We start from the raw sequence: 72089 nt of genomic DNA, 5'->3' as shown, positions 1-72089 counted from the left end.
TGCAGATATCTGCTGTTTCCAGCAGCCCATAAGTGTCTTCTGCACCTGTCCACACTGAAATAAGGAAAGTAAATCTCTCTATTCCACAATCCTATCCAGTTCTCTGACAAAAAATCTGATTCCTACCACCACAACATACAGATGTACCACAGAGTCAGCCCTGCCAAGGTTATGCAGATGATTTTACAGAAACAGGTATCTTGCAGGAGGTAAAGAAGAGTACATGAAAGCAGTATTGTAGACAAGATAGCTTACAGCTGAACTCCTGTTGCAAGTATGCTTGAATATAAGTAATACATACCATAGTATACTAAAATTATCTTTTGAGTTATTGGAATATTACCTGTGTAATGAGCAGCTATGCTATTTGCAGAGGCAATTCAATATTGTATGGTCATTCCTTGCCTCCTATCACTGCAATTTTTTTTAAATGAAATAGATTTTGCAACTTTAATTTAGTTTGCTCTAATTGTTAAACAATTTGACACATTTTGAACAAAACCCTCAAGGCAAATAAAAATTGACTCGCTGTGGTCAGCTTCAATCTGAAGAAACTGAATCTAAACCTTTAATGTAGAGAAGGTGGTGGGTAAAAGGTGGAGGGAGAATCCCAGGGCCTTCTAGGGGTCTCATTCAAGGAGCTCCCTAAGTCTGGACTTTAAAGTCAACTCCTGACAGCAATGTGCACCTCAGTGCAACAACTTGTACAGAACCACAGCAATAAGGTAATAAAGAGAAATTAGTGGAAATAATAAAACTGTAAGAAACCAAAATATAAACAAATACCAATTTAAAAAAATGGGGGACAGATTCTTACATTTAACTTTAAGACAATTATGGCAGGTAGCTAAAGAGGAACAGCCAAGCAAAGCCAGATACATAAAAACCTTCCTAAAACATTCTGTGCCAGATTTATTCTATGACAAGGGGTGATGTCCCATTAAGAGTTTTACAGTGAGAAATGCTATTAGTATAGGCTAATGATAATTAAATTATTTCACTACACAGCATGTTAAATAACAATCAGTTCTTGGCTAATATAGAATCTTAGAAAAATGTTTACACAGCAATTCTTATAGAACACTAAATGCCTCATATGGTTGATTCTCCTTTGTTTTTTAGGGCCTACAAAGGCTCTAGTATACTGTGGGAACCATTCCTTGCCTCTTATTCTTCAGATTTTATTATAGAAGCTCACCTTGAATTACAGGGGAGGGGGAAAAAAAAGTGTCAAATTTAACAAGGTATTGTAAGGGATTCCAAATGACTTATCATTGTCTTTTACTGCAACAGTAAAGGAGGAAAGTAGAACAATAAGGTTTTATTTTGAAATATTTTTTCTCTTAACACTTCTTAATGCATCTGGTTGCACTTTCACTTTGCTCAGCTTCAGCAACAAAAATAACTTTGCCAGTAGCAAAGAAAAGGTCTTATTTTGAGATAAGGTTGAAAGTTAATTTCAAAGTTTCATGAGCAACTGGAGTCTCAAAAAAACACCCTCTGTTTCAAATACAGTGTCCCTATTCAATATAAACTTTTAGATTTTATAAGTTTACCTTTCTCACTAAACTGATTTTGAAACACTAAAAGTACGTATCATATAGAAAGGTATATAATAAAAAGTTTAGTAAAAGGCAGTTTCAGTCAAGGACAATGAAAAAAAAGATATCTTCCTCAAAAATTCCCAATACTGCCAATCTATTGTTTCACATGGATCTGGTGAACTGAGTATAACAACACTGCAACACTGACATTTGGAAAACTTCTTCCATCATTTTCTTATATTCCACGCTGCTCTTTTTTTGGAGTATTGTTTCTCACTTATACTTTTTTTTGTTTGTTTGTTTGGGTTTTTTTAATGATGGTTTAAATAAGTGAGAGGATAAAAAGGGGAAATAAATCTACTCTATGCTTCAAATCAGTGATGTCACTGGATTTTGACCCAGTTTTCCATCTAGAAGGAAAAACAGATGGAATCTACTACAACTCACATATATTTAAGCAGAAGGATCCTTTCATTACAGAACCTTTTGGATGAGCAGAACCTTCCTCTCAGCAAGAAAATAGCCAGTTGGTTTTAGTTCAGCTGAGTTCTTTACTCTGTTCACAAAAATGGAAAGAACTGAGAAGACAAAACAGAGAAATAATTCCTGGACCTGTATCTTTAGTATAAGTGCCCCAAGAAAGACTGAGTTAGTAAATAAATTCTAGATTTGGTCTCTAAGTACAAGGTAAAAATACTTTAGAGAAGACATTAGCAGATTCGCAGTGTCTGGTAATAAGTGAAAAACCAGCAGTGACCTTTGAAGGTAAAGGAGCTGTGCTATTTTATTTACTCTCCAGCTGTAATCGGGTAATTGTTTCCTTCCTTAAACCCAAAGCACTTTTTTTTTTTTTTTTGTGGCATGGGGTGAGTTAAAAATCAAGCAGAAGAACAGCCTCACTGTGTTTAACTGTCATGACTGCTTCTGTCAGTAAGGTCATTCATTAACTGCAGCACCACAATAATTGCCTCTATTGTTTATCACATGGATTGCCCAAGACTTCATATTCTATTACAGCATTGATGAATAGTGGGAATTGGATAAAGGTTCAGGGAAACAATGTCGTCATTTAACCACAACAAATATGAATTCCTATTTCTTATCTGCTTGCAATCATAGACTTATCACAGTATGCATTTTCTAGATTGAGACCAGTGGCTTTAATCTTACATTTAGTCATTAAAATATAATTGGTGTGAACTTTCCTTGGAGCAAACAAGATGTCTAATAGACTGGTAATCACTGGTTAAAGCATACACTATTGCAGGCTATTGTAAATGTAGAAGTAGTATTATGACAGTCACAATCTTAAAATATACAGAAAGTTATAAGGAACGGTCATTGTAGAAAAGCAAAATCAAAGAAACATCATTGGAGAGGAATAAAATCTCTTACAGATCATTCTAAGTAGTGCTGAGGAATTGGGGATGGGTTCTTCCTGTGTCACAGTGGTCTGCAAAGCTTGGTAACATTAGCCACAATATTTGCAGAAGTACTTTCACATTGATACGGTGTCACCTCCGAGCAAATAACCCTCACAGACCCCATCCAGCATAGTCCATGACACAGTCCATCTGTAAATAAATGCAAGCTGACTGCTTTCTATCCTCAAAAAAAGCCTGCTCAGAATACTGCATGTTAAAGTATTCAAGATGCTATGTTGAAGAACTATAGCAGAGATGTTTCACACTTATGAACTTATTGGACTGCTTAGCAAAACTGATTACCATACAATTTTTATTTAATTTATCATACAAAAGCCCAGTTTCTACTTGATCTAGAAGCACGAAGACCTAGGTATTAACAGTATCATCTAGTCTAAATGGCAATGATCGTACATGCATTCTTTCCATAAATATGTTACAAAAAGATAAAAGCCAAAAGATAACCACTCATATCAGAGTACCAAATAGTCTTAGGGTATATGCACAGATTCCAGAAGGAGGCACCTTTACTAAAACACACAGCTCTCAGGCAGACATTTTGGCTGGGAATAAGTTAAACAAGGGTTTGTTTAACCAAGCATTTAGGAATACAGTAAGAATTTAAAGGTTTTTTTAAGGGAAAGAATAGTAGTAATAAAGAGGTTGTGAATAGCTTTTCTCAAGATTTCATCTCCATTGCTGCTGCAGCCTTGGGTTAGTAGAGGCAACAAAAACAAAATGTATGCAAAAAATAAAAAAATATCACTTTTTGCAAATTACTTTGGCTACCCTATTGACTGAACACTGTCATTTTAACAGTCTTCGAACACATAGTTGTCATCTAAAAGCTGTTAAAAGGCCTCTGCTCCACTAATGTAGCCATCCCTTTATCTGGCATCAATGATTTTTGCCAGGTCACTGGCTTAATGCCTTTAAGCCCTTGATAAATTAATTATCAGTATGGTCAAATGATTTTGTCAACTTTAAAATGGCATCTACAGTTTTGAATAATTGGCTCCAAATGGAAGGTCTTAGCAATTTTTAACAATCTCCTCCCATCCAAAAGAGGTGATGAATTGCAGGAAGAATGCTACTGTCATTACAATGCCATATCCCACACTTAGAAACAAGGTTTGACAAAGCAGGGGAAAGGGGTATAATTACATTAGGGCAACTGAGGCATTTTTACCTCAAGAATATACCAGGAATTAAACACCTCCCACAGTCTGCCCATCAGGACCAAATCCAGAAAAGTACTTCAAACTGAGGTAGTCTTTGCTGACCTTAACTACCTATATGTACTTTTAACATTAGTCAGTGGGTGTTGTTTAATGTTTGCTGGATCAAGCTACAGCACTAGTTTCTGGGTGGCAAGGCAAAAGCATCCATTATAAAGACACACAAGTATTAATTTTAAATTATACATCTTTCTCCATTTAACTGTCATTAAAAAAAAAAAGATGCAGCATTATGTAACAGAATTTCAGTCTCTCTTCTAGAAACCAAATTCCTTCCTGAAAGAATTAAAACTTTTAATCTTGTTACAAAAGCAGTCTGTGCTGGTCCAGAATAACTGATAAAACAGTGCTTAATTGAAGCAAATGTGTACTATTGACGGTTCTCATGACCTGTGAAGAACTTGGGGAGTGAAGGACGATTTCCATTATTAAACCATTCAGCAGTCCAATAGGGTCTGCCTTCCTCTAAAGAGTACTATAGGATTTTGTTAGCCAGTCCTAAATGATACCTGCCAAATGTATCAGTGTAGGCAGCTTATAGAACGCAATGATCTGAAAGCACTGCTGTTTGGGTCAGAACACACAGCTGAAGCGAGCAGCAGATTTCCAGTCCTTGACATCTCCCCGAGGAGGCGATGCAAGGAGGCAGCGCGGCTGAGTGACCTTGATACACTGAGCTAATCACAAGGCAGCACTGCAAGACTGCTCCAGGGAAGTTGTGATGTTATTAAAGCAAGACAACAGCAGAAATATTGCCAGAGGCACTGCTACTACAATAAGGATTTGTGAGAGGGGAAAATTGAAAGAAACAGGAGATGCAATTGGGAAAGATGGTCATGACAGGGGATGGGTAACCAGCAGGGCAAAGGGGAAAAACAATGTGGATACAACACTGATTTATAAAGTATTTTCACAAAATTCTTTAAAGTTCAGGCACAAAGAATTTAAAGTATCAAGAAACTGTGCACAGGCAAAAATGTATCCTATGACTTACAGTTGTGCTGAACAAAGGATGAAGTATTTTTTCTTAAGAGCAGTTACAAATCACTGAAGTTCAAATTATCACTAAACTACAGAATTGAAAAATAATACCGAGTGAAAAAGGAACACAGGAAAGACAAGGACCACTTTGAAAGCTGTGTTAACTGCAGTATCTAGAGAGGCATATAAAAGAAAAATTCATCATCACATGTGAATAAGATTCATGCAAAAATACTGCAGTCTGCAACAACCTCTTTATCAGATTCTAACCAGAATGAGACTATTTATTTCCTGAGATAGATGTCTAAGCAACACAAACACCTAAAGCAGTTCATCTGATACCTTTCTTGGTTTCACCCTTGCTCATTGATAGTTTGAAAAGGTGGTAGTTACAGCATGATCACTCTTCCGATTAAAACATTTGTGCATACCTAAAATTGTCAGCACCCGTTCCTGTACCAAAGATTAATGGGAAACTAAAGGCATTCTCAAACAAAAGAAAAGTAATGAGTTTTCAATTCAGGGCCCTCACAATGAAACCTCAGAATTAAAGAAGGGAAAGGGACAGGAGGGCAGAGATAGACAAGTCTACTTGAATTACGTGCCTTAGAAGACTTGTAGTTTCCATTCTTTGTTGGAAAGATGAAGAGTACAGTACTTATCCCCACGTTAAGTTTGCTTCACAGAATTTTAATTTTCACATTAAAATTGCTTGCTGGCAGTTTCTAGCAATCTGTAATTGTTGTTGCCAGCAAGTGCTAACAATCACCAGGAGCCAGACTCCAGCTAAGCCTGTCAGCACTTCAGCTTCTGGCAAACATTTCACAGATAATATTTTGATGGCTCTGTGATCACTTTCAGTTGAGTCAGATTAGAGCTCATGGGCTGAAGTACATTGCACTATAGTACTCTTTAAAATTATCCTCTTCTAGTCTTTGAAACTAAGGAGACCAACATTCCTCCTGTATCTTAGCCACAGATGTTTCTGTAGTAGTATACATTCTGTATGTAACTTGAGATGGATCAATGGATCACTTCCACCTCAGTACTAGTTTCCACAAACCACAGACACTTGAATAATGCCTAGTTTCACCTAGTACAGTTGATAAGCAATGACTTCAAGGACATTCAAAATTAGGCACACACTTTTCTTTAGTACTTGGAAAAACTTCTGTCATTTCACTTGTACTCTAAAAAGATGGAGGAATTTCTAGACATCTGGGTTATGTTTTTGTAGTCTTTGCCCAGACATTTGAAAATCAAATGATGGAAGACCCCCCAAGGAAAAAGGTCACTTTCTTTCTGGGTTAAAATCAAAATACCTCTACAAACTTTAGATTGCAACATTGCGTGCACCAATAATTGCTTGGCCCATAATTTCTGTAAAAGACAATGTGTGGAAGAAAAAGGTTTTCATTGGAACATGGGAAAATCTTAGTATATGACCTTAAGATACAGAAATCTTTCATATAAAAAAACACGAGGGCACCAGTGTCTCTACCTTGTAGCTATATCCTTGGTACTTGTTCAGACTTCGGTTTCAAAATGGTATCACCCTCTGTATCTATCTAGTGAGGCTAGATATTTTTCTTTTCTAGAAACCCAAAACAAATATTACTACTCCTTGTGAATATATATTTAGACAGGAGGAAAACAGAAGCTTATCTCAAGAGTGCAAATTTCATTTTTTCAAAGTTTCAATCTCCTAGATGCAAATGCAGCACTAAGAAAATAATTTTTCAATCTTCATATAAGTTCTAAGCACATACAGTTTTTTCATATGCTTTGATATCTTAAAGCTATTGAACTATATAAGCCCTAACATACAGATAAATCCAGCTCCTGTTAGAGTTCCAACTGCATATAAACTGAATAGGAGCCCTCACATAATAAAACTCCAGAAGGTATTGTGATACCTATTTTAAAGTTTGCCTCAAATTTTCCATGTCATGGTAGTTTGTTGCTTTTTTGTTTTCTCCTCCTTCCCCCCAGGAATTTAGTGATTTCTTGTTAAAGCAAAAGATAGTTGTGGACTTTGAAACCCATTTTTATAAAGGGCTTCTACAACCATCAAAGTGGCTCTCACAGAGTCTTCTAAATCACTACAACGTAACTACCACTTTAGAGGGAGAACTGTCTTACCTTAACACAAGAGCAGATTATAACAAGTGGAAGGGTGCGGAACAAAAATGAGATGGCACATGCTCCAAGCACTAGCAATGTTTGCTGAAATCCAAATACATTACAGAAGAATGACTTTTTCTAGCTATTGAGTAAATAACTTGTGGTACCTAGCAAAAATGGAGTACACTTCAGTGGGTTTGTAGTCTTCATGGAAAAGCTTCATACCCTTGATCACATTCTTAGTTAAGTTTCAAGCCAAACACAACAAACAAACATAACAGCAAATTGCTTTTTCCAAAACCCATGCTTTCTTTTGAACAGTATCCATATCTCGGTGTTATAAACAATGAAGCCATCTTTGTACTTAGAAGGGAGAGGAGATTTAAAGGGTCAACTCAGATTGATTCTAAATAGCTTTAAACTACCTTTGGGGTTTTGTGAAATGTTATTTTCTGTTCAACTTTTGAAAGTCTGCAACTCAGCAATTATTGCAGTTTAGAATGTTCTAACCATCAAGAGAGTCATGACTGACAGAACCAGTCAGACTTAAGCTGATATACCCCTATCCTCACTGTCTCACATATGTCAGTACTTCTATATACTGCAGCTTCATTCATACAGGATGGGAACTGCAAGAGAGGGGACCTCTAACACCAGCCACGTACATAAAAGCAACATTTATTGGGACAACTCCACAAGCAGCTGCTACTGCAGGCACCCGTTCAGCACAAGACAGGATCTGGCTATTAAGAAGAAGAGCTGCTCCTGGGAAATCTGTTAATTGCCCTGCACAATAAGCAGCAAAGGCTCTGGGCACACCAAACATGGCAGGAAACAGGATCCCACACGCTAACCTGTTGAAGTTGATGCCTGTGCTCCGTTGTCCCTAAGGCATTCAGCCTATGTCTGGCCTGCACAGGCAAAGCACTTGGGCAGCATTATTCAGCTCCTCTAACTGTTACTCTCCTAAGAGAGGGTTGCAGTTTTGGAGATATTTCCAAGTTACCAGAATGAATACAAAAGTTTTGCTTTTTTGTTGTAGATTCATATTTCTTTTCTAGGAACTCCTTTTCCAGTCTACTTGTGAACAGGATAAAGTATCATTTGTCAGAGGAGTTTATGTCCAACCACCCTGCAGAAAGTTGCTAAGAGATTATCATCACAGATGTCAATTCAAACCACATTCTAGCTCATGTAGTGTTCAAGCTACTCAGATCTTCACTGCTAGTCTGAACAGCAGAATTCAGAGAGCTTGGCCTCAGACTGCGTTAGAATGCTTCATCAAATGGGTTCCTCCTGAAGTGCAAAGTACAAATTCAAATCAAATTAAAAAGGAGCAATAGCCTAAAAAGGGCTCATCCTTAATCTAGTACTCCATGCCCATTAGTCTCTCCTCTTATCTCCAGCCTTTATATCACAGCTTCTTTTAGACTTTCTCATTAGATTCACATTATCTACAGCAAGCCTCTCACAGGTCTCCTGCCTGACTTCACCCAAAAGGAAATACATTAATATAATGAACTCTGGCCCCATCAATGTTCTCACTGGACAATGTTTCGTACAGGAATCTGCCTCCTTGCCACAGCAGCTGGAAATTTCATACCAGAAAATGAAACATATTTTCAAGACAGTAAAATAATGCATAATTAACCTTCTTAACAGCTTATCAAGATAATATGTGGCAGGTTTCACACACTCACCATGTCTTCAAATCAGGAACTGAAGATGAGGTATCAGTGGTCATTTTAGCTGCTGGGCATGATGCTGGAGTTGTGAAATCTTCCCACATGATGTATGAGGCCAGACAGTAATATTCCTCCTGAAATGTATATGCAAAATCAGCAGCTTGTATTAACACAGTTTCAGTTATACCAGCACTGTTTTACAGATTCCCAAGGGAGAAGACTGCTATTTGTGTTTAGGCTGCTCAAAATCCTTATAAAACTTTTCAACAAGAGAGAGAGATTTAGTGCTACTGTCAATATTATTAGGATGAGTTTTGTCCAAGATGGCCTTGAGAAAAAAACAACTAGAGTCTGGAGAGATCTCTATCAAGATGCACCTAGAATATGAAGTTCAAAAGGAGTCTTTTTTGGAAACCAGCATCCACAATCAAAATTCTCTTCTACTTCACGTCATGGGCTGGTACATTTTTACTCAACAGTAATCCTAAATTTTTAGTTCAAACAGCTACATCCAATGATTCATACAGCTTTACCTGGTACAAACAGAAGTTTTATGTAACCTTATTCAAGATACTCTATGTTTTCATATTTTAAAAAAGAAATACAAGTTTGCAAAACAAATCTAAACTAGTATCAACATCTGGATAATTGACCAGGAAACAAAAGTTAGATACACTAACATTTTGACACTGTATGAAAACAAAGGAAACTGCTGCTCTCACTTCAAACTGACTATGAAGGGCACCTTATTTTTACTCAGAAACGTACACAGTAGCAACAATAAGTTAAAAATATTTTTAAAGATTGAGGGGTCAAATTTAAATTATCTATATAACCTGCAATTATGTATGAAGAATATATTGCTCTCTGGAGTATTTTTGTTTTCTGACAGCTGCTTAGGTGACCCAGCTCTACAGTGAATATGTGCATCCACGAGCATTAACTGAAGTACAACTTTGCCATACACTTTTGTGTGGCTTTCAGTATATTGCCTTAGGATTACTTTTTTATTTTTATTTTTTTTAAGACGGTAGGCAAAAATGCACAAAAAAACCCCTTATAATTGTTAAGGTAAGGACAGCCACGCTGTGAGGTAGTCGAGTGGTTTGTCCCTGGCCCCCAGCACCCCTGCAGCCATGCTCAGGCAGCAGGCCCCAGGCACGTCTGCAGGCACCTGGGCAGTGAGGTTTGGATGCTGCTTTCACTTCTCAATCTCTGTATTCTGCACACTCAAAAAACCCCTCAAACGAGCCCAAAATAAAGCTATTTAAGGATGTCTCCAAAAGCAGAGCCGAGATCAACCTATGCTGCCAGCTTCCTCCATCAGTGCTCTCAGAGGGGTTTAGCCCATTGCCCTCCCCGGGGCCCCCTCAGCCGCAAGGCGCTGTTGAGGCTGTCATGGTGGTGACAAGGAGGACCCTACTCAGGAGATGAGCCCTCCTTCCCAGGCCTCACACCTCCTCACAGCACATGTCCCTCGGGGTGGCATGCTGCCAGATCACGCTCTGGTGGCTGCCAGACATGTCACAGACAGCCGGTTCAGGCAGCCACACAACCCGCCGGCTGGCAGCCAGTTTCCACAGCAACAGCCATTTTGAACAACAGCACAGGGAAGGGAGCACATGGCCCCCATCCCTGGGGCACACAGCTCTCTGACCAGCCGAGACAAACAAGTGTGAAAGGGCTGCCAAACACCAGCAGGGAAATGTCCTCTGGCTCTCCCCACCTTCTCTAGGCCATCCCACTCCCTGATCTTTACCTCAACATCTCCCCAGAGCCTGGCCACAGGGACCCCCCACAACACTCCTCTCAACTTTGTCAGCAATCGCCTCAGACCACAGCGTTCCAGCAGTGTTCTACGTTTCCTTGCAATGCTCTTCACCACAGCATCTGTTTGTATCGCTGCCTGGGAGGCTTTTCTAGGGAAAAAGCAACACGGTCCCACCACAGCTGCAGGGGCTCCACCAGGAGGGCAAGGGGAGAGGGGGCATGGCAGGAGCCACAGGGAGAACACACAGTAACAACAAAAACAGAAAGAAAGACATATGAAGCAGGAGGGTGTGAAAAATGAGCTTTTTAACAAACAAATGGTGAGAAAGTGTGCCTATGCTGTGTAACTTAGAGGTATTTTTAATTAAATGTTGGCCACAGGGTAGTGCAAGTAGTGGTGTAAAAAAAAAAAAGTGATACTCTTGAGGGATAGGCCAAGAAGCTGCAGATAGACAAAGCTGTATAAATCGTTAGGAAGAATCAGTTTTAAAAGCTGACTAGAGTTGATTGACAACTAAATGGATTTATGAACAACACAGTTTTACACACATATGGATAACCAGGGATCTATTTCAATCTTATTCACTTTTTTTTCTCTGACAGTTATCAAGTTCTGCAAAGTCAAAATTAGAACTGGAAAACTCACCAGCAATCTTCAGAATCTGACTGTTTATATAACTAACAGCATTTTTTTTTCTATTGGAATGATGTCAAGGAGCATCCCTTGCTGGTATTGAGCCATTCCAGCACAGCATAAACAGAGCTGGCATGCAGTGCCTGTCTCAACAACTGCTCATCTATACTAAAAGGTATGATAGAGGAAGGAGCAAGGCAAAAATGGCTAATTTATTTCTACAAATAATTTGGGGAAGATCATAATGTTGCTTCAATCAGTTTGTGCTCCTAAAAATATGCTGAACTGTTCACTCTGCCTTTCAAGCTGGGGAACTGCTGACTCAGTCTTAACTCAAACTGTAGAAGTGCCAATCTAGAAATATGTGAAGTCATTGCACAATTACCTTGTAAGATTAAGCTGTCACAGATTATAATGAGGGTTATTTAAATATATATTTACTCTGCTGTAGTTTTTCAGTCGGTTTGGTATGTAGGAGGGCCATCCTCTCACTTCCTGCTTCAATTTTCTGTTTACCTAAAATAAGCCAGAAACTTCGTATCTGATACAAAGCAAACCTGAAGCCTGACACAACACACGAATATGGTGTTCTCCAATAAATTATCCCATGGGGTAATTGTAAGCTTTACTACGTATATTCTTGAAGAGAAGGTAGATTAAAAAGAAAATGTGCAGCTCATTTCAGTGAGATTAATCAGGAAAAGCAAGACAGAATCTAGTTCTCTCTTTTTGCCAATTTATTAATGATAAACATTCCAGTAAAATCGGCAAAATGAGTTTTTAAAATTCTGTATGCATATGGTACTATGATTTTACCTCAGTCTCCCACAACAGTAGACAATCTCTGCAATACTGACAAAGGAATGCTCTTTATACAGCCTCTTTTCCTTATATTTCAGTTTAACTTCTATGTAGTTCCATGCCAAGTGTCTCCCTCCAGTTGAAAGACCAACATTCTAGGAAGGCTTCCAGCATCACAGGCAGAGCAACAACCAGCCAAAATCAGATCTTAAGAAGAAAAACCAGATAGGAACTTTCTGCTGGATAATTTGAGTCATAAAGGCTCCGATCCCAAAACACTTACGTAAATCATGTATCAACAGTCAGTTTGAAGCATCTTTCCCTCATCCCCTGTTCCCTAAACTCAATACTATTTAAGTACTGGATGAGACCCTGACCATAGCAAAGCCATTAAGAATAACAAGCTTCAAAGACACTAGAGTTTTACCTGTTTTTGCATTTAGACTTGGTTAAAATCCAGTGCTTTTTATTGTAATAAGAGGAATGTTCTCCCACTTCCTAGTCCAATACATGCTTTTGAAATTGTAGTGTATCTATTTAAGCCTCTTTCCCAGTTTAACACTGATATGATTTATAGATTTTCAGTACTGCTAAGCTCTATTAAGTAGATGTTGTAGCCTATCCCATAAAGTCACCTCATTTCAGTATGAAAATTATTCTTTTTAATACTATAAAAAAGCATTTTACTAAAGGTAAAATTACATATATAACCATAGGCAAAGAGCATGAAGCCTAATGAAACAACTATTTTTAAAAAGTTATATTTCTATTAGGACTAGAAAAAATTGTAGTATGATAAAAACATTATTCCAAATGGGAAGATTGCTGTCAGAAAGTAGCTGACAGGAGAAGGAGAGGGGAAAGGTAAAAGGAAGATAGACGTCTTTTGGCTTTACTGATTCTAGTTTCTCTATACAGTCCATAAAATATGCTAGCTGCTAGACCTTTTACATTACCAGAATGATACGAGTCTTATTAACATAAAACAGAACTACATTTAGCATGTATTTTAGAAAGCAGTTGACTTTGAGATTGCTTAGAAAAGTGAACTAAATTTCATTAAAGATAATATCTTTAACCAAGAGGCCACAGAAACGATAGACTGACATTGGCAGTATGCACACCAGAGATAACAACCACCCTTATAGGAGGCAAATAGATTTTCTGCTTCTTTGAAGCCTGACAAATGGTTCTCTATCACATGCTTTGTTGCCAAATCACTCTCAGACAACTACCATGTTTATCATATTTTTTAAAAATAATAATATAAAAAAACCCAGAAAAAGACAACAGCAGATGCTTACCCTTCAAATTTAGTATCATCAGAACTCTAAAAGCACAGCAGCTGGCAGATACTGTACCAGGAATACTTATAACAGAAGCAGTTTCTCGAGATATTTTCTAGAATAACGTGATGATTAGAAATGACTGACTGGCTTTTTGCCACCATACAATCTACTGACTACTGATTTATTACTTACACAACCTTATATGCATAAGGGTAGACACATCCAGCATAGGACTGACAAAGCATCGTTTCTTTCCTATTTGCTGAGCTAGCTTTTTTTGTAAGAACTATCCCACTGACATACAGCTGAAGCATGCTGGCATAAATTCCTGCTTGTCTCCTCATGTGCTGTGTAGGTGCTTGCTATATTTAAAGCAGATTACTATCCACTGGAAAAATAAATCATTTGAATCCAGAAGAAACATACTGAGGTATACAGCACACCTGTCAGAGAGATTAATGCAGACCTTGGTAATAAGATTCACCTCAACTCTCTAGGGTTAAGGACTAGCTCACCCTCACTGTGAGCAGACCCAGCCAGCTGCAGTGGCAGAATGCCCCACAACATTGGCTGTGCCAAGGCCAGCAAAAGCTAAAAGAAGCACACAGCCCAGACAAACCAGTTAGTCCTCTGGGTAACCCATCAGCTATCTCTGACAAGGTTTAGGTAACACTTTTAAGCTGCTGTAAGGCTTTCTGAACTAGATAAAACTCAGGAGAGGAGACAAACACACCTACCTACCCCTGGGGTGAACCTCAGGTGAGTGGGAGAGGGGACCAGGCAGACACAAACTACAGAACCCCAAGGGAAGTAGGGGGCCCCCACCAATGTGCTGCCTGGGGTTCTCCAGCAGTTGGTAATACCTCCAGAGATTTCAGCCCAAAATATTAAATACATACATTTACATATTGCATCACACGATAGCAAAAGAGAAAATCATCCTCAGTCTTACCTGCTGCTCTGCATTCTGATTTATTATAGGCAAACAACTGAAGAGAAGTAGGACAACACAGAAACACTCATCCTCCAGGCAGCCACTGATAAAAGAACTTCTTAACTACGAAGGCAGAATTTAAACCTCCTCTCCCAATCCCCCCCCTGAGAGAAATCAGTTACACAGCTGCCACAATCACAAAGGTGTTAACCCCTCCTCTAGCACAGCTGATTCCAATGGCATTAATTACCACCTCCTTCTCCTTCTCCCTCCAGAATCTGCATGGCATAAACCAGGCCCTGAATAGTGACTTTATTTCAAACAATCATTATTTCTCAGGTATGAATTCAGGCACCCATAATGTATTTGTATCACTTGGGTTTCACTCAAAACACATCTCAAGCTGCCTGATGAGGCAGTCCTAAAAGTTGCTAAGCTGCTCCTGGATCAAAAGTCATTTTCTCAGCAAGATGCATTCTAAGTGACTATGCTTAGTGGGATTAAAGAGAATAAAACATGGCCAAATACAGTTTGTAGGTGTTCCATACCTCTTAAACACAGTTTGATTCCAGTAAGCACCCAGGGACACCAAACTAGCAGCACTTTTTGCTGAGAATACAGAATGAAGTTTCTTGATTCCCTTACTCCCTATGACATGCACAGGTTCAGCTTATGTAAAGTTAAAAGATAAAGAAGCTGTAAATTCTGCCTAGTAGTAGCTATTAAAATGAAATTGTCCTTAAATAGCAACAATGGATGGCTTCTTGCTTGAAGACTTTTAAACAGAACATAGCCATAACACTTAAATCAGTATATAGTAATCTACTGGCAGAAAATTGATTTAGAAGAGGAAGAGAATCTCTTAGTTTACAGTGACTATATATTTATTCCATTTGTGTTAAACCAATTCAATTGCATTGAAGCAGTGTCAAGAATAGAACTTTGTGATGCTGAAAATGAACTTCTATTCAGTGAGAAGAACAGTAAATGTTAGAGGTTTTCAGGTACTGAGGTGCTGATTATGTAAGTGCTGTCACCTGCAGAAGTATACACTGCTGCAGGCCAGGCTGTCCTCAGCTACACCTGAGCAAGTCATGCTGAAAAGTAATCAATTTGGAAAACTTAATCCAAAAATGTCTTTTAGAATGAAATTAACAGGGGAAAATAATTTAAATGATGGTATCATTTAGCCTGTTCTGCTCTCACTAACAGCAGTGGAATTGAAAGTGTTCACCTTGATTTTCAGGTCTGTGGTGACTTCTACAGGGCAGGGAAAGCTTTTATAAATAAGCAGAGCACACCTGATACAAGTCCATGAAAATAAAAGGTCTTATTGAGTCATTGGTGCCTTCTTTACAAACATAGCATAACTAGGTTTCACTTAAGCCTGAGAGATTTTCTTGAGACCTACTTCTAGAAGGCAAAAATATATTCTCATGCCATCATCAGCTGTCCAAAATGACATCCCATACTCACCTCTTTCTAGAAACTCCTTTTATTCAGATCACGAATATTAATCTGAGAATTGTTCATGCCACAAAATTTAAAAACACAGCTAACTACATAAAGTTTTAAAAGCTGCTTTACTAATCTTACTAAAGATGGTGCCACAAAGTTCAAAGTAAAGCAGTAACACCTGTTCTTCATGGAGAAACAGCTCATACAGTACTTGTGAACTGTAGCCATGCTGCAAAAACAACCATCAAAAAAGAACATAAAGATTATGTCATCTATCATCAAGGAAGCAATGGCATTCTTGAGAGATTACTGTTAATCAGGAGAAACATTACACTTAGATTAAGGTAAATCACTATAGGGCTAGTCAGAAAACCATTGGTTCGTATTGATAGGATGCTGGAGAGCTGGGCTTAACAGCACAATACTGCTTAATCTACCAGCACTTGAAGATGAACTGAGTTACATTAATATTTCTGTGAACATAAATTCTGTAAGGCAAACTACTAGTAAATTCACTTCTACACCTAAGTATAGAAGCTATGTTAGTATCATTCTGGAGAAAGAACGAAAGAAACAACTAACTTTATCCATCTTTTTTATTTTTTCTTTGTATTTGAAACATCACTGAGCCAACTGATCTAACCCACCACTTGCATCTGCCATTGGCACATCACCAGAGACTGAACTCCAAAAGATGTGGTCATGAGCAGGTAATCTCTGGGATCTGTAAAGATTATATAAACCAATCTCATGCCACAATTTTTACTTATTGCTTTGAGAGTACAGGGGCTACAGAGCAAGTTTTCAATCCTGTCCTGGCTTGTGGAGTATCATTTACTCCATTCTCTGTTTGGAAATGTGCCCAGAACCTGTGTGCATGTGAACTGCCTCAGGAGGTGAGCAGGTCTTTGCCAAGGTACCTCTAAGGAAAGCCAGGCTCTGTTATGTCTTACACACATGGATCTGGCAGTACCTCTGACAGTATATTAAAAGCCTTAAGACCTCTTTGCCAGTGTTGACCTTTCCTAGGAATTTTCCATCCTGATGGGTGCTTGCTTCAGGGTGAAAGATTCCAGAATCTATCAGCTCAAACAGGTAAGCTGATTTCAAGAAAGATGCAAATGAATAATGATTCTAAAAAAAAAAAAACCAAACAAGAAAAAAAAAACAACCAAAGCATTTAAAATTTTTAACACTTCAGGTTACAGAGTAAGAAATTGAAATTTGGCAGGTGTCAAAGTGTCACTGTGATGTCATGGTGTGAAAATCCTCCCAGATTTGTTTAAGGCATAAGCCTCCAGAATTTTGGTTCTCACTGAACAGTTGAGTGAATGAACAGTTGAGGCTTTTGGTACAGCCTGACAGTAAAATGTTTTGAATATGCAATTTCTAGCTTCAACTAAATATTTTTTTTTCTGTAATTGCACAATTGCCTTGAGTGATTTAACAAGCAGAGGTTGAGAAATAAGAGAAACTCCTCCTCCTATGCTTCTGTAGCTTTGGCAATGAAAAAACAAAGAGCTGTGTAATTCACAAGAAAACTGGAAAGAATTGGTAAAGACAACAAATTAGAAAGATTTAACAGAGACAGGGAGAAGGGGAAAATATATAATAACAAAAGATTGAAAGAACTAGAATTTAAAAGGGAATTTAGACAGACACATGCTATTACATGGAAATTATTTGATCTTAGTTATTTAAATGAGGATCTGTGATGCTTTGCACCCTTTCTCCTCTGGCACAATTGGCAGTATTTGGGTCCAATCCAATTTGTCTAAATCCTTTCATTGTGCTCATTCTCACCTGCAGAAGTCCTATAGTAAGGAGGAGAATCAAGAAGTCAATAGTTTGGCTGTGTGTTATATAGCATCTCCTTTTGCCTAAGGCACAATAACAAAAGGATTATTTCAGGGGTTTTGTAAGGACTATAAAAACAGGCAGCCCCTTGGCAGATAAGTAGTCCCAGAAAGGGGCATTAAATGGCATAATAATATGCCATGAACCTCTTGTTCTCATCAGGCTTCAGTTTCTCCCTTCTCATGTAAATGTAATTAATTGTCTATTGGTGAATATGGCCATGACCTGCTAGCATAGTTGTTAGTAATTAGTTAGACGTTACAGCATGATCTATAATTTACAGGTTTCAGAAACTTGAAGTGGCTGACCCAGGTACACAACAGTGAGGCAGGGCTCTCTCCTGGTTTCTGCAAAAATGGGTAGGACTGAAAGACTTTCTGACAGTATACTGAAAACCTTGGTTTTCAAATCAGAGATGAGGGGCAAGGTTGTGCAATGTAGATCAATGTAGATAACTCCTGAGTTATATGTGGAAATTTATTATTTTGTATAGTATGATAGAAGAATGGAAGGGAAAAATTTGCCAGTACCAGTTATCAATGCAATGCAGACTTCCTTAGAACCATGATATAATTAAAAAGGTATCTCTGATTCAAAGCAAGTAGTGCTTTTGCTTTTGAACTTAGAAAGGCTTAATCAGCATTTTGCTGTAAAACTGTAAAACTGAGGCCCTCTAACTCTGAAGTTATTAAAAGACTTGAGAGCATTTTTCACAAAGGAAAATCAAAGTTTAGCTAAGTGTCTAAGTACATTATATTTAAAGTAAGCATTTCCTCTAAGATTTTAAGTAGGCATTTCACTTGCTGTTCTAAAGTGTTTTGTGATGTTAGTTTGCACAGCTGAGCAATAACTGCACCACATTGTAGTTTTTAGCAGTTCTTGTCAACACAGTTCCATCTACATAGAGGAGAACATTCTGCAAGGTAAAAATTTACTCCCTTCAGCTGCCTGCAGAATTAGATAATATACACAATGGTTTTATTTCATAGACATTCAGGTCTACCCCCAGTGTTAACACTTGTCTGCACATTTTCCCTTATATCCTGTAACTTCTTAGCCCGTTCTTAATCCAAGTCATTTACCATTCATCACAGAGCTTCAGCAGCCATCCGTCAACAGCTCTTCAGCTGCTAAGAAATGAATGATCAAGACTTCAGCAGGATCCTTTAAGATTAATTTACAATTCTGCATTTGAGAAACAGGAGGTTTATGTAAGGCTTTAAACCTATGGTCATTGAACTCGACCAGGTTGTTCTTTATGCTGACAACAATAAAACATACTATACACATTTGACAGCATGGGACTAGAAGTGGTTGGGTTTTTACAGCAAACAGTCACTGCAAATTTAGTTCCACATTTACTGGATGTGGTCTCTCATTTTTCCTTGCTTAAAGGAAAAAGAAGAAAAAAATCAGCATAAATATGGTTCTGTTCCTTACCTTAATATTCACTTTCCCAGCAATTATGATGCATTTATCCACTGGTGATAAATGCTAATAAGGAGCTCAATCACTTTAGCTAGCCTTTCAAGAATATAAGCTGCCATTTGTGGGTTGCAGTGCTGTTCCTTGTGCTTGCTTATTTTTAAAATTATATATTTGAGATGCTGGCAAGAAAGCCTGTCTCATTGATACTGCTTTGCAGTAAATGACCGTACTTTCAGAAATGTCTGAGCACAATAAAATGCATGCATATAGCTTCATACCTTCATCATATGCCTGACATTGTATGTGTGTATCATCTTTGTAAACTACATTGAATTAATTAAGTTCAGATTACTAGGTACACACAGGTATGCTTGGTTAATGAAAAATCAGGCTTCTATTGTAAAGCAGTCTCTCCTGAGAATAAAGTAATTTCAGAAAGCTTAAATTCAAACTGTGCTGACTAATAGTAGAGTGTTCTTGATATATAGAGCATTGTAATGCTGTAGAATCTTTAATGGTGCCCAAGTCATTAGTTTGACTGTAGTAAATTCTAGTGCCTGGAAGCAAAGATCTGGTAGTTCCATAGGTCCACAATGGAAGATAAAGATAAGTAAACTGCATCTCATAAATTATGGGTTGAAGACAGGACACAAAAGTCCTAGAATATGCCTGAAAATAACTACCAAAAGGGAGCTGCATTTATCTTGGCCATTTGACAGCTTTGGCCCTTGTTCCACAGTCTTAAACACTAAATTGCTTTTACATTGACCCACTATTTAACTTTAAACTTTATACCCACGAGCCTATTGGGAATACCTGATAACACACAAACAGAGTTTCCACAAATGGTAGCATTGTATTACAAACTCTGGCTTCACATTTGCCAAATTTCACTCTCAGCCAACAAAGCATTTCTAGAAACTCTCAAATTTTGAAAAGCCAAGAACGTCCTTTAGCTGGAATACAGGTATCTAAATGCCTTCAAAAGCTGGCTTTATCAGTCATAACTGATAGTGAGAGTTGGTTTCTAACCTTCTTTGATTCTATCTCTAAGTTCTCAATATTTTACCTACTACATGACATGGGAGAGAAAAACAATACCACAGCCCTCCATGCACCATACTTACGATAATAGGAAGCAATATGAGAGCCACCTTAAGTCAGTGTGAGGCATTTCATTGGCTTCAACAGGTTTTGGATCTGGCCACAACTGACAAAAATCTCCATTGATTACTTTTAATACAGTCGCTTTTCATCTATTTAATTATTGCTCACAATATCCTATAAAGGATTTATTTTCTACACAATGCATAGATAAATTACACTGATAAAGCACAAGGTGACACCATTATTCCCTAGGAATATGGTTGTGGCTTTTGTTTTCTTCTCTGCCTGTTTAATACAAACTAATCCTCCATTTTCCCTGAACAGAAAAACCTATGTATATGAATGTTTCCAGCAAAGATCAAAGAAGAATTTAATTTCAAGGCTTATCAATAAAAAAATCTTTCATTTTCCCAACTAATGCTTATATTCATAGGTTGAAAACTGAGATTAACTCCCACAGAACAATAAAAAGGGATTAACTCTCCTGTGAAGGCTGCCTTTTGCTTGTAGTTGGAAGGAAAGCAGCTCCTGCCAGACTGCTTGCAGACGGTGGGCAGAAAATGAGAAAATAAGTGTTGCTTCTTCTGCAACAATGAGCCAGTTAGTACAGTGAATTCCTCCACCAAAGAGAGGGGGAACAAGGACACAAGTGCAACTTCTTGGTTTATGAGGCCAGAAAATTGCTACTTTAGTCCCTATGCTATGTTGTAAATGACATCACTGCTGTTCTTCAGTTTGCTTTTCTGAAAAATGAGGAAAACAATATTTGCCTTATGAACTATGTAGGAATTTGATGATAACAACCAAAAAAAGCATCAATGTTATAAGCTGCTGAGCAGTTCTATCAGACAGAATTTACTACATATTCCCTGATGGGAATATAACTTTACAGGTTCAAAGAATCATAGGTTCAAAGAATTCAGCCACCTTTTCAAGCATGGCATGAATATCACACTACTAAAGATAACAATTTGTGTTTGACTAGCATACAGGTACTGCATGTGATAGAAGAGATATGTTAAGATAGAGTGAGCCTGTATTCATTTAAAAATGTAGAGCATTAATTACTAGCCAAGATTATGTCCCCAGGAATAACTAAGGATGCAAGGCTGCTCTGATTGAACAAATGTCCATCCTAAAAGTGAAGGAGCTGTGAGAATGAAGGAATGCACAGAATCCCAGGAAGAATGATGCTCATTAATCTTGTCTGTACTTGCAGAACCATCAGCCTTGAGTAAGAAAAGATATATGACTACAGTTTTATAACAAAAGTCCGCTTTATATGAGAATGAGATTCATTATGTTGATAAAGATTTAAAAGTATTTGTTTTGGCTAACTGGGAAAAGACAGAGAAGTAGTAGAGAAGTTTTGTAGTCCATTTTTGGCATAGAACGCAAGTACTGGGATGGTATGGTCCTTACCTGGCAAGCAAGTAAACGCCTGTTTGATTGTAAGCACGTGATTAATCCCCAACCTCTTTGGTGAAACCCTTAGGATTATGTTTAAGAATCCAGTGCAATTCACAGTTCATTACTGTGAGAAAAGTTCATTACTATGTAATGAACTCACAGTTCATTATTATTAGAGAAATGTCTGTTGTGAAAGTACATTTCTCTCAACTGACAGAGGTGAAAGATGTGGTCACATCTTCTGGCCTGCAGGCCTGTGCCATTTCACCCCAATAAGTAATATCTTGAAGTTTTCCAGTGAGATGAGTTTGAGTTCCAAGTTCTCCAAATCACCAAGATCATATTAGAGAAAAAAATAGAGAGAAAGGCTTGAACATAGTAGTATCCTATGCCTTAAATGTACAAAAGGAACATAGGTTTTCTTCCCTCTGAGGTTTGGTCTTGTTTATCTTACATGTCTAACATCTCAAAAAGGTGATATATGCTCCAAAGCCATGTATGAATAATAATATATAGTAATATAATAATCGATATAATTCAGTATAATTTAAAAACCAGATCACTGAAACTCTCACTAAAGCACTGAAATAGGGGCTTGAATACCACTGGGAATGTCTTTTGCTAGCAAGAAGTTTTTTTATAAAATCCACCTATTTGTTCAGCAGCCCCTTATTTTATACTTTGTTGCATCGTCATTTTGCTTTTTATTTACAAGAAATTTATCAAAGTATTTTACTTAGAGCCAGATTGCTGAAACAATAAGGATCACCACAACCAAAAGACACATCACCAAAGACAACCTGGGACAATCCTTTTTGGGAAGAAGAGAGCTGCTGGTTTTATTTCCATGAAAGAGTCCAAGTGTCAAAGGGAAGCCACAGGAAATGAGAAAAGGAACAGACACAGGTGCTGTGGCCCAGAGGGTAAACTGGTAGATTAAACTATGAGCTAGAAGGGAGCTTTCACTGCCTAATATATTAATTAAAAGCCTAGAAGAACATTATAAAAGGTATGCTAACAACCATTTTCACAATACTTTTCTAAATTTCTAACTCTACCCTAATGCCTCAATGTAGCAATATCGCCTACCATGTCAAGGCTCAGAGGGAAAGGCATAGAAAGGAAAGCTGAAGAGACAACAGTGAAAGTCAGCATAAGTAAGGGAAATGCAATGTGACAGGCAAGTTTCAAGTGTTTGATTGTTGTTTTTTTTTAATTTCTTCTAAATATAACTGCAATCTCCTGGGATACAGTAGTGCTCAGATTTTGACCCACTAGTATTTACCATATAGGCATCAATGTCATTCAGCCTTCATTCCCATTTCATGAGCCATTACAACAGCTCCATGGTACAGTCTTCTCACCTTTCACTTCAGGTTTCTCGTTATTTCTATCAAAACTGGCAACCTCTCACAACCAGTGAATTCTGATTAACATAAGGGAATTTAGCAATTTAGCAATCAGGAGGAGCCAAAGGCAAAGCAATACCTGACCTGGTAGAGTTCTTTTACATTACTGTAACCAAACATGAGGTCTAACAACTCTCTGTGTCTTGTTTTCGAAGATCCCACTTTAGGAAGACTTAGTTTATATGCCAAGACTACTTCTCCCCCTCAGCCCCCAAAACTGATGTAACCAGTCCTTTTATCTTTACTGCATGGGAACCCCACTTTATCACATTTTGGAGAACATTCATACTTACTCTTGAAATACACAAAAAACAGGATCCCCACTACAGCAGCTAGTGCAACAGTACTGCTATAGCTGAATTATACCAGGGAAAAAATGTGAGAAGGGCAACTAGAACAGGCCCAGTTGTTCAAACTGTTAAGTTTTATGGGGTAAGTATTGATGGAAAATACCATACCTCTAGAAATTACCAGTTGCCAGAAGCATCAGCGGCTTAAAATGAATGCTCCCAATAGTTTTACTTTTTATCATTTAAAAAGACCTGCGAAAACAGAGTGAACCAATTCCCAGCCAGCTGCAGCTATACAACTTCCAAAGGTAAACTGAGATCTTAAACACTTGTTGCAGTTCCACTCCTCATTGTGCTCAGAAAGAACAAGGTACTTTTAAACCAAAAGGTATCAGTGACCTTTGCAAAGTGCTTTTCCATTCCTAAACATCTTTCTCTCCCCTTTATCCCTATTTTGGTGTCCCTGCTTCAAAACACTGAATATTTAGCTCTCTCATTTCCTATGCTCCTTGAAGGGCAATAGATAGTTGGTTATAAATAACTATGTCATAATATTATGTCAAAATCATTAACGTATGTTGCAAGACAAACCTCTCTTAGGGCACAGCGCTCTGAGGTCCAACAGGTGTTCCAGCAGAAGTGCACAAATAGTGCTCTGAGTTAGCCTGGCTCAGTGCTACTGCTCCAGATTTGACTGACCTCTCTGCTGACTTCCTCAGGACTGAGCTGAGCCTGTGCTTCAAGCCTCACCTTTTATTGGCCCCCTAATCCTGCTCATGTGCAGTGGGGACCCACCCTAATCAGGCACAGGTGGGCTTGACACAAGCTCATGCCCACTGCCTGGTAATTAGTGGCACCTGGTTGCCTCATTTCACTACAAACGTAAGATTAGGAGATAGCAAATTCAGCTTCCACTGTATCCACTTTTTGCAGCATTGTTTACAGTCTTTGACATACACTGGGCTGGAAGTGTCTCTCATAATGACTATAAGTAAGCAGAAGTGTATGGAACCGAACCAGGATTTATACAGTTGCATTTTTCAAGTTAGGCAAAGCAGAAATGCTGAAATTCAGGCTATCTTACACTTTTATGGAACATTATTCTGGCAACAAAAGATAAATAATACCTGTTCAGCATAAATGGACTGGTATAAAGTTAACTTGTCAGTAATTTAAAAACTCATCAGGAGCTGTAAAGAGTTTTACACAGTCAGCATGTTTGCCATGTTCCCATAGTAATTTTTCAGTACTAAGAGTACTAAATTGGAATTTATTATATCATTAAAACACAGCCCAACTCTGTAAGCTATAGAGTATCTGTATAGAACTGCAGTCTCCTAAGTGGGAAGACATCAAAATCAGCTGACTAATGTAGGACTTATCATAGAAGAAATGTATAAGGTGGTATTGGAGACAGTGGAATGAGATGGAGTAGAGTTTAAACCAGTGTCTGTCAAGGTTTAATAGTACAAGAATCCTAAAAAGCCCAAATATTCTCAATCTATCAAATAGTTCAAAGTTTTAGGGAATTACAGTGGAGAACCAAATCCAAGTAGCAACAGAGGGACAAGTTGTAGAGCTGCATCTCTACAGTCAGCTGCTGTCCTTAGATGCATAAATCAGATTTCTCTACATGGCTTAGGCCTGTGTCCACCTCCTCTGCTCACATCCCCACGACCTGTGAAACACAACATCACTCTTCCTTTTTTCTACACTTTAAAAAAAATCTCTAAATCATCCAAACTCACCAAAATTACTTCCATCTGACACCTCACCTTCCTGAAGTCTACTGTTCCCTTTTAAGATTCAGTAAGAGTTGGCAGCATTGCCAAGAGGAATCAATCTATAGGAGATTGCAGCTTTAAATTAAGAAAGAGCATCTGGACATCATTACATGTGGTGCCCTGGAAGGCTCAGCTGAAGGAATAGTTTACAATAATAGCTCAGCACAATAATTAGACCTGTCCCAGATCTGTTGTTTTGAATTTCCTCCATAACCTCTAGTTTGGGTTTCACACACATAGATAACATTGTAGAACTGTTATTTCAGTTCGGCTTTGCATATAATTTTGTTTACTGTTCTCAGTTCTAGCTACCACTTGTACTATATCACATCTTTGCAAAAGCTTTCTCTCTCTGGCTAACAGTTCTTGGCAGCGTATGATGGATTAAAACCATTCTTATTAATATTTTACCATAGTAGCTCTATTCTAATACAGCTCAGTAATTCCATCTGCCTCTCACCACTGATGTGTTTTCCTGAGCTCAAAAGTCAACCTAAACTGATGTAACTACTTTTAAAAATGCATAATTTTTAAAAAGAATTTTGATATATGCAATATGATAGTAAACTATATAATGGTCACAGTAACACCGCAGTTCCTAGAATATACTCTTTAAGATTATAGTTATTTTTGTCTCAGTTAAAACATGAAGTTCTGTTACTTTAAAAGCACCTATTTCAGGTATAACATACATACTTATACATACATATTAATATTTTAAACTGCAGCAACTTCTTTGTTCCTAGAACTGGTAGCCAAACATTCCAGTTACATGCTACAAATTATTAACTGCATTTTAAATTTAATTTTTAATGCCTTTCATCAAGGAAAATTAAGCTTTATAGATTGTGCAGGAGCTAGTTTGCCTGTTACCATAAAGCAGTTCTGCAAAGCAGTGCTTCAGATGTTGAATACAGGAATAATTTAATAATAGATTAAATACCTTCCACATAAAGTAGAGAGTAATTTATCCAGCTCAAGTTAGAAATTCAATAATGTCAATGTGGGACCCTAGATCCACACTGGGGCACTGGCTGATACTGGGGCTGGGAGTGCCTCACAAGGAGTTGTTGGGCAGCACTCATCTTCAGGTGTACAGAATTGTGTCTGTGCAGTCTCTACAGGTATTGATAGGTTTGTGCTGCTTTTTGGAGCTGGCCATCATGGTAGTGATAACTCATTTAATGTTCCCAAAACCATAAGCATAGCTGAGAGCCTTGGCTGTTCCAGTGCTAGGCTGGGATTCAACTCAGAAAATGGCAAAGCCTTAATGATTTCATGACACCAGTGGTGCTGCTATGTATCTTGGACAGCATGGATGGTATTTCCTCTAATGCTGAGCCCATATATGCCCCGTCTGTCGTGCATTTGGTTGTGAAGTAGATGAACATCTCTTCTTCATACCAAATTCTGTCCCCATTGTCTTCTCTAGTCAATGTTTGGTCAGCTTGTTACAAGCTCTGAGACAGGGCATATAATCATTTTAAGAATGAAATAGGACAAGACAGCAACTCAGAGGGAATTCATGTAAAGTCTGAAATAGAACAAATGACCATGAACACATCGGATGAGTGTTTCATAGCATGGAGGAGTGACCTGCAGTTTTACAAGGTGTAATTTTTAACCTAAGCCCTGTCACACCTACTTGGCTGTCATTCTGTCTCTCCCCTCAGTGCAATGCACAGCTGGAATCACCTAATGCCCTAGGGCCAACCCTACTCTGAATAAATAGCAGCAGCTAGTTCAGCACCTTTACTCTGCTCCTGCTTATTGACTTGAAATAGCCACTTGTCTCACCTCCAGGATATGCTGTGAAGCTTTTTTTATTGGGTTTTAAAAGGGTTGGAGAGCATTCATGCTACAGATGCAGTGGTATTATTGGCTCTGCATAGCTACTGAATTAGGTATTTTGTGATTACTAGTTGTTTTCTTTCTACACTGATTATAGTGTTTATTCACCAGTTGTCTGTGCTTTAAATCAGTTGATTGAAGTGCCTAGAGAACAGATAGTTCTGGTCCTTGTACGAATTCAGAAGAAGAACACAAAATAAGACAAAATTAAACTGCTTTAGCAGTTTTCATTCAAGAAAAGCGAACTACTTAACTGATTTGCAGCTTTAATCATGCTTTTCTTGATAGAGGGTAAAATCCTAGCATTGGTGGAAGCCATTCTGGGGAAAAGGCACTGCCAACCACATGTTTCAAGACGTACCCAGCACAGGCAGCCAGCCAGACATCCTGGGCACAGGCACACAATGCTGCTTATTTTAGGACTGAGTAGCATTTCCTCAGTCACAGGTAACATTAAACTAACTGGACAAAAGGGACTTAATTCTAACTCCTACCTAGCCATCTGTGCTCCCTCCAGGAGCCTGTATCCTGCCTTCATCCCACCCAACCCTACTACCTGTCTCTTGTACCCACTGTGAAGGAGTGCACTCTAGAACACAACTGGAATGCAACCAAGTGAACTGGTTCATGAGGCCAGTAAAGAAATCCAGGTGCTGGAAAGCATGGGGTTTGAGTTCAGCTGCATGAACTGGCTGACCCAGCAGCTGCAGGTTTGCAGCACCCAAGTGAGAGGGACAGCAGGAACACAGAGCTGAGGGTGCAGCAGGGAACAGCTGAACCTGCAGGCCCAGCTGCTCTCTTGAAATTTTCTTGTGTATTACATTGGCCTCTCACTGCTTGAAAGACAGAGAAAGAGCAAGAAGTATCTCAGAGTTATCATCTCCCTCAGATGAATATGTGCAAATCAAAGAGAATTCCTTCCTTAAAGTTATTTCCTGAACCTGTATTCTAAGTCTTTTTCTAAAACAAAAATGTGAATTTAATAGGAGTATTGTGACAGTAATTAAAATCTCCCTCTTTGAAGTCTCAGCTCCATCCAGCTCATCAATGAATACTGTAGCTAGATTCTTTTTCTAGAAAGCCATCTAGAGCCATCTTTGTCCATCTAGCTCTAGACTAACTGCACATGAATGCAATGTGTTATTTCAAACTCCAGATTAGTTGGAAGACATGAAAGCACAATTTCTGTCAAATTCTCTCCTAGCTAACCAAGCAGAAAAAAAAAAAAAAAAAAAAGCAACAAATGCTCCAGGACAAGAAACAATGGACCTGTGTTATATGATTTCAACATAGTACTGCTTACAAAGAACAAGAAGATACAGCACACCACTGTAAAACCCAAAATCCCACATCCCACCACACTGGCAAAGATTGACATTTTTTCTCCATCTTCTTACCATTATAAACTTTCTCTAACAACGTTTTAAAAACATAATTTTCTGCATTGCTCATGCTTCATATGAATTGAAATGAAGAGGTAGCTTAGATATTTTAAACCATCTAATATGCTCTGATTGTTAAAACTTCAATCTCTCAGTAAACTTCCTTGTGTGGTAAAGACCACCAGCTTTGTAACCTTGAAAAGCCCTATAATCCTAAATCCTAAAAATTAAAATAAGTTTAAAAGTTATTATTTTCAACAACTTGGAGAGGTTTCTGAAAGCGAGGTACGATTCTCCCCTTTGCCTGAGGCCACTACATTTGAAGTCTTAATCATCAGTGTCTCCAGCACTCTGCATATGAAGGTTTTAATAAAACAGAGCTAATAAATATTTTTAAGAGTCTCTACCCTTTTAAAAGTAGTTGGTGAGCCCATAATATGCCATCACCTAAAGCATTCTTGGCATGGATTTGGTATGACTTAGAAAATTAAGCCATGGCTTCGCTATTTCAAACTTTAACTCATTGAACCTTTCAACTCATTGCATTATCACTGTTCTAAAGATACAGAGCTGAACATAAAATCAATATGTAATCCAAATACTGACTTCATGGACAACAAGTAGACCTTTTGCAACATTCTTTTTTTCTCCTACTCTAAACGCATACCTGGGCTGGTATGAAGCTTTTTGGGTGATGAGTTGTTGATACTGTTGTATACAAAAGGAATGGCCTTCTCTTAACTACTAAATCAGAAATCTTACAAACAAGTCACCACCCAAAAAATGGCAAAAGAAAGCATCCCAAAAACATCAAATTAGAGCTCTCACGTCTCCACCACTTGAAAACAGAGCTCCATGTACATACTAAAATGCTCCATCCTCTCAGTTACAGCATAGATGGCAAATACAGCACAATGAGGTCTATGGGAGAAGAAAAATATTTTAATTCTCTTTCATTTGTACAGCAACTATATTGTCATACCAGATTTTTCAGTTTAGCCTTCACTGATGTACTCTAGATCCCACTTGGGCATTTATAATGGTAATTTTTCTCCCACTTTCCTTGAACAATTAAACTGCAATCTGCAATAGACTAAGAATTTCCAATGTGGCTCTAGGCAAAAAAGCCAGCTGCAGATTCTGTTGGAAATGCCATTAACACAGCTCATATCAAGGTCATTCTCAAAGCCTGTCAAGAGCATCTATAGAATTTCCCAGCTTTTTTCATATGGTTAAGCTTTAAGGTTGATTACATTAACAGATGCACAGAAGGTCTGATTCTACTGAATGAATGAGGTGTAACATTTATTGCCAAATGATTCTAAAGGCTTGGGAAGCAGAAGCTCCCAACATAAATGCACCTCCAACAGAAACATTAATATACAGCCTCATTTAAAAGTTTACATGACAATATATCTTGACACCATGGTATATAAACATCTAGAATTTTTACTTTTATATAAATAAATGTTATCTCATTACCAACAATCTCCATTAGGATCTAGCAGACCATGAAATAGACTTTGTAAGATCAAGCAATGTGCTAAGGCCCAGAAAAACATTATTTTAGCTCCCAGCCTCAGAAATTATGAGGGAAATGAAGCACTATATATTAGTTTGAAGAACACACACAAAACAAACTTTAGTCCAGGCCTTAGGAAAGAGAAATATGGAGTACTCATAACTGTGAAAAGTAATGTTAGGTTTCGGCACTTGCTTGTTAGCTTAATTTCCTACTGTTTTCAACTTCTTACAGAATGTGCTTTCTGAAGAGGAGAGGGTGTAATACTTCTAATACAGGATACAGAAAAACTCATGTTAGACACTAGGGGAGACAAATATGTGCTAATACATTACCAGATACAACTTGCTTGTTCAGAGAAAATAAATAAAAATTTACAGATCTACTGGAAGAACAACAACAACAAAAAAACCCAAAACCCAAACAAAAAACCAAAACAAAGTAAAGCAAGAAAAAAATTGTTCTGAATGCTAATTAAACTGTTAGAGCTGTCATTCTGTTTCAATAGAAGTAGTGACCTGCTTATAAAGCATACTGAGCTTTATTTAACTTCATGGAGCCAGCAGGATACATTTTAAGTCAGTTCACTAAAAGAACATGGGATCATACTTCATTCCAAGATACCACATGAGATCTAAAATGCAAACAAATATAGTACTGGACCATCATACCTTCATTTAGCACTTGGTGAGAGGCCAGTGATTCTGCCTGTGCGTGCCCTCTGGCACAGGTGGTTGAGGAGAGGTGTGGAGGGGTCAGGGTTCATTCCCCTCTTCCTCTGCCAAGGCAGCACCTGTCAGGCAGTTTTAGTCCTTTGGCTGACTTCAGGCAATTCTGGGAAAGGAGCTGTGGCTTCAAACTTAGTTGTACTCCTCAAGGTTTCTTGTCAGCTTATATTTGTAGAGAAGAGAGAGTCCCAAATTAGTACACTGTAACAGGGAAGTTAAGCAGAATTCAGCCATTAAAGATTTTTGCTTGTCAGCAACCACTTGACTGATCAGCCACCCCCTCACCACAGCACTGCTGTCCCTGTCCTGCACTGGGATGGAAAGCAGGATAAAACAACTTGATTGTCTGTAGCAAAGAAGCTTAATTCAAATTAAATGAAAAATTTTCAAAATTCTCTCCAGAATCTCGTTATTCTGTGCAATTGGATTTATTTTTTTACGTATAACCATTATTATAAAATCAGAAAAAGACTTTGTTTGCCATATTAATGATGAACTCAAATGAATAAAAAAATAAAATTAAAAACAAACAAACAAAAAAAAATAAAAAGAGGAGAGGGCATTTACAACCAATTTCTCTAAATTTGCTCCCCGGTTGACTCCAAAATGGTTGTGTCTCTTTTGTACTATATTATTTCTCATAGGCCACACTCTTGAATCAATTGAAAAGCTTCTGAGAGATCTCAAGAGCTTAAGACTAAGCCTGTAATTCCTCTGGGCCATTATAGGTTTTCCAACTGTAGCTGAAAAACAACAGAGGCCAGAAAAATCAAGCCACATGTCTAATGGAACTCACACCCTGTTCCTGCAGCTCCTCTCCTGTGTTGTATCCTGAACACTACCAGGCAGACTTGGCAGCAAACCCAGCCCAGCACAGCCACTGCTTTTCACTGCTCTCTGGGTCCAGCTTCCAGGCCTCTGGGTTCATTTGCCATAATTTTTGGAATGGCACAATTAGAAGGAAATGTACATCATCTGTGGGACTCAAAGCACAAGACTACATTCTCCAGCACTGTTTACTGCTGTATCTCAGGCAGTTGGAAATAACTACTGATCTCTGCCACCCCACAGAAACAGTGTTCAAAAAAACCAGCAGTCCTATGGGGTTGTTAAGGTAACAAGTTATCATCAGTTTCTATGGGGACAATGTTAACTGCTAAAAACTCAAATCCATTTGCCAAAAGTATTGTGGGCACTAATTTATCTGCCTGTCTTTCAGAGACATAAGCTCCCTCACTTCAGTGTTCTCCAGAGAAACTCTACTCAAAATCATGCTGCTGCTCTGAAGCAGATTTAGTCCTTTTAATGACTTCAAGCAAGTCTGAATTATTCTATCTGGGTTCCAGTAAGCTCCTATCATCCAATTATCCATGTGCCTGGAGCAGTCTCTCAAAAGTTAACTTCCATTCCCCCTCTCCTGCCATGGTTAAGACAGCCCCGCAGAGCTCTCGCTCCCACAGAGCTTTTCTCAGCCTGTCAGGAAATATTTCCCATCCATCTCATTATAATTAGGTCATGTTCAATAACCCACTGGATATTTGAGATCAATTTATCATTTCTCCCAACAATCCAGTGTTACCCCTCAAATCCAAGACACGTAAACTAAATATAGATTTTTGAAATAAACAGTTGAAATGCAATACTCTCCTTGTATTTTCCCTTGTAACAACCACCTTTGTGAGTCTCTCTTTTGCAGTCTCATCTGTATGGTGTTTGTACAGGGACTGGGTTAAATTTTCAGAGCAGCCCACCTCGTGCTGGGGTTTAGACCTGGGCTTAAAACAGGCTTGATAACACCCCCCTGTTTTGGCTGGACACCACTCATACCTCCCCTGTTCCCCACACACCCCTTCCCTGCTCCCCACTCACTTCCCCGCTTCCCCCCTTCCTCACTCCCCTCACTTTCCCCCCCAAGATGCTCAAGGCATTGGGTGCGGGGGGGAAGTCAGGGCAGCCCAAAGGGCCCTTCCATTTCCCTGCTCAGTAGTAATACTGGTGGCACAAGTCAGGGCTTGTCCTGCCAAGGTGGCTGTGGCTTAGAAACTGGCTGGGAACTGCACTGCTGGTGGGAGTTGGTGACTGATGGCCTATGCATCACTTGGGGGATTTTTCCTTTGCTTATTAAAATGTCTGCTTCAACCTAGGAGGTTGAAACCTTCCTGACTTCTGCTCTTCCTATTCTCCCCCATCCCACCAGCCACTAGCCTGGGCCTGTTTGATGTTATGAGCATTTACTGCTCCAGTACCAAAGTTCTGAAACATTTAGCACAGATGTTTCTGCATTCAACTTCCTTCCTCACTCGGAAATGACTGTCAATATTTGTGGAATAAAAGGCAGAGGGACAGAGGGATCCAACCACCATCGATTTCCACCTCTGAACAATATACCTTTGTTATTGTGAAAAGATTTCTGGAAATGCTTCTATCCCCCAAAACAATACAGCTGCAATGCCATGTTACTTAATGACCCATTGCATATATAATATTTGGCAAATAAATAGTAAACTAATCAGAAAAATCCCCACTCTTCCAAAAATCTTAATACAGCTGGTGGCATGCAGGCAAGCACACATTAGGAATTAATTTGCATACCAAAACAGAACATAGAAATACCACAGCATTATTGGTTTAATCACCTCATTTTCAAATAGTCAGGTTTAAAGACTGATTGTTCCAGATGGCACTCAGGTGATAATACACCACTTCAATAACAAGGCTTACTAGAGATGTTTTTTAAAAAGGACAAATGAAAGCACAGTGTTATGGCAGCATTGTGAAAGGGGGTTTCTTAGCTCTTGAACTTTTTAAAGAAAAAAAAAAGTAGCACTACAGATTGGATAGAGCTCTTTGAGAAGAGATTTTTCTCGGTTTTCTTAGGAAAAATAAATATAAATCTGTTTACCACTAAAAGGCAAAGTGTCTCTGAGGAATAGACCCATGGAAAACCCCAGTGACCATGTATGAATGCTTGGTGAAAAATGACATCTCTGCACATCTCTCACTGAGGAATGTGTTGCGTCTGAAATGCATTTTGCTTTACTGTAGCCACATTTAAAGGTTAAGAGCTATATGCAATGCAAGTGTGACATTTTGGGAAACATTTATCTGCAAAGTTCAAAATACTGAAGTAGAATCTTTGACAGTTTTCACTACCCCTACTGTGGACATGCTATGAGAAAAATAATTTTTATTTTCTACCTTTTTAATATCATTTGAGAAATATTTCTCATTTGAGAAACACTACAGCACCAACTAAGCACCTACTTAGCAGCTTGCAAGTATATTTAATAAGATAATAAATTAGCTACTGAAAAGGTACTAGAGAGATGCATAAGGATAATGTCTTTTAGTTAACTGAGTAGACTGATTTAATCCCATCCTTCAGTCAAATATTATTCCAAGTGAAAGAGGAAGTTGAAGAGATCAAGCTTGTTAAAAATATCTGGTTATAATCTTAAGTTAGCAGAGAAGCAAAATTAAATGGAATCATCAGTCTCCACAGTTGTTCTTCAACAGCTTGAAATGAAACATACAGACTTTTATCTCTGAAATTTACAGAGCACATTCTTTCTACTATTATTAAAGTCTTTTAGTTGCATGATCAGCTTTATGTATTCATAAATATTTCATTTGTTTTTAGCTTTCTATTATGGTCATTAAAACAAAAAGTCACGGACTGCAATCCCAGAAGATATTAAAATTACATCAAACTTAGATGTAATTAATTTCCTCTGGTGTCTAATAAAGGTTCCCTGGTATGAATCATGCACTTAATGGTCCTCAAGCACATTTTAAAATAACACAAATATAAACTTTGTCCTATTCAACTTAAACTTCCATTTAAAGTGTGTGTTTAAGTGCTCTACTGAATCCATTCAGCACTGTGGTATGAAGAAGACGTTAATGTTTAAAATGTAAACGTTTCACAACCAGTTTTCATTAGGGACAGACTTGTTTTGATTCTTTCAGGTTGACAGGAGAGGCTCAGAGTAACCAGAATCAAGAACCCAAACAAATCTCTCTGTTCTTTCCAGGACAGAATGAGGAAACAGCTGGAACTCGAGTTACCTCTTTTCACAGAGGTCTGCATTAGGAACCTCTGCCCAGACTGTACTCTGGTATGGCACATAAATCCATATTCAAATCACAATATTGTGAACCTCAATCTAAAAGCTGAAGCAAAGCTGAAAAGAAAAATCTGCATTTGTAACCTGGGGGAAAGGTAGGGAGGAAGTAAAGCTTTGCAATGCATAAAATAGTAGAGAATCTGACTCAACAATACCTATTTCCTGAAAATCATAACTGCAGCCCAGCTTATTAATGTACTTTAAACCTCAGGATTAACCAATTCTTTGTTACATCTCAGCCTCTCTTCTGCACTTCAATTTACTTGCTACAACAAACAGCAAAGTATTTTCAAGCCCTCCCTTCAGAGGAGTCCAGGACTCCTGAGCCCATAAACCTGAATTTTCCTTCTTTGAAACCCAGGATGTACAAGGGAAACAGGTTTGAACACTATATTATGCCTTTCCTTCCAGGCTTTACAAATAAGTACATAAATATATACTCGTTGTGGTACAAACCTTGAACATTCACTCCTTGGTGAGAGAGATTTTCACAGCTCAGCCACACTTTAAAGCCTCAAATACAGCACTTTACCTACCCAACAGGATTACTTAGCAGGCTTAAACAGTTTCAGCAGCTCTAGAGAGTTCCCTTTGGGGAAAGACTAGACCCAGAATAGGCTACTTAAAATCAGAGTACTTTACAAAGTATAAATTGTATACTTTTCAGTGATATCTTCTGTTTCCTTCACTGCTGGAACTTCACCTTTTCCTTGTTGAGTTGTAAAGTGATGAAAGATTCCCTGGCTCCCTGTTGCCATGATGCATATGGGCAGTACACAAAATGGGAACTGTTCAGGTTGGTGAACTACAACAGAAGCTCACAGTGCTAACCAGGTTTGTTTTACTGTTACCTCTACTCATCCTTTTGCTGATCCATCCACATGTAAGTTAATGCCTAAATTTTTATTCTCTGGGTCAAGATTACCTCTTTTCTTACCTGTTTCATGGAGATCTTCCATGAAGATGCTTGGTACTTGAAGTGTCTAGACATTAACATAATATAAATTACTTCTGCTAATAATTATATCATTAGTGCTACTATATATGCCATAATGAACAGCTTGTAACAGTATCATAAACAAGCCCTGGCTTTGCTTTGATGTATATAAGCCCACTCTTGAATAATAATACTAAAATATAACCTTAGCACTTAAACATCATACACTTCCCCTATTTATGAGCTCAGTGCAGCAGTGACAAATATTCCCCTTTCTGAAACTGGGCTCTACAAATAACAGTCCTCAAAACCTGGTAAAATCTCTGGCAACATACTGCACATCCTGACAGTGCAATAATAAGTGAAATTCAACCCTTTGATTTCAAAACTTCACACAAACCTTGACACACTGCATGCCTTCACAGTGTTGTTCTAATGCTCAAACATTAACTCATGGAAAACCCAGCTGTAGATGCCTCTTCAGGAGGGATAAACCTGTGACAGACATGTCTGTCTCTGGCCAGGCTACGCTGACCTGCACTGCACTCAGCAAAGCAGAGGTTACCAGCACAAGGCAAGTGCTGCCTAGGGGAAAAGAGACCGGAATTGGGTACATTTAATGTATTTTTGGAAGAGGAGTTCACAGAACCCTTCCCCTGCTTTTCTGGACTATTTGTCATCACAACACAGCATTGTCTTGCAAGGACTTTTGGAGGAAGGACTTCTCTGGGACAGAATGGATTAGCAGATCAGGAAGTGAGTTAATTCAATAGTTACTCTGAGAGAGATCTCCCAGGATTTTCTAGGATTCGTGGCCACATCAATGCTTGACTTGAGTCAAAGGGAGAACATCCCCTAGGTTCCTAAAACAGGGAACAAATCTTAAACACTCTACATTTTACTAACTGGCCATGAGGGTGGGTATGTGAGATGGTCCCAGATACTTTTCTTTTTCTTTTTTCCTTTTTAATTTCTCCAGGCATTTTGTTTCACTGAAGAATCAGGTGGCTGATTTTTACCAAAAAAAAAAATAAAAAAAATCTCTTTTTACAGAAATCTTACTATTATATGTTGGATAACTATAACTAAAAGATCCTCAATCAAATGATATTATTAAAATAGAGGCCTTATGCACAGCAAACAGGAGGAAATGAGATGGTTACCATAGCCTACTGTACTCTTTAACTGGCAGTTAACACACCTACCATTTTACTCTGTCTTTTTTTACTAGGAAAACGAATCATCAGTATAAGAGGATATAGTCTAGATTTTACTCTATCAAAATATTTAAGTATTACTGGGTTTTAGCATATTCAGTACATAAGACAGTCACTACCACCTTCAACACTTAGCTTTGAAAATGGGTTCTGACAGCATTAAAACATTCACAAACATTCTAGGAAAAAACCAGCAGATGTACAAACCAGGATGCATAAAATGGTGCCTGTGAATATTTAAACTCCAAAATGGTACTCAACATATAAAATACAGAAATTTTAGAAAAACTGCCTGGTTTTGATATCCTTGAATGCATACAACATTTTTCTTAAAAGATCAAATTACTTGAAAACATTTTTGAGATGCTGGACATCTATTCAAAATTACAAAAGCCATATGATACTTGTAGACTGTTGTGTCATTCCTCACCTTTGTTTGTCAGTGCTACAAACACAGAAGGCTACTTACCTTTATCTGTAAGACAACTAGTAAGAGGCTTTATAAAAATACTAAAAGAAGGGAATCAGTTAAATATATCATTAAATAACAAAGATCTTTGAGCAGCAAACATCATCTGAATACAATTTCAAGTAGTTTTCTTCCAGGGAAATCATTGGACCATATATTTCAGCCATTGTGATTTACTGCTCAGTACCCCTTTTTTTACCATCAGCTGATAGACAGGCAGACATTGGGGAAAGAAATGTTGCCTATAAACAGTCCAGTCACAATAACTGCAAAGATTTTACAAGATATACAGCCATTCCCAGTGTTAAATGCTGTTTTCTCTTCAATTGGAACTTGGCAAAGATGCACTGACCAATACCTGCTGCCACTGTGGGCTTCCTTTTTCAAGTGACCACTTTGCTTTAATTTTAACTAAGAAATAACACATCCAAAGCCCTTTGAACTCTGAAACATTGTGGAGATGAAGCATCCTACCGCTGACTGCATGCTTCTGAACAAACATTTTTGTTCCCTAAAGTGCAACCACTGTCCACCAAGATATGGTCTTTGACTCCTTTGTCACTAGATAAGGAAAACCACAGCTCAAATTTATCCTGGCTCTTGATTGCAAAGCAGAAAACAGCTACCAAAAGGAAACTGGTGAAACAAAAGATCAACATCTACCTGGAACTCAGAGTGATTATAGGCTGCTGAACAGACTTCCTTCCGTGGACATCCCTCAGCTGCCTGCACCGAGGAGCTATTTGAGCAGACATCCTTTCCTCATTGTTTCTTCTTTGGAAGGAATAACTCTTACCCTGGTTTACAGTCTTCTAATTATACTTCTTTTCTTCTTGCTAAATATTGAGCACAAATACATCTCAAAAACAGATCCTGTCCCCCTAATATCTGCTTTTCCTGTTATTCAGTATGCTGATATCATTGTGTACCAGGTGCAAATTACCATATGTAGCTCACTGGGGACAAGAGCTCTTCTGAACATAATGTCTTCTCTCTGGATGACTTTCCAGTGTGTGCAGTTTTTTCAGACACAGTTCAGTCTCCCTGCAAGGCATGTAAGGTAAGAGCAGTTTGACTTGTGAGCCCAGTGCTATGGTCTATTTTCAATTATCTCGCTTTCTCTAACCTGAGCAACTACATTCAATTTACTGCAATACTTCCTAAATCACAGTAAGCACTTAGAAACCATGTATTGCTTAGGGGTCATGCTACTCATGCTGATTTTCATCTTAATGTTGATAAGTTGATTCCCACCTTATGCCCAGCATTTTTATCTACACAGAACACATCACAGAAATGAATGGATTTCAGAAGTTACCACGTTTGGACTGTGCAGCACTTCTTCCCTATGCACAGTGTGCAGGGAATCCACCATAAAGCTGGAAAAGGAGAAATGTTGTCAATATTCATTTAAAACTACACCAGGAATGTTCTTCAATAGAAACTTGCTGTAACACACACCGGTGTTACATCAAAAACCTCTTAGCATCACCACAACATTGTGATTCTGAGTTACCAAGAAGTCTTTTGTAGATATGTAAATCTCCTAGATACCTGCAGCAGAAAGTCAAGTCCTGTTTTCCCAGACATCTCCATCCACTTGCCTATACCCATAGCTTCCCACGAGCCTTGACATTTCATTCTACAAGTTAGAACTGGACAAGGAATATTACATTTTAATATTAATTTCAATACCATTTACATAATAGGAAAAACCTCTCTACCTGGAAGACTATATTTCTGAATTACCAATAGAATGATAAAGACATTGTAGGTAATTAATTTAATTGCAGTTTTTGTGTAGCCCAAGTTTTCCTGTGTACTCCATGATTCATCCGGTAACTACACATTAACATGGGTTCCCTCTTTTACCTTACCAAACCCGTAGTGAGGTTAATAGCTCTGCATTTTGCTCACATTTGACCTTTCCTGAAAGATGGGAAGCTATAACAGAAAGTAAGAACTTCAAATGTCTTCGAAGACCAAATGTAAGCAGATGCTAAATGGTTTCTGAGGGTCTGTTCCTTCCCCACCCTTTGAAAGAAACATCATTAGCAAGGCAAAGTGCTTCTGCAGAAGGCACCTCCAGCCTGTGAGCAACTTGTTCATCTTCAATTTAAATATGAAAGACAGCAACTTTGTAATTACCAAAGCAATCCATAATCACAGTTCTACACATATGAATATAACAGTGGAGTGTAGTATCAGTTATCACATCAGAAAGTGAACAAAACTCACTTAAGAATTATTTGACATAAGAATAGGAAGTTCAATAGTTTGTTCCAAATAATAGGTGCTTATAGAGTAACACTGGTATAAGGTCAGTTTTTAGGCACTCCGGACATCAGATCTCCCAAACAAAGTGACTCAAAGACAACAAACCAAGACAATGAGGTTATCAGACTTTTCACAAGTTAAAATGAAAATCTATTACGTAAAACATCAGTCCTAGCCAAGAAATTGGAGACCAGTCAGAACTTTGCAATAGCAGCTGATGTTAAATATACGTGCATATATATATGTGTGTTTATATATATACAAATTTAACTTTTATACATTTATGTAAGAAAATTTTGTGTATAAACATTTATAAACACATATACATTTGTGTTGATAAAACCTGAATATGACATTTGTAAAAACTAATAGACAAATCATGTATAAACTTAGAAACTGGGGAAGCACAGTCACAGCAGGGTCCTCACTCACTCTGTCTAGAGAAGAAACATTTAGCTATTAAGAGTCTCAGCTTACATGAGCATCTTGTTTCAGGGAAATAGGGCAGAGTTGAAAAGAATCTCTATCACTGCCCTAGTGTCAGTTTCCAGGTGTCAGTGTGGCTGCAGGGCAGTGCTGATGCACAGGCACCGGGTTCCTTGCAGGAAAACCAACCCAGCAGCTCTCACTCGTGTTCACACCGAGTGCCTTCCCAGCTCCAACAGAGACACACGCATCCGGACTCTTCTTTGCACACACACTGAAGATGTTCAGCAGGAGACACAAGCCTCAATTTCAGCTGAAACAACGTGTCAGAGGGATACACAGTGGAGGCTTCGGCACCCGCGCTGCAGCTCCTCCCGCGCTGCCCCGCAGGATGCGGCACCCATCAGCTCCCGGGCAGCGCGGCGACAACCGCGCTCAGGTCACCTCTCACCTTGTTGTTTTCTTCCAATTGTACCTGCAGTTAAAGGATCTGGGTAATGCAGTCATAGATGATTAACACTTAAATTCAGAGCTGTGTCCAAAAACAAAGAACTTCTACAAAATAGCTTTTAAAAAAAGGTTTCTGACAACGTATGTGTTTAGTGATGAGGCAATGTGTGTATCAGCAAATATATGCCCTATAAAACTAGATATTCGTCCATATTTTTGTAGTATAAGAATTTTTCACATTTTCACCATGCTTCCATTAACCCTTTTTATTTCTTTTTATCCACTCCCACCTTTCTGAAAGGAACAGGGAATGGGATAAACCTTTGTTTCAATTGCCAATTAATTACAGAAAAAAAATACTATCTTATTAGAAAGCCAATCTAATCTACTTATACTACAATTGCACTTAATTATGAGGTTGAAAATTAACAGGATATAAGAAGAAGCATCTTGTAATATCACATGTATAGATAAATTTAGTATTTGGAAGATACAAACCATCACCTCTTCTAACAAAAACAAAAAAAATCCTAATAAAGTTTTGAATAACTCCTTTGGAAAAAACAATCCCCAGTATTCCATGTAACTAGAAAAACAACAAGAAAATTTTTGTTATGGGATAGCTGCAAAAAAGACTGGGAAGAACTGTAACAATAGGTGCAGCTGAGAATACCTGGATGGTGAACAGCTGAAGGGATAGCTGTTCAAGTGTTTTTATCTTCCCTGTAAAGCTGACCTCCTTTAGGAACTAGGTAAACAAACCATAACCACCACCACCATCAAACACAACAAACAAATTATAAGTCCAAGAACCTAAGGCTGCAGTCTCAGAAAAAGCTATGTCTTTCAGTTCTTGGTTGAGCCCGATCTTCCCCTAAAACAAATTAAGTGACAGGTGCCAGATTTTAAAAATGAAGTGTTCACACGTATAGCATTTATAAAACAGAATGCAAATAAAGAGAAATCTCTTTTTTTTTTTTAAAGTGTATTTATTAATGCTCCATAATGGAACTAGATAATAGGCATAAGATGAGTTAGAAGAAACTAAAACCTGAAATATGCTTTGCCATATTCCTGTAACTTCTTGCATTCACTGCACAAATATTCTCCACTCATTCACTGAGTGTATTGGATCATGATAAGGAGATAGCTCCTTTAAAGACAGAAATTCTTAAACGTTGTTGACAACTACATCTGCTTTCTGCCAGAGCTCTAAATTTACCCTTAGGAAAGCAAATAGCAGCATGTGAAGCTCAACCATCTCAATATGTAGTTTCTAAAATGAGTATCTAAACAACTAGAACTGCTCTTGATATTCTAGTAATGAAATGACTAGGCCCATTATTGGTACTCTGATTTTCACTGTGAGGCACTTAAGTCAGTGAGTTAAAAATATTTCCCTGACTTTTTATTTCCTCAGAATTCTGATCATTAATTCTCTAGGCCCTTTATCCCACAGTGAAATTACAGATTCATTTGCAGCAGTAAGATAAAATTTTAATATATGTGTCTGCCAAAAATCCTCACAAAATAAGAAAACTAAGTTTTCTTTTAAGGACAAAATATCTACTGAGGTCTAGGTGATATAGTTGCAAACTTAGAACCACTAGATTACACAGAAAACCAGATATTCTTATGAATTCACTTGGTTGCCAAAAAAAACCCTAAAAAACAAAAACCAACCAACCAAACAAAACCTTCACAAACTTCAAGTCAAGATTAAAAAACTAAACTCATAAATAGCTGGAACCAATGAAATCAGCTGCTCAACTATTATGAGGTGTTTTAGAACTATTTTTTGAGAAAAAAAAAAGGCACAAAATAGAAAGGCACCAAATTTCAAAAACCCCAATCCTTTAAAAAGGAAGGGCATCTATTTGAGAATCTGTAATTATACCAAGGGCACACTAAATGGATGCACTCTGCCTCCATTAATAAATCAAAAGCTAGAATCTGTAGTGAAAGTTAAGCATATACAAAAGCATGATGTTCAGAATTGAAAGATGTGTATGGAAATTCTCTAATAGGCTATTTAAAACCTTGACCTAAAAAAAGCTTTTGTTTTTTTTCTATCTGAACACGAGCCATATTTTAAACAGTCTATTTTACTTTGAAGTCTATTCTGCTCTCACATTCCTCTTCTCAAGAGACTGAATCCACCAAATATAGAAAACAGCCTTAGATATTTTTTCTTTTAAAGTCAGAACTTTCCTGCTCCAACCTGAACATCTCAGTCAGTACCCATGGCAAACATTCATTACTAAGCCTCCTGAAATTTGTCAAGCTTTTGAACCACATAAACCAGGTATATTCTCATACTTCCAGTGTGGCAACAGCAAGACTTAACTGCTGCCAAAACAACAAAATCTTCATTGCCCTAACATCACATGCATATTCTACACAGATATCTAGCAGCCACAGAGCCTTTCTGCATCTAAGAGAAGCACATTAGTGTAGTTTACAAGTCAGACTACCAAATACTTTGCTTCATAAAACTCAGTACGAAATATAAAAGAAATTGATCCTTAGAAGGACCCCAGGCAAGCCAATACTTGTCAGATCTAGAGAGTCACTTAAAAAAAATTACAAATCAGCATAAGGAAAATTTATTTAAAACACCCTAAAATTAAACTAGAAAGAAGTAAATGTCTATTTAACCTTGGAATTGTACATCTTTGAATATGATCTGGAAGTTAGAAAACAAAACAAAACAACACAAGACAGATTTTTAAGGTAGAAATAAGAGTAATGCTAATAATGACTGAACTAATTAGAGAAAGGCTATCACATAAATCAGCAGGTGTGTGTATTGCAACTTCAACAAAAAAAGTAGGTGAAACCAACACAAATGAAGTTTCCATTTGGCTGACTGGATTTTTAAAGGCTTGGGAAGACTGAGACAGAAATTATAAGGAACTTCAAAAAACCATTTAAGCAGGCTGCACACCAAATCTGCAAATTAAGAAATACACTTCACTAATTAAACACTTCTCCACTTGTCACTAGACATGCACATTACAGAAGTTTCACAGTCAAGTCTGTCCTGATCTCCAAATGACAGATTTCAACAGACACAGATAGCTAAAGAATGAGTACTAAATTCAGACACATTCTACGGAAAAACAGGAGTCCATGTAAGTACCATTGCTGGTTTCTACAAAAACATTAGACTGACTGTAGAGAACAAAGACATTTTAATGCATAGTAAAGGTATCCAATAATAAACGTACTAATAAATGTAAAGAAAATCACATTTAACCTAATCTTTGTGTTAAATCAGGGTACCATACAAAGTTTAACATATTTGACTTGTCTCATAAGAAAATCTCACAATTAAAAAGTACCTGGTAAGAAAGCACCAGACACACCATATCTTGAAGTTCAAGGCAACCAGGATCAGACTACACTGTGCTCTGGAAACTGTTGACAGAAAAGATGCAGCAGTTATTCATGCTGGTTTCTTCTTAAGATCATAATGACCTTGACATCTGAGGCATGCTAGAAATGTACAGGTTTCTATCTGTATGTTTGCAGTTCCTGGAGATGTAAGTTGAGGCAGCAGAATTGCAAAAAAAAAAAACAAAACCAAGTGGTTTTGAGACTAATTGTTCCTATGACTTACACAGTCTCAATGTAAGAAGGCAGTATATGCTCTGGTATAACTGCAGGAATTAATTTCAGATGCAAATGCTCAGAGAAAAAGGAAAAGGAAAAAAAAAATGTCAAATGTCATAGTCACTAGGTATTTATATTACATTAACTGCTAGAATATTGTATTGAAGAAACAGTGGTACTAGCAGTATAAATGACTAAATAAAAGGGAATATCAGTTTATCAAACAATATAGAAGACATCAACAGATTTAGTGTCAAAATATTTTCTTTCAATTAACAGAAAGATATGGCTTGATCAAGCTGTTTTCAAGAAAACAAGTCCTGATGATCATCTCCAAAATAAAAAAAATCCTGACAGATCCTTTGGATCAAACAGCCCACTAGAAGGGATCCTAGACTAAGAAAATCTGAAAAGACAAACGGATCTTCAAATGAGTATCTGAGATGAGGTTCTTAAAGTTTTCTTTATTAATATAATTAGAAGTTGCAGAAACAACTTTCTTGTAATATAAAGGCACAGGGAGACAGTTTTGATAAAATATTCCAATCAAACAGTAACTTACAGTACAAAAGGACAATTGTAATGCACATACAAACCCCAAACATCTCATTCAAAAATATTTCACCGTGTTAATCAATAATGGGCAATGACTAAAAATATAAATTGTTATTGTACAATAAATATCTGATAGGTGCAAACGGAACAAGATTTATTGCTCTGCACAATGTTTTCCCTGTAGTGTCTGTTGGTTTTTTAAGTACCAAATTCCTTGTATAATTGGCTTCAGTAACTTATTTCTGAGGGAACTAAATACCAAACCAAATCTGATAGGACATTCTGACAGTTACAAAACTGCCTCAAGTAGTAACCAGAATTGGCAGTGTTTGTTTCTTCTAAAACCTTAACAATCACACTCCACTCACTCATTGGGAAACATGGTAAATGCTTAAAAATCAACTTATTACCAAGTCAAGGCTTTTATGGTAGGGTAGTATAGTATTACCTAGTCTGAAGGTTAGTCTATTTTCTTCAAATAAGTGGATTTTATGATAAAGTAAGATGAACCTTCCCTGACAGCTTGTGCCACTGCAAGCATGTGAAATTGTCTTCAAATTAGGGGAGGGGGGAAATGAAAATTAAAAGCTACTTTTGGTATTCTAATTTAGGAAAATGAGGCAAGGATCTATTAACAAATTAGGACTTCATGGGCAAAGACAACCTAAAGTGAGAATTTTGAATTCTGATGTATCCTTTAGACAGCCACCTAAGAAATCAATGAACACTCTGCATCTTTATATGGCTCTACTTTTAGAGTGTTCAGAAAGAAGGGCCAGGCAGTGAGGCTGCCACTTTCCTCACCTTGCACTCACAGCAATTTGTTTCCATCAGTCTTTTGATGCAGTACATGAGGCATGGTAACTTCACTCTGTAAAGTAGCACATGCTACATTGCTCAGACCTGTTTTGAGTTTGTACAAAATATTGTTTTATAATGCATTTAAGAAATATTAAGTTTCCTTCATTTCTGTTACAAGTAGTAATATGTATATATTTCCTAAGAGTACCTTTTTATGAATAAGACTTTAGGAAAATGAAGCATTATAGTAGTTGTGAAGAAGAGCAAGCTCTGAAGTGAGTTCTTGTAGCAGTAACTGAGGTTTTTATAAAAACTGTAATTTACGAGCACAACTCCAGATTTACACAAACCTCAACAAGTCAATTCTAATTGCACTGGGGATGATGCAAAACAAACTGCTAACTTTCTGGACATTATTATTCAGATTAAGGTTTTCTTCTAGCATAAGCACACAGTCTTAAAAGTTCTTTAAAGAACAACCAAGGACCACTGAAATTTGGGTTTTGAGAATTGGTAATTCCACTGCAGTACAGCATTTTTTATTTGTTGAGAAACTAATAAATAAAACCATTTCTTTGGTTTATGCGTAACTATGCTGGACTATTCAATTTTACTTTTTGTCAAGCTTTTATCCCCTATTTAAATAAACACAGATCTTTTCATTGTAGTCTATCTCCAATTCTGAAATTCTCTATTAAAAATAAGGGTTTGCTCATATAGGGTTTGATGCTAAACAGTCATGTGTGTTTTACTGGCATGAAGGGTAAAAGTTTTGTACAGTTATTACATTAAGTGATATTTCCCTTGGCAGAATTACAAAAGACATCAAATGAATGTTAGTTCAAATGACATTTGAGTTTATGATGATTTAAAAACAAAACAAACACATCACAATGTCTAAGCATAGTAAAATACAGTGTAAAACCCCCTAAAATTAGACAGTAAACATGGGAATCCTGTACTCACAGTAGGAATGTACTGCACAGTATTAACATGAAAGCCCATTAAATCTGAAACAATGCAAACAGCTAGATTTACCTGGATGTAAATGCCACTTCAAGGTGTTTAAACAAACACAAAAATGAGACAATGATGTCAGGAAAAAGGCCTTTAAAACAGGCCATCAGTCAAACTTGACTTTCCAAGTAAGAACATCAGCTTCACAAAATTGTGACACAAATGCAGTTTTATGTCAAGTACCCTTTGACACACAAGCTGTCAATTATCTATCACAGTCTTTTTTTGACCTACTCCCTTTTAAATAGTTAAAGAGGAGAGTCAATAGTAGCTCAAGTTTTAATTCAGGAAGTACCTTGTCTGTTTGCAAAGGAACACTAGAACACCATAAAACTGTGTTTTTATGGTACTTAGAAAACTGATAGACTAGTTTCTTTTTTTTCTCTTTTTAATACACAAGTCCAAACCTTGATTTTCTATGTGTCTCAGTGATAGTGTTTCAGCCAGTGTCGCAAACAAAGTTTGCTGTGGACTACCTCACGTTGTTACTCAGCTGTGCAAGGTATTCCCGCAGTTCTTTTGCAGCTTGGAATCTCCCGTAGCGCTTCTTTGGGTTGGCACACTCATCCAGCATGGCCTCCAGGCGCCCATCTTTGGCAATTTCAGCTGGGGGGTCATGAAGAAGTCCTCCAGAAGTGCCACGCCATGTGGCATGTCTTGATAAAAGGTTCTGACAAATAGCATAGTAATTGTGGTCCACGGTGACACGGGCACAAAGAATCTCTTTCGAGAAAGACAGACAAGCTTCTTTATCACAGTCATCAAATTTGCTTTCATACCATACATCCCAGTTTTCAGGTTTATCTGTGAAATACAAGGAGACAGTAAACAAAAAGTGAGAGAAAAAAAGAGCATTCATGCAACCGAATAGAAAGAGAAGATCAGTACGCAGTGAACTTGCAATACTTGAACTATAAACCAACCCTGGTTAGATGAACTCTTAAACCTTCCAGTCTAAGATTGCATCTGATGGTCTGATATAACCCTTCTGCTGAAATGATCTGAGCAATAAAAAAAAATAAAGGAAAGAAAGACAGAGGGCAGCAGAAAAAATCCAGCATACTAAACGCATGAAACCCACATTCACACACATACCCAGAGGAAAAAAATGTAGCACAAACAAGTACAAGAGAATGATTCAGAGCTGAAGTTGAGAAAAAGCAAACAAGCAGAATGATTTATTTTAGCAACATAGATTTCGTTTTTTCAGTTGCCCTGGGAACTAAAAACTGGCAAGTGGTTTACCAAAGAACAAAAAAACCATTGTAAAGGAACTGCCATAAAACTTCTAAAGTCTTATCTTCCAGTCTCTTACTCTAGACATGGTAGTAAATAAGGAGTTTGTATAAAAAAGCAGATCAATTACAGATAATCTTTGAAGAAAAAAAAAAAGCAAAAAACAAAGCACAAAAAAAAAGGTTTTTTTTAACTTAAAGCCCGATTTACAGAAAATATCTTATACAAGAATATATATAAGGCTACTAAGTGGGAGAACTCCCAAGTTAAATACTTTGTGTTACAGAACTTTCATTTTGAGTTTCTATCTTACTTCCAGCTTTGCGAAGAGGTCCTAAGATGGAGTCTCAATTTGCAGATTTCTTTCAGCACTGTGGTGTATGAAAAAAAAATTATCTTTGTTTGGCAATCTCTGAGCTGACTAGTGGTCTAGTCATTTATGCAGCAGTGCAAGCCAAACTAGAAATAAAACCCAACATACTGAAGGATGACTGCTAAAACAATAAAAATATGATGTAAAATTTTCCCAGTGCACATCAAAATCAAAATGGAAAAAAAACCCAAAACTGTAAAGAAGGAGAAAAGGACTTGAGCAAAGACAGTGATGATATTCCACATAGAGCACAATTAGGTATTAATTACATATTATTGTTCAGTGCAATTGGAAAGAATGTACATATTAAAATATCTAAACAGGTATATTAATTGCTCTACACAGAACCTGTTTAAAAAAGCCTTCCAGAAGATTAATAAAATCAGTATTAAATGTCAAGTTTGTACAAAGACTGAGAACTTTCTTGAATGCTCTTCTGTGTTTCTTGATTAATAGTTTAAAAACACACAACAAAATTCTAGCTAGACACAAGTTAGTCTGAGAACTACAGACAACAGATATAAGTGTGACACTTCCAGCATCCAGCTTCTCTGAGATGCTGCTTGCTGCTATTCAATGTACATGCCAACTTCATCAGAGTTCATTTGACCACCTTTGTGACTGAGCAATTTAGGCATGCCCCATACATCAAAGTCTTAAGTAATATTTCAGGAGGGTAGAAAAAAAAAAAAGAAGAAAAAAAATGTTTTTTGTGTGGCCCACAAGTACTATAGTAAACGTACTGGATGTCTAATACATTAAAAGGTTTTGGTTGATAGGCTCAGACAATCTTAATATATGCTCCTTCAGAATGTGTAATAAATCTTATACAAAGAAAACAAAGAACAAAAACCAAACACCACCAAAAAACCACAAACCAACATGATTACTAGTAGAAAAGTGAATGGATACAAAATATAGTCTCATAGTTAATTCAGCAGCACAGCATATGAAGCCTATTTGCAAAGCTTTACCAAAATGTATTCACTCAAAGCCAACTGGAATCACTCGGCCTACTGCCACTAACTTCTGCAGGATCTAGAGTTTCATACTCAACGTCCCTAGCCCTTAGGTTTGTGAAGTTTACTTTATAAGCTCAAAAGGAATATAAACCCATGTAATGCCACTTTGTCAGACAGTTCTCCTGCTGCCCCCACTTTGAGCTTTTACAGTTGACAGAGATATGAATGATTTTTCACTATTCCCATTTGGCAACAGCACTAAAACTACCCATTCCTTCAGTTCCACCAGTACAGAGCACCAGCCTGAAGAACAGAACCAGAGGAAGGCTACATAGGTAAGGCAAAGCAGGCAGTAAGACAGTCTTGGCATTCACAGGAAGCAGAATGCCAAGACTTCTGTCCTTGGAGAAGTCTGGAAAAGACAAAAGGAACTTCTGCCTTTTAGGTAAAGTAGACAAGTCAGTCAGCCAGCCCATCTGTTCAGCTGTCCATCCACCTGTACAAACTCGTTCAAGTGTCCAAACCCCCTCCTCCCACCCCCACCTCTGCATTTATGCAAGATTACAGAGATTTAATGTATACGTAAATCAAGTTCAGATAACCTCAACACTTCATAAAATTGAGATATTGGTCAAATTAATTGGTAGTCCAATTGCAGAAGAATGCTAATTAGTTTGTTAATTGGTAGTCCAGTTATAAAGTCAAGAAAATGGGTATTTAACAACTTAACTTGCTTTAAATATTGTGCTTGCAGAAGAAAAAGCAAGAGACCTGAGGTGAGGGGAGAGAAAGAAGATACTTACTCTGTCTGATTAACCTTTTGTCTGCTACCAGAACGTTTTCTGCATCTACAATGATTACTTTCCCATCTCTCGGTCCCACTGCAAAGTTGTCAAAGCTGACATCCAGGAGGTAGAGTGCAAATTCGAAGTCATTATTTGTCAGCTGCTCAGCTATTTCCATTAATTGCCAGGCCAGATCCACTCGTTTCTCCCAGGGTGCATTAAAGTAACTCCACAGCTCTTCTCCAACATAATTGACTGCCACCATTCTTCCACATGCTCCCAGGTACTTTGCGAATGGCCAGCCCTCATCAGATGGGAAACTCTGTATATAAAAAGATTTTTTAAAATTCTCATTAGTAGAAAGCAGCTTAGATTTTAAAAGGCTGTTCGATAAAATTTAGGAAGGTACTGATCAACACACCATTTTTAGTTCCTTCAAGTTTTGAAGGGAAACAAGAAGACCCAACCCAAAACAAACCAAAATATACTTACTGGTGTGAGCAAGAGGCCCTGTTGGATTTCCACAGGGAAAGATTTATATTTTTACATACACATGCACAATTCTACTCACCACCTTATTTTATTGGTGTTTCATACACATCCACTGCACTAACACAAGCACGCTGCATACCAAGACTATTTTGCAATTCAAATTTTTAATTAAAAATCTTTTTAATAATCTAAACGGAAAAGCTTTAAAAAAGCAACGTCATATTCCTACCATCCCTGCTTTTCCCTTCACCTCAAATAACTGGATTCCTTTGAGGATTCTCTCACTTGAACATCTCTTCCAAAAAGGGCTATAGAACAGATTAATGTATAAGAGAAAGTTTAGGCTGTAGTGGTCCTTAACAGTTTACCTCGATTAATTGGTACATACATACTCAGAGTGTTTATTACATAAATCTACACAACATTGTTATCAGAAGTGTAGTCTCTCTCCAACAGTAGCTTTCATGGAAGTTAACATAGGAGACTGAATAGCAATAACTTACTGTGAGCAATAAAACAAAGAAACAACCAAACCAAACCAAAACCACCAAAAAACCAAACCAACAAAATAAAACAATCACACACCAGCGTTTTTTCTGCACTTAAATTGTATGAATGTTCTCTAAGACCTCAATGAGAGCAGACGAGCATTTAAACAGTATCCTCCGTATTATGCATCATGAAGAAAACACAGAAATATTAAACTAAGAAGCTCCAAATGCCTAGAAGTTAGCATTCCCTAAGGATATAGTATATGCTAATTCAACAACTAGGAAATACAACTATGTGCAGATGCTCCTTCCTCGTGTACTAGATTGCTATCATGTCACCAGAAGCCAATCAATTGTCAATCAATTACATCAATGACAATGTAAACAAAGATTTTACTGCACTTGGTGTGAATGGCAAGGTGGGTTCCAGTCTGTCCTCATGGAAATCTTGATGGTGGAAAATTTAAAACCAGCAAGAGAGAGACTGGAAGGAAATATATGATCTAGAACAGACCTGAACTACAAGACCAGTCAGGGAAGATATGCCCAGCACTCACCCATCTCTGTATATAACACACTTAAAAAGAAAAAAAAAAAGCTAGAGTGCTTACATACCAAATTACCATACCTTTAGAACCCACACCTCCTCTAATACAATCATTAATTTAATCTATGTCTGTGCTTCCTTTGATATTAAAGCTTTCATCATTTCATTTTAAGCACTGGCATCAGCTCATGCTAAGCCCAGCTTACAATACTAGGATTAATACTTTTGAAATGCAGACAACAAAGGTAAATTCCATTCAATTCACACACTAGGACTTCCAATTTACTATTAAAAAAAGTTGGAAAAATCAAAATAGATTTGATTAGCTCACAATAGTCAGTACCATGATATAAACCACCAATAGACACTCCAACCTTTCCAACCTTTACCCACAAAACTTGCTTGCATATTTTACTAGACGTTTCCTGTGCAAGCATGTTTCCATGGCAAGACCCAAGCTTCATTAAAAAGACTACTAACTGGCCTCTGACCCAAAAGGTCATCAAGGGTCAATAAATCCTCTAGCAATATCCAAGAGGAAAATTCTTACAGTTTTCTTCTCTGCCTTTTGTGAGATGTTGCTGGTAAACACACAAGAAAAAGCAAAAAAAAGGGAGAGCTGCTCAGCACTGCAACAATAGCTTCTCTCGATTATATTGAACTTTCAGGATTTCAAAACAGCTGCAGCTTTCAGAAGATAAAAAAACCCAAAACCCCTGTGGAGAGACTGTCTCAATCTGTGAAATTATTTCAGTACAAAACTGGAATCTCAGTTACAGATTTTTAAAGCACAAATGTTACGAATGAAAAGGTCTACTGAAGCACATCAAAGCCTCTCTCCTTGTTTCACAGTTAACAAAACAACCTCCCAACAGATGAAGTGTGTGCCAATTCAGTGTTCTTTACTCATTTTACCAACAGACCAATATAATTAAAATTCATGCCAGTGGCATCAATAAACACCACCAAAATGAGTCTTCACACACATTACTGTATTCAGTTCCAGGTTAAAACAAAGCAATAAGGAAATCACTGCTGTCCATCAAATGAAATAAGTTACTGAGAAAGGAATATGTCATTTCACTCAAAAAGAAGCAAGCACACGTTGTTGCTAAGGCATAACCTCCATAGAACTCTGGGCAAGGAAAAAAAAAATTATCCCAGAGAGCGGGATCAAAGGGCAAACTGAAAAATTCAAAATACTGCCTACCAGTATCTATATCAAGAAAAAGCCATACAGATTAGTATTGATTAAGTATTAATGTATGAACCTCTCAGTTCTGCAAATCTATTTTCTGTGTTTCATATAAAACCAAATTTGTATCTTAAATTAGCGCAAAATTGCCTTAAATTTTTTGTAAATACAGGCTTAACTCATTTCACCAACTGTGCATAATATTTTCATATTGCTACATATCAGTATTCCATGCAATACATGCAATTCAATTGCTGCACCAATGATACCTCTGTATTTTTATATATGTAGGACCTTGGACCTCCTTTTCTTTTCTACCTCTCTCCTTTCCTATATTCCACTCCTGCTTGGCTTATGCTTTTGCCCCCTTTCCAAATGCAAATTCAACCACCAACAGTTGGACCTGGCACAGACCAAGCTATCACTGGAGCTAAAGGTGTCCATCCTTCCCAACCCATCCAGCACATTCAGTTCAGTTCCCTCCTTGATGTCCCTAGGAAGGCAATGCAGTTGGTACTTGCTGGGCTGGTGCTCACATCATCCTAGTGCTGACAGAAGCAAAGGAGAAAGCCTGAATAGCCACGTGCAGAGGAGAGGAAATGACCAAAGGGGACCTTTCCTTTCCAGCAGCAGCAGGGATTTATGTGATGGATTAAACTGATGTTGGAAGTCCAGTGTTGATCACAATGGTACACTGATCTTCTTAACATATCTATTATGCTTCCTGCATTGCATACACTTCTTGTGAATTTCATTTCACACAAGAAATTGTAGAAGCAGTTTGGTTTGCTAAGAAATGAACAACCTAAACATCACTAGCAAAATTTCTGCATGCCATACTGTAACACAGATATATTTATAACTCTGTGGCAATAAAAAGATCTTTTGACAAGAGGAGTGCAGGGAATCCTGCCAACATCTGCACATGTACAAACAACATCTCAGTTTTGGCTACCTTCCAACTGGCACATAACAGCCACATCTACACTTCATTACCCAAGTCAGTAGCCGAAGAAGGGAATAAAAATATGTACAAGTGCCTCATTCAGCACTTTTATATTCACTCAGTGAATTTGACAAGAATATTAATTGAAGTGCAGATGTGTTGTCTTTGCCAGCAGAGATTTGTAACTTTTTGCACTATGCTTATGTTGAATGCATTTCTAGATAAAATTGCAGGTAACTTAAAATGAGGATATTTTTTTCTTCATGTAAGACATGAACACAAATTTGTATGATCATTAAACATGTTTTAGATGTACAAGTTGCATTTAGAACAAAAAGCTTAGATGCCAAAAATCTCGTATTTCTGTGGGGTAGTATACAATGTCATTTTAGATTTTACTCTAATTCTTAATTATTAGTACACATAATTAATTAGATAATTTTCTACTAGGATATGCCATTTAAAGACTTTAAAATGTGTATCGGACAATTAAGATGAAAACTAAACTCTAGTTCAGAACCAGGAACAACTATCTAACAAAATAATCTGCAACTCTGATGTGCCTGAATTTTACCTGTGAATATACACACCAAATGCCATGAAAATGACAGACAATTAAACAGTTAAAAGTGTTCTCAAATACAGTGATGCAGATGAAAAACAGGTAACTTAGTGTGTTTTCCCTTACTGAAGTTATGTTTCTCTATGCACAGAGAAATACATATGACCTTCTAACAGAAGAATGGAAATCAGTACATCTAATAAAAACTTGTGCTACATCCATTCCCAGTTTCATATTTATCAAGAAAATAATTTAGTTGCCCTAATTAGCATAGCTACAAGGTCTCTTTAAGCAAGGAAAAAAAATGCAAACAAAGCTTCTCAAGGGGACAAAGGACACTCTGTTCCTGACAGAATACAGCATTTATGTCTTTTCAAAAAAATACACTGTAGTCTCAGAAAAAATATTGAGAATTAATATGATAAATTTTTCATTTTACAGAAGCACAAAACACACTATCAGTACATTTCTCTTCCACACCTCCATCTGTCTAAACGTGAGAAGATACACAAATCTGCCACTGGTTTTGAATGTTCAGAGCTGTGAATTGAATCGTGAAGCAAAGACTCATCAGCTTGAAGCTGATAAGGCCTATTTTAGTCTGCAATAAGACAAATCCCCTTTGAATTAAACACAAGAATATAAATTTATCATGATCAACTATATAATTTGTCCTAATAATCTAGTCTAAAAAAAGACAAAACAGTTTAAGTAACAACTGACATCTTTCAGGTATTGTTCCACTGTACCATTAAAAGAATGTTTTAATTTTCAGAACTACTCTAGAAGATGCTACATGTCACGACTAATTTTTGTATAAAGTGAGTTCCATCTAAAAAACCCCCAACCAAGCAATGAGCTACACTTTAGATATGATGAAATTAAAAAACACGCAAAACAGAGCAGGGACTTCTCTTCCAACTTCTTATTACCCTGAAGACCTTCACAGCAAAATTAAGATTCTTTGTGACACCTTCCCTAAAATTACCCCAGTAAACTGTTTGCCCAGGCACAAACTGGCATGGCAAGTAGAATTTAAATAATAGGTTCTTCTTAAAAGGAAAAGAAATTTGTTCTCTCTCACAGAGTACTATTGATTCTGCAGTGTAAATAGAAGTAGCACTTGTATTAGTCACCAAGGCAAATAAGTAAAGCTCTGGAACCATGAAGAGCTGGAGATCACATTTTACAAACAAATTTTTCAGAGCACAGAAGGTTAAAAAGCACTGTGTAAATGCAGATGCCTTCTTTTGTCAGGAACTGATCTGCATTCTAGGAGATACATTCAAGTATATTTGTGAATGTGAGTGAGTGTAACAAAACCAATTCCATTCTCAACTATATGCCAAATCATGACATTCAACTAAAACTCCCACAGAAGTTAAGCAAACACATATATACAGCCTACACACAGAGAGTGAAGAGTGGATTGCACTGAATATTCCAAACATTAGTATTCCCACTGAAACTATGTTTCTTTCATTTATTTGACTTTTGCGGAGTTTTATTATAGTTCAACCAGTTACTGCATACAATCCATGCCAACAAGCACTTACCAGGCTTTATTGACACGTTGTAGGACAAAAACACATAGAAAATTCTAAATGTAAACCCATTCGGAATTCTGTGTTGATCAATGTTTAAACTGAATACTTTAAATCAAAAAGTTACATTTCACAATAATAGAGGTATGTAATTTCTCCAAACATATTAATGAATAATGATTAAACACGAGAACCATAGTAAAGAAAACTTGATGTCATATCAGCTGTTCAAATATAAGTTTGCATATAAGTTTGTCCAGCTTAAATCTGCAACAGATGAAAACAATAACTCTATCACTATAAATAAGTCCTAGCTGGCCTGCTTTTATTTCTGAAATTGAGTTTGCAAAATTAAAGAGACTAACACAAAGCCTCAGTTACATAATTCAACAAAGTAAAACACAGCTCCTCCTCTACATCTGACATACCAGAAGCAAATGGACAATACTGGTATTTCAGTGTTTGGTATGGGGGGTAACACACCCTTTTTGTGTTGCTGAAAACTGCTCAGTTACAATTTATCAGGAGGATTTCCATATAAGTCTATGTAGTGTTCTCAGCAGCCTCTACATTAAGAGACTCATTCACCATAATACGTACCCCACAGCCACTTCAAGAATTTCTGGACTATTCTAAAACATTTCTTATAGTTTAGTTCCATTAGAAAAAAAGGCAGCTTTCAAACAAAAAAATGGTCCAACTGCCTAGAAGTAGTCTGACAGGGGAAAAGTAATTGTTTATAATAATCTGCAGCAGACTACAGTGAATCTTTAAAGTTAACTAATTAATGACATTTCAGAAAATCAAAAAGCCTTGAATCAACCAGAGGCTACATCACTAGTGAAAACTGATGTAGTAACAAACTAAACAGGTTTTAACTTTTTCATAAAGATCAGAGAGGAAAACATTCAAAATACTAAATACTATTCAGTATATCAAAATGCCAGTATCTGTATAAGCCATGACTTAATACAAGCCCACTAGAAGACAGGTAGGTTGTATTTAGCATAGATATTATGTACTAGAAACACCAAACTGAATAACAAAGTTTAAAAGGCAGCAAATATTAAAACTGCCATGAGTATTCCACTCATGTATTTAGAAAAGAACTACAGAAAATAACCTATGACTAGAACAGTGTGTATTATTGAAAAAAAAATAGGCAAGAAAATTTGCTAATTTATTTCTTACCAAGTTATGTATGGATCAGGAAAATAATTGTGCAAAACATCTGCCTAAATTGCTACTTTGAGTGAATTCAGCACAAGAAATTATGTGAAAGAGATCACAGTCAGTGTTTTAATATATGTTTACCAGATGCCAATTACTGTTCTTCCAGTAACAAAACCAACCAGAAACCCCAAGGATAACACGAAGAGGAACCAGAAGAATTTTTTGGGCTATGTGGCAACAAACTGTTCATGCAGAGCAATTATACTAGGAACAGAGATACAGCTGCTGGTTTCGTTTTGTTGGGTTTTTTTCCCACAAGGAGTAACAGTCATCAAAATTTGTGAGAAAAATAGTCATTAAGCTTAAGTATTAAGAAAGCTTAATAAATATGTATGGCAATAGCAGGGATTCACACTATTACAAAATGCCAAAATACTACTATTTTCCATACATGGATTGAAATTTTTCTTAAGAGTCTTTGGGGCTTATAATTTACATATAAGATACAACCAAATACGACAATTCTTGAAAATACTCCATTTTAAAGATGTTATTGAAAAGCTACAACTCTAGACAAAGTTGCATGAATGCACTGGATATAATTCGGACACCTTCTACAGTTTGGACAATGAACCACATAAATTGCAAGCGTTTTATTTACTCTTATGTTAAAGTTTGTGTGCAAACTTCAAGTTTACTTTGGAAGCAAACAAAAAGCAATGTCCTTTTAATATTACATCTGGCAGTACTGTACACCAACACAACAGCCAGCCCAAAGGCAAGCCTGAGTATTGCAACACCAGCTCCAGATGTGCTTCTGCCACAACTCATCAAAGCCGTGTCTCACTCTCCCTGGGACAGATGTAGACTGTCTGTTCAGCTAACCACAGCATCTTAGGAGAAATCCAGTCACTTCACTGAACAACACAATGTTCTGATCTAGAATCATTTCCTTCAGCAAGTATGGGTGAGTTAATACTGTAGTTTCCCCAACTCTCAGAACAAGAAATTCTCTGCTTTGACCTGATTTTTGGGCATAGATTTGAGGATTTTTTTTGTGTTTAAGTACAAACCTAGAAACTGCCACAGACCTTCATGTGTTGGATAATGCATGGGTGCACACCACAGCTTGCAGCATGGCAGCTATGGTGGCACAATGACAGCAGCTCAGAAACTGTTAGGAGACTGCCACAGTGACTCTTAAATGTGAAATGTGGAGGCTGACAGCTCAGTGCAGGAGCTCTACAGAAAAGAAGTATGTCTAGAGAAAGCCTACCTACATTTCCCCAGATCTTTCTCTTGAAACGCTTTAGTTCTGGAAAAACTCATTAGGAATTGGTAGGAGGGGGGAAAGAAGAATTTTTGTAAGAGTAGAAGAGTGAACAACAGTATCACCCTCTATGGAGATGCTACCTCTAGGTAGCAAACATTTCTGATTCTCTAACAGTAAGTTTATGTTGCTATTTACAAGTGAAGATCAAAATTAATCACAGTACTTCAAAAAGCTGAATAACACCCATTAGTTGAGCACACGTTATGGTTAAAAAAATGAAGAAAATGGGTAGTTCATAAAAAACTGTTAGGGCAAGGCATAAATCTACACACATTTGTGTTGGTTCTGTAATAAAATATTCACAATGAATTCAGTCTGTAATCCAGTTTTTAAATTTTCTATTTCTTCATAAGGCAACCTTGGCGAACCTATCTTTGCAAGCATATTTGATACATATTGTCACCACACTCAAGTATAAATCAGATGCCATGCATGGATCCTATCCTCCAGATGATTCCTATTTAAAATGCTCTGCTTTCCATTAAATGAGTTGAAGGAAACAGTAGCAAGTCTTGATGCTGCTTTTGTCCAAATAAGCTGTTCAAGTTTATGTAAAATATTGGTTTAGATGTACCAAATTTTCATTAAAAAGTAGTTGCCTTGATTGTAGGAGGGGACTGTTAAAAGGGAGAAAGAAAATACCAATCTTATCAGAAGTTAAATCTTAAATATTTACACTGCAACTTAAATTCTTCCTTTGACCTTCTCATATAAGCTGTTTCATTAAAATATCAATTCAGATGAAAAATGAGACTATTTAATTATTGACTAGTTTAGCAAGACCCTATAGAAGTAAAAATATTGTCTTAATATTCAAAAAATACGTAAACTGTACCAAATAACCAAATAACAATTTTCTATTTGCTTCATGAGGATGGCAAAAGGGGCTGAATGTATCACTGATACACCCTATGCAGCTGCCTAACAGCAGTGGATAAATAAGGTTAACAAGAAAGCTACAAAAGTACAAATACTGAGTTAGGACTATAGTAAGTAATCTACAAAAAACTGTTTTACTACTGTTCAGAGACTTGTAACAGAAGTATATCATGCTGAAGGTTATAGTCCCACCTGAAAGCTTCCTGCAGCAAATGCTATATGTCAGGTGTGACAATATGCAGTTTGTAAGCAATGACACTTTAAGCAAGCTATACCCCAAACAGGCTTCAAGCTAAAATCCCAGTCTCTAACAAAGCCTTATAATCCAGAAATTACTTGCTCTAGTGGAGTATTACAGTGAATTTTCTATTAAAAATCAAAAAGCAAGCTTTAAATTCAGTGCCTATTAACATTTGATTGCTCCTCTAACTTAATTAAACAACACAGGACTTCAATGCACAGAACAGACAATTTAGAAGTTCTCTCTGCTTCTAAAAACCTGTTATCCACAACAGTGTTTTAAACAGTCACAGTAGTGTTTCATAAAAAGCTCAAGGCAAAATCCAGCAATAGTTTTCCTTGTGCCTTCCAGTGAGAGCATCAGCAAATGCACTCCTTATTTATTTATTTAAAATTAAAATCTGAATCTTCACATGATGTCATGCAGGTTTCCTTCCTTAGAAGCTGGTGATTTTTAGAATAAGCCTAGAAGTCTCATTCCTGTGCCAATATCTGTTCTCATCAATACCACAGAAACTATGCCATAAAACATTTTATAAATCTCAGGTATAAATAGAAGCAAACTTCTCAGTAGTCAGTAATGATTTCTGGAAAGTAACTTCACCTCTAATATAGAGTGCATTGCATCTTGCTGTAGCAGCATAACATAGAATTATCTGTTCCTTACATGTTTGTAGGGCAGACGCTGAAAACACAGTGGTCTGCTACATGCTATAGAAATTATTAGCGTTCATTCAGATTCACATATTTAAGTTATTTCATTCCCAAATGATGGGAGGTATTTAGACCTTCAGTACTCATTACCAAAGCTGACGATTACTCTTTTGAAGGACAACATAAGAGGGTTTCAACAAACAAAGCCAGCCTAAGTTCCCCAGAAATATTTACCAGGAGATTGATCAACACTTAGAAGACTTCGCAAAACACTTCTGATCTGGGTAGAGGTGACAAATAACTTGACGACACTCGGGAATGGTAAAGGCTGACTCCCTTCCTACCAATGTCACCTGCTCTGCTCTCAGCAGCACCTTTGCTAAGATGAATGGTGAGCAAAGTGCTTAAGTTCACATCCAAAGATTTACATCTTTTCAGCAGATCTGGTTGACAGCCTTAATGATCACCCATAGCTTCTTGAGAAGCTGACAGAGATCAAGGCTCTTATGTCAATCAGTGCTGCCCACCCTGCAGTATTAAGCATTGCAGACATACCTTTGGTCTGAAAAGAATACATTTGCCCCACAAATGATCAAGAAACAGAGCTGTTTTCTGGCCACCTAGGGCTATGCTTACTATGCTGGAAGCAGTATTCAAAACAAAACTGTAAAGTTGTATGAAATACAGTAAAAGCAAATCAATTCTCCAAGAATTTCCCATTATATTCAGCAAAGCAAAGCTGAATTCTTATTTTCTTACTTAAAAAGAGTTTCTTTTTTCACTATGCTCAAGAACAGCTTTACGGTAAAATGGAAGAGAAATTCTGTACACTAAGTCTGCTGAGAAGCAAATGGGAAACTTTGAAAACAAAATCCAAGAGCTGTACATGGAGAGACTGAAGGGCAGGAAGCATACTATCAGAACCCATATTTTTAATTAAGTAGAGTTCATAAATGCATTTGCTAGAAATTAATCAGTAGGTGAAATTGCCGGAGGGCAAAGCCTGAAGCAGTGCTTTTTGAGAATTAGATATTTCTTGGCCTTGTACTAGAGAAACACCAGATGTTTATAACAGTAATTATGTCATGGTACTTTCAAACATATTTGCAAATACTCTTTTTATCATACATAAGATGAAGACAAGGACAGTCCAGTAGTTAGCCAAAACAATTCTGAGTCTGAACTTAAGCACTAAAGGCATGCTTAGAGTTCCCTCAGTAACTGTTCCCTTGAAAAGTGTAAAGAGATAAAATGCAAAGCTCCCAATCTAAATAGACATGCAATAATAGCAACGGAGTGATGCGACAGAGTAAAGCAGTTTCCTAAATTTTTTTCACCTCAAGATTTACAAGACATGTTGAAGCACACATCACCAGTCGTCCTAATCGAAGAATACAATGCAACTGGTGAAAAGAGAATGTTGTTTTTTTGTCGCTCCGTATTCAGTCTACAAAACACCTATTTCTAATTTTTACCAAAACAGAGAGAAATTGTATTTACTCCACATAAGAACATGACACAGCACACGAGCCGGTTTTTCCCAAGCACAATAGCATTACAGGAAAGTCTCTTTGCACTGTATTAAACCAGACACTAAGACACTAATCACCGATTCCAACAGCTGTCGAGGAATACACGTATTATGGGAGACGCCATAGGATTATAGCCTAACACTTAACTGTACGAAAGGCATAATTCACCGGAATCAGCTGCCTTACAGCAATGTCACCCCGCCGGCTGCCCCAGCACAGCTGCCTGCTGTCACCCTGCGCTACCGAAGCTCCTTGCCTAAATAAGAAAGGCAAGAACGGGGACCGAGTCAAACCTTCAGTCACGGTACCACCGAAGAGGTAGACAAAACTGTGCAAAGGCACCAAGTCTTTGAGGAAGACAGAAAACCTATGAGACTGAATGAAGAAATAGCTCCTGTCCGAAGTGGGACCCGGAGACCCGCTCCTCAACCCGCCCAGCGGTTTCATAAAAGTCGCTGCAAGGGCACAGAGTTACAGGAGAACCCCGCAGCGTTCGGGGCGTTAGAGACCAGGTTCCCAACAGCCCCTCACACAGACACGGCTGCGTGCGCCTGGAGCGGCGGCCCAGGAGACCCCGGCCACGGCGGGGAAGGGGGAAGCAAGGACTGGGGAAGGCGCTGGGCTGGAACGGGGCTTCCAGCCAGGGACCCCCGGCCAGCAGAAGCAGGCGGGGACGATCGCGCAACCCCACGGAGAACAGGCAGGAGCGGGCGACCCCCGGGCATCCCCACGGGCCCGGCGCCCTCGGTCGCGCTTACCTGCAGCACCAGCGGCTCGGGGTTGAAGGCGAGGGTGATGAGGAGCTGCATGCGCTCCGAGTCCTTTAGGTTGCGCAGCAGGAAGCTGCCCGAGTCCTTGGTCTCGGCATAGCGGCGGACCAGGCGGTCGAGAAGGCGCTGCGAGGGGCAGTGCACCAGGTCCGACCAACCCTCCACGGCGTCGGGGGTGAGAAGCCGCACGTCGCCGTTGAGGCTGGCGAACTCGGTGGCGTGCAGGGCCTGCAGGAGGTCGCAGCGTCCCCTGCCGGTGGCGCGGCGGCAGATCTTGGTGTCGATGTCCGCCAGCTCCTGCGCGGAGCCCAGGCGCTTGAGGACGACGCGGCGGCTGCCCTCGCGGGGCTCCCCATAGCGGGCGAAGTAAACGTTCTTCACGTTGAAGAAGTCGAAGAGGCGCAGGCGGCCCCAGCTCTCCAGCCGCAGCTGCCCGTTGAGGAACTTGCGGCACCAGCTGGTGCCCCAGCAGGCCGGGCACTTATTGAGCTGCAGGAAGCGCCGCTCCGACAGCTCGTTGCGCTGCAACGAGGCCAACAGCGAGTGCGTGTTCAGCACCAGCGCCGCCGCCAGGCTGCCCAGCACCGCCAGCTTCACGTAGCGGTACAACCGCCCCAACTTCAGCGACACCAGCCGCAACATCGTCCCGGACCGGGCCGGCCCGGGCCCCCCGTCGCGCTCGCTCCCTGCCCCGGCCGCGCCGCAGCTCCGGCACCGATAAACTCTCCGCCTCGCCGCTCGCCCGATAAAAGGCAGCCAAGTTACTGAGGGGACGGCGGGGAGGGGGAGGCGCCAGCAGCCCGCCGGCCCGGGCGGCCCCGCCCCGGGGGTGGGGCCCCGACGCAGCCGCCGCCGGCGCCGCCGCCGTGTCCGCCGCTGCCGCCGCCGCGGAGGAGGGCGCGAGCCGCCGGCCCCGCCTCCGGGGTGAGCCCCGCCCCGCCCGCTCCGGCCACGCCCAACTCGGGGCGGGGCCCCGCGCGAGCGCCGGCGGCCACCGCTGTTGGCTGCACGTGACGCGGCGTGGTCGCGTGCGGCCCAGCCCTCTCGAGACCGGAGAGAGGGCGGGGCCGCCACGCTCGCGGGTGGAAGCGGGGAGGGCGGGGGGGGTGCGCGCGATCCGAGAAAAGGGGCGGGAAGGGGCGGGACGGGGGCGCCCTTGTCACCCCCTCGCGCGTTCCCCGCGGGGCTCCTGTGTCCCTTGGGTGGGGGGCGGAGGGGGCGGCAGCTGCGGCCGCCATGTTGCCTCCCTGCCGCCGCGCCGACCCGGCAGACGCCCGCACAGCGAACAGCCCGCCCGAGACCGGCACGGGCCAGCGGCTCTGTGCGACCGGCGGGGCCCGAACTCGTTGCTGCTGGTGCAGTTTCTATCACCCAGTGCGGCCCTGTTCTCCCTTCAGGGAGAGCCGCAGCCCGCGCCTCAGCGCTACCCGCCCTGAGGGACCACAGCGGCGCTCCCGCCGCTATCGCCAGTCCCGGCGACACGCATCACGGTGCCCGGGACGCCCAGGCGTGGCGGGACCGGACTCCCCACGGGGCTGGAACGGCCCTTGCGGCGGCGGCCCTACACCTGTGCCCGCTGTACGGTGCTTTTCACCAGGAACGAAGCAGAGAACTTCCCTGCAAACACCTCGTGCAACTCCTGTAGTTTACTACAAAACTGCTACAGTAAACCCAGCTGCACAAACCAGTTTGGTTTGCAGGGGCCACAGGACAGGTTTTCCCGTTTCGCATTCCAGGGCTGGCCCGGGCAGTTCGTGTCTGAGACCGCTGCACCCTCCCTGCTGTTCCCCTCTGCTCGGCTGAATGGAGGCAGCGGGCGCTGTGCAGGCTGCCCCGGCCCCGCCTGCCCGCGGTGGCCACGGGTGAAGAACTGCTCTGTAACCCTAACAACAGAGGAAAAGAGATTAAGAAGAATAAAAGGTCAAAGTCTTAATCTCTTTTGACGCCGCTTTTCTTAAAGTGAGCCTACACTCTGCTGAATTAAAGACCACCATGTTGCCTGTTGAGCCTCAAAAGAAGAGTAGGTTATGACTGTTGGGGGACGACGTGTAGCAGATAAATTTCCAGTTACTGCATTCCCACCATATGTACGTGCTTACTATGCAGAATATTTGAAATACATTAGTGTTTTTACATTAGCATATATTTACCTCGCTATATACTCTGTTTTGACATTTTTACATATAAAATCAGCTTAAAGTATCCATCATGTGATTTTGTCACTGTGTCACTGGCATACTGACGTTGTACAGTGAACTTGCACCTCTTGGTGCAAGGAATGATCGAATATCATTAAACACACCTTGTTAAATGCTGTTTGTAGGATCAAATCATAGAAATCAGCAAGTTCTAGTCTACAAACCAGTGGCTTCACTGGAAAATAAATATATTAGGTTACCAATATATATGTCTTGCTTAACTTAGGTCTTAATTTGTATACCCACTTCCTGATGTAGCATATTAAATAACAATAATAATAGATCCTGAAAGCTGAGCTGATGTTTTGTTTTTCTGGCTATAACTGCACACTATGTAGTCAAACATGTTTACATGCTGACTGTGTGTAGTCTGTAACTCATTAAGTCACTAACAAACTGAAGTATAAACAAATTGATAGGATTTATTTTCTATATTGCTTTCTTCCAAGTTTTTTCATTTGCTCAGACACAGGGAAAAGCTTAATCTTTCTGAATAGGAGCAGAATAGTTTAATATTTACTAGATGAAAACATAGCTTCAAAGCACATAGCAGCTTCTAAGTAGTTTAACTTGTATGGTTTTCTGACGGCGATGTAGGGTTCTTAAAGCATTTAACATTGCAAATCCATAAACCAATAAATCTGTTTCTAAACAGTTCATAAACTTGTTCTGAGCTACATAAAATTCCTATTATTTCTGGCTTCACTGGTATTCACTGGAGACTTAGTTGTTTTGAGGAATACAGGAAGGTGGAGGCTGCATGTTATACAATGTGGCTCTAATTTGGTTTCACAGATTTACAAATTTTGGTTAAAGAAACAAAGGAGACTGAAAGATGCCACTGATTCCATTTGGAAGACTGAAAAGTGAAGAAAAAGTAAGCAAAAGAAATAGGGGAAGGCTAAGGAAAAAACTTGTAATTTCTGCAAAACTTACAGATGTACCTTGTAGTTCTATAAAACATATGATTTCTGAGTGATCTGTTTCAAGAGGAAAGGGGAACACATTTCAAGATGCAGAGGCAAAATAAACTAGATAACAATGTAATATATGCATTTCTGTAGAGCTGCCTTCTCTCTTCTAACTAAGCTGCAAAACGAACTACAGTAGGTTTTCTGTGAAGACTTTGTTAGATATGAAAAATGCAATTTTTCTAAGACTCCAGTGACTGGAATGAAAATACAGACCACTAGTGAGTGCAAGTACATGAAGTTCCCTGAGCAAGCTAGTTACAGGGGGCTGCTTTGCAGTAGCTCAGCTATAGGGTTCTCAGTTTTCTGGCTATTAAAAGTATTCTAACTTACCATCTATTGCTAGCTCCACGTATGGACTTTTTACATCTCCTATAACTATGTTGTGTTGGGAGATATGCTTAAACCTTTAATGTAAGTAGTCATAATATATTCCTGCTGTTTTCAGAGACATCAAGAGGCTTCATGAAATTCACAGGCAGTATGGCTGCACACATCTTACACAACATTAAGGCATCCAGCATATTGATTTTGCAAGAAGATTTTAATAGATATGGGCCTTTTATCTCCTTAATTAGAAAGCAACCTACTGCCCAGAATTGAAACAGTTTAAAATTAAAAGCTAGTCCAGACATGTAAATGTCTGATAACAGTGGCTAACTGTGGCACTTCACTCTGAGCTCTTCTGTTTCAAACTACAGAATGAGCAGCTGTCCAAACTGACAGCTATCTCAAAATCCCTGCAGTTACTGCAAAATAGTTATGGAATAGTTTTTTTTATTGTTCCTGGATTTTTCTAATTGTCTGGAGACTTATTCCCTAATTCACAGAATCACCTTACCACTTTCAAAATAGAGATCATCTCTCCTTTAATAAGTCAAGTCTGAAAAATGTGCGTGGTTGAACACATCTAAGTTCTGCACCTTTATAATCAAGAGTTTACATATTTCTTTTCACCTGCATCAGACTGACAGCAAACACACAACTCAGGGATATGTCAGATGGGATGGTTGCAGCTGACATGCCTGAGGTTGCTGAATATTTTGCTTTATTACATGGGGGAATATTCAGATTGAGATAAACATTCAATATCCACAGACTTCTTTCAAATTTCATCTTTTTGCAGAAACAATAAAATATCTGAACACATGTGGCTGCATAAGCTATCTATCCAGCCAACCATCTATCCCAGTCATCTTGGAGACCAAGAAGCAGGGAAACTGTCTGCAGTTGCCTGAGGATATGCAGCATAACCTCTGCTCTGTGTTATACCTTCTGCAGATTCAAAATCTATTTTACTATGTTGCACCCCTTACTGTATGGCAAAATAAAATTAGTGCTGTGGTTCAGGAGAAATAACACCTGAAAGGTTATTTAGGTTAATTTGATATATGAGAAATAGGAGGGACTGTCCTTTTTCCAATGAACAATTGCAGTAAATTGTTGTTCCAACCGTGTGTATGCAATATTAACCTGCTTAGACTGTAAGCAAAAAGGAAAAAAAAAACCCCAAGGTTACATTTCTTTAGAAATTATCATCAAATTCTTAACTGGATTGAATTTCATGCACATAACAATGTGCATGCAGCACAGTAACACAAAAGTACTGGCTTAAATAATTTTTCCCTTGAGTAATTTGGTGGTTTTCTTCAATTTGTTTTTCCTTTTAATTGCTCTCTGAGTATTACATACTTGGAACAGCCAAATAACGTTATTTTGCTGAATCAACATCCTACCAAATGTGCTTTATCATCATGATACTCATATTTGCTGACAGTAGCATTGAACTTGAATATCCAAATCTGCATAAGTATTTGCAAGTTCTTGTTTGTCTTTCCTCACCTCCTGAAGCATAGGTTAAGAATGGTCATTATTTTTGTTCCTTGAAGTCAACATCTATTTTTGTTCTGACTTCATGCAGTATCTTATTTATATTGGTGTAACAATAAGGTGACAATGGTTACATTATTGTGTGATGTCTGTTTAATTTGTTTCTCATGGAAATCTAAAAATTTCTCAATATAAACAATTATTTATTTTCATCTTCAAACTTTATATAGGCTTTACAATAAATACGTGAGATCTTTCAGTGCAGAATTTTTCTAGTTTTATGTGTGTCTTGATTTTGTTCAATTAGTTCCATCTATTATTATTAAATAGCATTTCACAGAATCACAGAATCAGCCAGGTTGGAAGGGACCTCTGAGATCATCAAGTCCAACCCTTGATCCACTACCACCCTGGTTACCAGCCCATGGCACTGAGTGCCACATCCAGGGATGGAGAATCCACCACCTCCCTGAGCAGCCCATTCCAATGTTTGATATCTGCTTGTTTATATGTGTCATTGCCTAATACAGATTTTCATGTTTGTCTGCTGCCAGGGCTCTGGGATGGTTTTGGTTTGTTTTTTTCATTCTTCCTATATGCCACTTGATTTTTATTTTTTAGTAATTTTCATGGCATAGAAATTGTAGGCCCCTGAAAATTGTTATTCTTTTTTGTATTATTTAGATAAGTATGAACCTGATAAGACTCCACTAAAATTAATAGAAGATTATTGACTGAACATCAGCTTTGACTTGTTGTCCTGGGTCTGGGATTACTGATTTCAAAGGATTATTTACAAAGAATTAATCAAATTGGAAGAAAGAAACTGAAAACCAACACTCTAATTTACTTTATCATGCTCCTTCAGTAATGGCTATCCATTTATTAATAAAGTTATCTTATTGTAAACAGTGAAACTCTGTTAAGACAGGAAACTACATGACTGCTATTGGCAGCTTTTGGATACATCTTTACTAAAGCCACTGTTATTATAAACGAATCTCAAAGTGACTGTGGGAATGCATTGCTATGGTAACTGTGATCCACAACAGCAGCTGCTTGCTTTTCATTGCTGTTGCCTATTTATGTTATAGTTTGTAATGTCTCTTCTTTCAATTTTAATATGTTTAACCAGAAAAAATAAAAGAGCATTCCAAAGCTACAAATCTAATGTCAAATGCAGCCAATCAATGACTTAGGTTACTTTAATCTTTCAAGTTTTGATGTTAAAGTGGTTGAAGATTACCTAGAGTCTTAGCTTTAATGTTATTGTGCCACGAGAAAGAACTCCACAGAGGCTAACAAAGTCCTTTCCATACTGCTTTGACTAATTCAAAACATGAGAAGATTTTCCAGTAATTTATTTCAGAAAATATCTTTGTAATCAATACTTGTAAAAGTATGTAGTAATTGTTGTCAATAGTTATGAAAAAGTTCTCCTCCCTTGCCAGCTTTTCTGAGAAGAATCTAGAATTGTGGCATCTGTTCCAGTAGGCCTTTGGTTTTTTTCCTTTTTGTTTTAATGTCCCATACTCAAAGAACAAAAATCCAGTCACTTGCCCTCCAGTTCTGCACTGTGCTATTTTTACATTTTTAGAGACATCTTTAAATCTTAGCTCTGCTATGCTGCTTATGCCATTTAGATGGTTCCTGAACAATGTGTGTCCCAGTCCAGCAGGCAGAGGAAGTACTAAGTGCCTTCCATATGTCAGCAGGAGTAAAATAATCCCATTAATCTTCTTAACAATCTTGAGAGAAATATTTTCTCTTATCCCTGCTTTAAAGATAAGTAAAATATAGCACGGAAAGATTACAAGTCAGATTGAAATCTCTCATATTACTTATAGAACTACAGTATTACTCGGAATAGAAGAGGGTCAGAAGAATTAAAATCCCATACTATGATTCACTGTGCTGGTCCTGTTATCTCCTATGTCAAAAAATAGAAACTTTGACTAGAAAAGCTTCAAAGAAGAGCTGAGAGGTGATAAAAATATAACTTCATTGCTAGGATCAGTTAAATAAACTGTGCATTTTGAGAAAAAGATGTCATGGAGGGATACGATAAAAGTACAAGATTGTTGATGTAATGGAGAGGCTGCATGTGTCTCTGATGCTCATCATCTTTTCTGCTTCAAGAACTACAAGACCCAATTAAGAAGAAATTAAGCTAGTGGGATCCTGCTTCAGAGCCATAAAATGAGTACTGCAATTGGTAGCAGAGCTGTGGGACTCAATGCCAAAGGGCATTGCAGACACTCTGAGTTTATACTGATTCTAAGCAGGACTGGGCAGGTTCACAAAGGAGATCTACATTGAAGTTAAGTACATAGAAACTATCTAACTTTGGAAGTCCCTGAGCTAATAAGGATTGTGCAGGTACAAAAAGTCTGCAAAAGTATTAGCCAAAAGTATACATCCCCCCTATTCCTACTTCTTAAATATCCACTTCATGGCTAGCATTAATGGCAGGATGTCAGTCTACACCGATATTTGCGTTGGCCCAGTAGGCTTGTCCTTAACTGTCTATACCCTGTAAACAGCACTGCCTTTCAAAATATAAGCCAACAATAAGGTATTTAGTCATATTGTATGTGGCTTTCAAACATGAGAAAAATGCAAATATTTGAAAGATGTTGGCAAATCAAGTGTTTGACAGAAGGTCCATTATTATTCTGTTTATAGAATATTGCATTCTTAAAAGCTTGATGTTGAATGTAAGATGAAGGGCTAAACCACTTGCTTTCATGTCCATTTATTGACATATTTTTTTAAAACCTAAGTGAAAGTTTCCTGCCACAGGGATGAATCTTCTAAAGGATGAAGAAGTTCTCTTAGCTACACTTTGCAAACTTTAGGAGTAGACAACATAATACAGAATCACAGCTCATTAAAATTTAGTCATACTGGATGAAATAGTTGTTGACTCTGAAAGTACTTATCACAGTAATGAGATATACAACTTGACTCAGAAAATTGCTGCCACAAAGGACACTAATTTTTAATCATTGAGGGTTTTTTCTATTTCTTTATGACTGTAGCTGAACCTTTGTTCATGCCACTCCTACAGCCCCCTGCTACCAAACATAAGTCCAAATCTCTGGAGAAACTAAATATTTTGAATATGCTACATTTGCCAAACAATCTTAAAGCTTCAGCTGGCAGATGAATAAATAACTATTCAAAAGGAAAAAGGAAATTAAATAAATTTTACTGTCATAAAAAGTATATGCAAGAACAGCCTATGACAGCTGGTAGACAGAATGGTCGTAATGAGAAATACGAAACTGAATTCTAAACGATGATGATAAGAATTAAGTTTTAATATGGAGAATAGAGTATGAAGAATACAGACAGAACATTCTGTATGTAAAAATCAAGGTTAGATGTAGGAAAGATAGAAAACAGGCAGGAATTGGCAGATAAGTTCAAGCCTTAGCACCTCAAAATCTTAAAACATTCCAATTCCATTTGACCACAGAGATACATTTTACTAGCAAAATTATTTCTGTGCTTGAGTTCTGCTGTGTTCAGAAAGGCCAAGCATCTCCTAAAAGCTTTAGTGCCTTCAAACTTGAAAGCAAGTGAGCAATCCTTTGCCAGTGTCAGCTGAATAGCTTAATTCAATAGGATAAAGGACATGCTACCAGATGTAGCACATCTATCAGTTAAGGCTACTTACCTGTCATGCCATCTTTGCATTGTAGGGGCCCTAACAAAGGATTTTGCCTCCACTTGGAGAGCTGAAAAGCAGTATACAGCATTCCCTGTAGTGATGTCCTTTGTGAATACAGCCACAGCAATCCAAGACCTTCTTCCTTTGAAGCCAAACTGGAAAGTCTGGGAACTTGGCCCATCATGATTTTTGGTTTTTTCTTCATTTCCTAAATGAAGCTTTAGCCTAAAGGAATCTCTTAGATCTCAATTAGTTCATCAAACATAGTTTAAAAAAAAATCTTGAGCAAGGTAATTTTGTCTTCAAATGGTTTTAACGGGGCTGCTAATATAAATGCATCTTTAAGCAGGGCTTCTGTAATATACTGCAAAATCTATTGTAAATAATTATAATTAAGGGACTGAATGAATAATCATAATCAAGAGACTCCACCATTTTACAAATTTTTCTAAGGAAGCAGAGATTCCCATTTTTTTTAATATTGCAACCCATTTTTTTTAATATTACAGTGTTAGATATACCACAGAGCAAGGAAACTTACTTGATACATACGGCTTAGCACATCTAATGAAGATTTGTTGAGAAAAAAATAACATTAAAATTACTGTCTAGTAAGCATAACTTAGAAGACTGTTCTAGATAGCTTTTGCCTCAGCCAAGGGTTTCATGTGTGGAAAACCATTCAGTGCTTACCCTGCTCTGCAGAGGAACACTGTAACAAGGCCTACATGTTTGCAGACCATACAATAAAGGTGACTAAAACAAGTAATATCATGGTTAATCATGCCCCAAGCATTCAGTAAAGTTGTTATGTTCACACAACTGAGGTTTATATATAAAACAGCCACACTAAATTCAGCTTAAATGATGCAGATGGATATGGTTCTCTCACTGTAAGAAGCACAACTAAGTAAACATGTCTTGTTTCAACAAGGTGGTTAATGACCTAAGCAAGATAAAATTAAACCAATATGGAGTAGAAAATTAAAATGGGGGAAAAAAATCACTGGTGAAAAAATTGAGATAAAATCAAAAAATAGAATCAGAGGATTCCTTAAGAGAAATGGGTTTAACCGTTCAGCCATTCAAGAAAAGTCCACAGATTTATCTGCTAAGTGACAGCTAAATGACATTTTTTTTTAGTGACAGAAAGTTAACA

At 38.3% G+C, this 72089-nt stretch overlaps 1 protein-coding gene across 1 annotated transcript; it reads right to left on the bottom strand.

Annotated features, from left to right (window-relative positions):
• Window positions 1-44615: 44615 nt before the first annotated feature.
• Window positions 44616-62927, bottom strand: DIPK2A (divergent protein kinase domain 2A). Its single transcript, XM_030456603.1, has 3 exons — window positions 62244-62927; window positions 49916-50219; window positions 44616-47345 (listed from the first exon to the last, which is right to left on the bottom strand). Exons 1-3 carry the CDS (start codon window positions 62895-62897, stop codon window positions 47014-47016), a joined length of 1290 nt encoding a protein of 429 aa, XP_030312463.1. The 5' UTR covers window positions 62898-62927; the 3' UTR covers window positions 44616-47013.
• Window positions 62928-72089: the final 9162 nt, after the last annotated feature.

The sequence above is a fragment of the Calypte anna genome, chromosome 9 (assembly GCF_003957555.1).
Source record: "Calypte anna isolate BGI_N300 chromosome 9, bCalAnn1_v1.p, whole genome shotgun sequence".
Classification (NCBI taxonomy): Eukaryota; Metazoa; Chordata; class Aves; order Apodiformes; family Trochilidae; genus Calypte; species Calypte anna.
Note: the sequence above shows the minus strand (reverse complement) of the source record. Positions and strands in the feature narration are given on the sequence as shown.

Coding starts and splice junctions, on each gene's coding strand:
- DIPK2A (XM_030456603.1), bottom strand. CDS start 62,897: ATGTTGCGGCTGGTGTCGCTGAAGTTGGGGCGGTTGTACCGCTACGTG. Junction 50,220..62,243: donor CCGAGCCGCTGGTGCTGCAG/GTAAGCGCGACC, acceptor TTTTATATACAG/AGTTTCCCATCTGATGAGGG. Junction 47,346..49,915: donor CAAAAGGTTAATCAGACAGA/GTAAGTATCTTC, acceptor TGTATTTCACAG/ATAAACCTGAAAACTGGGAT.